The sequence below is a fragment of the Cheilinus undulatus genome, linkage group 1, assembly GCF_018320785.1.
Source record: "Cheilinus undulatus linkage group 1, ASM1832078v1, whole genome shotgun sequence".
Lineage (NCBI taxonomy): Eukaryota > Metazoa > Chordata > Actinopteri > Labriformes > Labridae > Cheilinus > Cheilinus undulatus.
The window spans coordinates 57,163,966-57,236,054 of record NC_054865.1 but is presented as its reverse complement, the minus strand read 5'-3'; the positions used below and the strand labels follow the sequence as shown (position 1 = coordinate 57,236,054).

The 72,089-nt window shown below is 38.9% G+C and overlaps 2 protein-coding genes across 3 annotated transcripts; both read left to right on the top strand.

The window, feature by feature from the left end:
- Positions 1–15,387: 15,387 nt before the first annotated feature.
- slc35c1 (solute carrier family 35 member C1) lies at positions 15,388–24,217 on the top strand. 2 transcript variants are annotated; one of them, XM_041789019.1, is made up of 3 exons: positions 15,388–15,494; positions 17,688–18,199; positions 23,030–24,217. In XM_041789019.1, exons 2-3 carry the CDS (start codon positions 17,719–17,721, stop codon positions 23,584–23,586), a joined length of 1,038 nt encoding a protein of 345 aa, XP_041644953.1. In that variant the 5' UTR covers positions 15,388–15,494; positions 17,688–17,718; the 3' UTR covers positions 23,587–24,217. The 2 variants fall into 2 exon arrangements, with proteins under 2 accessions (XP_041644953.1, XP_041644944.1); XM_041789010.1 differs by lacking the exon at positions 15,388–15,494 and having other exon boundaries at positions 17,595–18,199.
- Positions 24,218–36,504: 12,287 nt separating this feature from the next.
- Positions 36,505–59,912, top strand: pamr1a (peptidase domain containing associated with muscle regeneration 1a). Its single transcript, XM_041791582.1, has 11 exons — positions 36,505–36,823; positions 38,737–38,898; positions 40,551–40,676; positions 45,166–45,280; positions 49,175–49,392; positions 52,003–52,200; positions 52,308–52,502; positions 53,763–53,838; positions 53,956–54,182; positions 56,910–57,250; positions 58,940–59,912. Exons 1-11 carry the CDS (start codon positions 36,718–36,720, stop codon positions 59,501–59,503), a joined length of 2,328 nt encoding a protein of 775 aa, XP_041647516.1. The 5' UTR covers positions 36,505–36,717; the 3' UTR covers positions 59,504–59,912.
- The last annotated feature ends 12,177 nt before the right edge of the window (positions 59,913–72,089 follow it).

Genomic DNA, 72,089 nt, shown 5'->3' with positions numbered 1-72,089 from the left:
TCTACCTGGGATTTAAAAAATAAAGATGCTATGAAAATACAACACAAACATCAGTGATACTCAACACGTGGCTCCTTTATGTCCACATTTTAAATATTATTAATATGAACTTTATTACCCACCTTTTGGCTGCTTTTGCAAATTTTAGTCACTGTTAAATGTTACTGAGCTGTCTGACCCCACCCCTGACTCCGCCCCTCTCAGGAAATGAATGTGGCTTAATGGTTGTGGCTCCCCTGATCCTCCTTTCAGCTGCCAGATCAGGACAGGAGGGCAGAACTTTCTTCCAAGCAGGCGGAGGGAATAACAACCGCTCTTATCAAAGAAACACATTTAACTCATTCGACTAGTAAGTAGCCCTCTTAAAAGTGTAAAAAACTGCTAAAGTGGGTTAATAATGGTAAAAAAGGTGGGAAAGGTGGTGAAATTAGATTTCAAAAGCAGCAGAAATGGCTTAGAAATGTCAAAAATGTGAATAAAGTGGCAAGAAATAACAAAAAAATGGCAAAAAATTGGTTAAAGTGGCTAAAATGGGCATGTTAAGTGCTGAAAGGGGATTCAAAAGTGGCTGAATTGGTGTTAAAGTGGCAAAAATAGGTGGAAATCTGGTAAAATGGGATGAAAATTGATTTTAAAAAATGGCAAAAAAGAATTAACTGAAGCAAAAAAGTCATAAACTGGCAAAAATGGGCATGTCAATTTGTAAAATGTGGCTTAAAAAGTGTTGAAAGGGGTTAATAGTGGCAATAATGTGTCAACAGAGCCAACAGCCAAGTGTTAAAAACGGGTTTAAATCAGGCAAATTGGTGTAAACTGGCAACAGTGTCCTTCAAAAGTGTTTTTTTTTGGTTTGTTTTTTTTTTAGGTTTCTGGAGACCCCCCTTTCAGTGTGTCGCGACCCCCAATGGGGTCCCAACCTCAACGTTGAGAACCCCTGGCTTGGACTACTCAAAAAAATTAATCTAGAAAAGAAAATTTTAAAAATATAGTCAACTGTTACATCATCGTATAATAAAAAAGGCAAACTCTGTTGCATTGCAGCTTTTCTGCACACCTCTCAGCAGCAGCGAGAGCGCCAACGAGCTGATTCTGCTGAAAGGTTAACTGTAAACTGCCTTCAGGTGTTAATGTGTTTGTGCTGTTCGAGTCTCGACCTCTCTGGAACTTTTCTCCCTCTCCGCTGCGCCCTGGGACAAACTCCTGCCCTGCACACGAATGAAAGGCGTGAACCACAGAAACGAGGGGTGGAAGGCCGTACTGCAGAAATGACAGCTGCCATGTCTCCACGCCGCTCTTCGGTGTGATGAAGAGGAGGATGAGTCATCAGACAGCCCCGGTCTCTGATGACAGGAGTTTGGAGTCTGCAAGGCGAGTGACCAAAGTCAAACGTGTCAGTGTGACGGTGACATATCCAAGCACATAAACAACATCTGTATTTAATGTAGCAGGAAAATGATTGGTCAGCTTTTACCGGAGAACAAAGGGTATGTTTAACAGCTCTGAGCTGTTATTTAGTATCTGAGAGGATAACTCATTCAGATTTTACAGTCTTAATTTTTCAGGAGGATGTCCTCCTTTCTTGGCTGTAAAAGTCTAGCATGGATGGATTGTTTTATGCTCCATGAGAGCCAATAAAGTGTCCCTTCAATTAAACACCTTTTACTTCCATTATTAGTGCAGACGGTGAACGGACAAAAAAACCCAGCTGTAGATACCTTGGCCAACCAAAATAAGTGACTAACTCAAAGATCAAGCATATTTCATCTTATTCTGGTCTTATAAAGAACACATTTTAAAGCAGTTTTAAAGTCGCTGACAAACTTCCACAGACAGAATGAAATTACTAGCACTGCCAGACTTTCTGTGATCCTAGTTGGTTGGTTATACAATGGCTATGTTGGCCAAAACAAAAAGAGAAAACAGATTTCGACAAAGTAATGTCATTTGAATAAAAATATGTAATTTAAGATAAGTGACTGCATAACTATTCACCCTCTTCACAGTGACTGACCTAATTCAGCAGAGCTCCAGCCAACTGGTGCTAGCAGTCTCACTATTAGTGGAATGGGGTGCAGGAAATGTGTTTCAGGTGATTGTTTTAAAAAGACATTTGTGTCTGGAAGGTCCAGTCACTGGTTAATCAGTATTCCTGGCTACCATTACACCATAAAGACAACAGAACACTCCAAGCAACTCAGAGAAAAGGCAGGGAATGGATACAAAAAACATTTTAAGGCACTGAATATCCCTGGAGTTCAATAAAACCCATCGCCAAGAAATGGAAGGATATGTCACACGTGTAAAGCCGTGTTTCCATCAGGGGGTCTGGTTTGATTCAGTGCACTTTGGTATGGTTTAAGCTAAACGGCAAAATAGTTTGCGTTTCCACAGACACCCGTGCTCTCACTTGGTGGGCGGGGCTGTAAAAGCATGCATGTGAAGTCACAGTCAGTGCGAGTCTGCTGGTCCAGCTGCAGAGTTATAGAAAGGATGAGACAGAAATCAGTCGGGAATAAGCAGTAAACAGTTTGAGTTCAGCTGGAAGTTCTTTTTAAAAATTAACTACATTTTAATGATGTCAACCGCTGTCAGTTCAGATCCACAGCTGATGGAATACGTGGACAGAGACGGTTTGCATCTTAACTGCATGTTAATATGTGAATATGTTTAGTCTAGAACTGTTATACGACAAAATATAAAAGTTCAGAGCTGTACTGTGAGAATTCACATAAAGTCAAAAGTTCAGCTGGTGTTGAAATCAAGCTAGATTAAGTCAGAAATCCGGGATCTCGTTTTAAAATAGTCTGCAGCCTGAAGTTTTACAAACACGTTCAACAACCACAGAGCGATGTTTTCACAGGTTACCTAACGTAAGAAGTAGATTATTAACTAGTTACAGAAGAGAATGAACTGTTCTAAGGCTTCATATTCACAAAACTTCAGCATTAATTTAGTTTCTCATCCATTGCAGATAGATCAGGCTGATGTGAGCCTTCAGGCTCTGCTTTGTGTTCTTAAAATCAGGTCCAGATAAACGTCAGGAAACTTGATTCGTGGCCAAATACCAACATCCATAGACTAGGAGACAGTTTGGATCTCTGTCGAGTCCAAATATTTCCCATTTAGGCAGGTATTGGTCCATTTTTCTCCCGTTTTCGCCCACTCCTCACAGCGCAGAGTTCCGTGTTTTGAAGCCCAGAGGTGAGCAGCTAAGTCACGCACTGACGTGACGTCAGTGCAGCCCCTATTGTGTGTGTAGCTCCACTTTTTTGGTAAGGGTAGGTAAAATTGGCACCTCTACAGAAGGGTGCCGAAAAGTGGGACCATACGGGTCGTTTTTTAGGTCCCTTTCCAACTTTTGCTCTATGGAAATGCAAAAAAAAATGTGTACTGTTCCGCACCGAACTGAGCTTGACCGCTTGGTGGAAACGACCTATAAATCTGCCTAGATCAGACCATCCTCACAAACTGAGTGAGCGTGTAAGAAGGAGACTAGTGAGAGAGGACACCTATGACTACTCTGAAGGAGTTCCAAGCTTCAGCAGCTGCGATGGAGAGACTCTGCAGACAACAACTGTTGGCTGGGTTCTTCACCAGTCAGAGCTTTATGGGAGAGTGGCAAAGAGAAAGACACTGTTGAAGAAAACATAACGGGCTCTAATTTCATGGCGCAGCGCAGGGTGGCGGAGCGTGGCGCACCCCGCGCAGTGGTAATTTAGTTCGGCGCACCACTGTGCGCAGCCAATTTGGCAATTTGGTAGATTGGGCTGCATCGAGATGGGTGTGGCGGCGCACCAGGGGGAGGTGTCGACAGATTCAGCTTGGCGTAGTGACAATTTCGTGCCAAAACACTGTGCGGAAGGTGGGCTGAAAGCCTGCCAGCTCCAATCTGGTCTATTCTCAGGCGAAGCGCGCCCGGTGTAGTGGTAATTTGGCTGACAGGCGCGCAGTGCGCACACGTCACCAAAACCTCGCAGGCAGGTTTCCAGAGTGTCAGGAACATTTCAATGCGATAAACAATCACAGCAACCACTATTTAATGGAACCGTCTGAACCAGCATATACATTTGTATCTATTTAAATCGTCCCGTCACATCTGATGTCAGATCAAAGATCTTTGTCTCGCATAATTGAAACTCAACCTGATGGCAGCTGGGAGTGATAAAAACTAACAAGTTCACATCTCTCAGCCAACCACAAACAGCCACGGCATCCGATACCGAGTATATATTCAGCTTCTCTCATCTCATGAAATTCAAAAGAAAAGAAAAAAGAGAGAGACGCTCGCTGAATAAATGTCAGTCAGTCGCTGTCTTAAGGATTTAGCTGTGATTGCCCATATTTCTCTGTTTTAATCTTTATTCTTAACGTGATCTAAAAAGATGGAGTACATTATTGCAAGGAGGATGAGGAGGAGATACCGGGAGAGAATATATCACCAAAGGTTCTCCTATTTGGCGATGACAGAGCAGGAATGCAGGTGGATCACAAGCATGATGCCTGGATTAGCCTGCTGCTGTGTTTAATGTAATTGTCACTTCATTTTGTACTCCTATTCATGACACAGGAACAGATTACATCTGTCCCGCGAGGTGGTCCACACGGTGACGTGCATCGTGGCCTCTGATGCGCAGCCCGGTGGCCACTGTGTGCCCTCTTTGCTCTGACAGCTTTTTTTGGCCCTTCTCCTTACATCATTGAACTGTTTTTTTTACTTTGGGCAGCGGTTCTCAGAATATCTGGGCAAACTTGATTGACAATATTAGTAACTTCCTCCCAGGCAGTTTTTGCATCATCAGCCCTGGAGGTCTGTCAGCATTACCTTATATTCTGGTACTGTGAGCTTGGACCTCCCAGACCAGCACATCAGTTTCCTCCTGGGAGAAGTTTGGCCGCCTGGAGCTGCTGCTGCTGTCTTCGTCCATGGTGGTGGCGAGGTGAAATTGGCACTGAGCCTCGCCCGCAGCACATTTAAAGGTGAGGAGAGGCGTTCATCTGATTGGTGAAGATTACACTCGCCTGTGTTAATCCCACTCACGCCTTCTCTCCTCCCTCTTTGTCACCTGTGCCGGTGGGACACACCCCGTTGGCGCGGTGCAGGCACGGCGCAGGGCAAGTGCACCGCGCCTGCGCCTGGTCTACAAAAATAGAGCCCTACATCTCGACTAGAATTTGAATAAAGGCATGTGGTTAAGTGGAAGAAAACACTTGTTCTCCCCACCATGAAGCACAGTGGTGGCGGCATCATGCTGTGGGGATGCTTCTCAGCAGTCAGCAGCCGGCCCTGGAAGGAAGATATAGAGTTTGTTATCTAACAGTGAAAATGACCTCTTTGTCTTGGTTTGGCTTTTTTCATGTCATGAGAAATTCTAACATGTTTTTTATTACCAACAGGAAGCTGTAAGCTAGTTAGCGTAACAACGAGAGGTAGGAGCATGTGGTGATGGAAAAGGAAGCCTTTCCTTAACTCAACTTTAATATTATACTATCAAAGGGAAGGTATAATTTGTTCAATTTTGAAAATGTACTACACCCTCTCAATCAGCACATCATACATTAATGGGACAGGACTGAACCTCTCATCACTGACTGTTTAATCTTTTGTAATGTTTTGATGAATTGCATCTTCACAGACCTCTCCCTAAAATCTCCTTAATGTTGAGCATGTCCAGGATAAGAGGGCACGCTTGTCCATTTCTGTCCTTCCATTTCCCCACAAATGTTGATTTGTCATATCCATAATCCCGTTTTGTATTTCTGGCCTAACATAACGCTCTGATTTAAAGGAAAACACTCTTAAGGCTTTCCTGCTCTCTCTTCCTCTCAGACAGTGAGAACGCCGAGTTTGTTACAGCCACGGGCAGATCAAAGTAGTAAAAGCAGAGCAGCCTCGGTCCACCAGGGAGGATTATATGTGTTTGAAAATAAGCTGCCCTGTGGACTGTACCACACAGCTCACTCTCACAAGACTAATATATATTCACTCCACTTTCTGGAAGATTCATTGCATGAGCACCAATTACCAGCAGAGCAGCGCGGCAGCGGTAGCGGGTTTGCCATGCTGTTAGTGAAACTGTGGTCACCACGGCCTCGTTTAAAGATCGCAGTGTCATTAATAAAACAGGATCACAGGTGTAGAAGAACAGAAGGTGTGTTGTCTCTGGTCTGGGTAGAGGGTAGAGCACTCTCTTCTTTAAATGAGACTTTACAGATTTATCATTTTGAAACCAACTTTTACGGATTGTAGAACAATGTGCTCTCCTGCAGGCCAGAGGTCAGTTTAAAAACCAGAGTTATTATTATATTATACCGTACATCCAACACGTACTCAGACCCCCTTCATTTTTGTTACATTTTCTTACGTTGCAGTCTAATGCCACAGTTGTTTAAGTTCATTTTTATTCCCATAGATTTATTCTCAGGACCCCATCAGTCTTAATTTTGGCTGCTATTTTTAATTTTAGTGAACAAAATTAACACTGGACCCCATAATGGCAAAAGAAAACAGAATTTTAATAGCTTTTGCAAATTTATTTTAAAAAAAGAAAAGAAAAAAACTGAAACATTTTTACTCTAGCTACTCTGCCATAAGCCCAGGTCGATGGAGGGCCGCAGTGATGGTTGTCCTTCTGGAACTTTCTCCACACCTCTCTCACTAAAGCCGTAAAGTTGACAGCATGGCTAAGCGTAGCCCTCTGCGTCGATGCGAACCCCTGCACCGCAGCCCAGTGGTTCTCAACCTTTTCAGCCCGGGACCCCCAAAATAAAGGTGCCAGAGACCGGGGACCCCCACTGAACCTGAAGGCGGTTTAACACAGCCATGAACAATCTAGAATAGTCATGTGGAGACAAGGCTGTCCTTAAGGGGGGATAAAGGTTAAGATTTCTGGGACCCAGCCAAACTGGGGGCCCACAGAGGTTAGCAAAACCGTGGTCCACTGGGAAGTTAAACTGTGAAAACCACATTTTATAGCTGACCTAAATAATAACCACTCTTTTCAAAGAAAAAAATATCTATTTCTATTCATTTGTGTAAAATATAGCCTTCTTAAAATAAAATAACTTTTGTTAGAAACATATTTAAGGTGGGTGAAAAATTGCTTAAATTAGTGAATAATTGCAAAAAATGGTGGAAAGGGTGTTGAAATGGGATTCTTACAGAACATAAGCAGGTTAAAAGTAGCAAAAGTTACATAAAAGTGGCCAAAAAAATAGCCAAAAATGGATTAAATTGGCAAGAATTGGCATCAAAAGTGGATTAAAGAGTGGCTGAAATGGCTTTAAAGTGCAAAAAATCAAGGGAAATTAGGTGGACTGGGATGAAAAGTTGATTTAAACAGGCAAAAATCAGATAAAATGGGCAACAAGGGGTGTAAAAGTGGTTAATGGTGGCATTAATGAGACAACAATAGGCAGAAAGTGGCAGGAATTGGTTTAGAAGTGACAAAAACAGCAGAAAAAAGTGGTGGAAAAGGTTAAACATGGGCAAAATGGGTTTTAAGAGGAAAAAATGCAACACAGACCGCAGGGGCAGTGTTTGGTCAAAACGCTCATTTCTGGCAGCTGCTTTTTCTGGTCTTTCTTCCTGCTACATTGCCATTTTGAAAGATTTTGTGGAGCGGTGCGAGTGGTTTAATGATGGATCAAGTCCAACAGAGAATAATCGAGGAGGTTAGGAAATACGACCACCTTTACAACCCCTAGAAGCACTACGAGGACTGCCAAATGGCAAATAACTCCAGGCAAGAAATTTCCAGGAACACGGGGCTGGAGGTTCGGATGTGACCCCTCTGAAACCACACACACACAGCCACACCCCCCTGGCGGCATGGCGGTGAATTGCAGAGCAATGTTTTTTCCTGAATGGTCAATGACCAGAGATCATATTTTGACCTTTTAAACTGCTTATTTTGACTTTTATATCTTATTTTTACCTTTTAAACTCATGATTTCTAATTTCTCTCATATTTTGACCTATAAAACTTATGATTTCAAATTTCTATTTAATATTTTTGCCTTTTAAAAACTAATCTGTAATTTTAATGTCATGCTTTTAACTGAAACATTTGTCTTTTTATCTCAGATTTTGAGACTTCAAATGTATCATTTTGACTTTTTTAAAGTCAAAATCATCTATCATCAGTTCTTTTCATCCATATTTCATTTGTGGTGAAAATTATGTTGACAGTTTCTGGTTAGATGTTGACCCTGTTAGGCCCTCAGGTTGGACCTGAATCCTGCTGTGGTTGAGTCTGACACCCCTGATTTAAAGGCTGGTGTGTGATCTAGTGCCATAGAGCTGCATGTACGTCTGAGAGAGACGTAGCAGAGCTGAAAGTGGTTGAAGCGTCGGGTCAAAATGGAATAAATGCCATTCAACCATCAGAGTGACAATGGAAAGTTATATATGTTTTTTTTTTTTTTTTTAATGGAGAACTTCTACTGTCAGCAGACTTTTTAAATCATTATTGTCGATCAGACATGATCAGAGTTGACGAGAGCACAGTTGCTCTCTGGATGAAGACTCCTCTGCCAGAGTCGGTGTAGCTTTGGCAGCAGAGTCCTGAACCGCAGACACAACAGTAGCTTTAAATGCCATTGTGTATAGAGAGAGGAGGAGGTGGCAGCTTGCACCCAGGCTGTGTTTGTTTAATCAGGTTTACCTCAGATTTAAGTTGTTTTGTTGAACTTTGCTGGTGTTTGTTTCCTTTCTCTCTTCTCCGTTCTGTTTGAAAAATAAACCTGCTGCCTTTCTGCGCTGTCTCAGGTCTGCTCATCACGCCTCTAAAACGTCTCAGTGCCAAAAACACAGGCTGTTTCTTTCTGTACCGCTGATATTAATCATACCATGAGGAAGAAGGTATTCATTATATAGATCGCAGGTGTCAAACTCAAGGCCCGGGGGCCAAATCCGGCCCATGGAATGATTATATCTGGCCCGCGAGATCATATCATATTTGTATTCTAACTGGCCCACCAGTATGAGGTCTGCAGATTTCCTCCAGTATAGCTATATAAACTTCAACTTGATTATTTTAAATATCCTTGTTACGCCATCAAAATCTGAAAAAATCTGAAAAAGGAAAGAGTAAGAAAAATTAGATAAAAAGTCAAGAATGTGGGGGAAATAAAATGTATGTGTTTTTTATTTCATATTTTCAATTTTGCATCTCAAGACTACACTTCAAACTTATTATTTTGACTTTTCATTTCATACTTTGACCTTTTCATCTCATAATTTGGACTTTATAAGTCACATTTTTATATTTTAGATTTCTAATTTTACATTTTAAGTCTTATTTTGACCTTTTCAACTCCTTACTCTGGTTTTTTAATCCCATATTTGGACTATTAAATATATGATTTCAATTTTTTCTCATATTTTGACATTTTTATACCTTATTTTGACCTTTTACACTCCCAGTTTTGAATTCAAGTTATATTTTTAACTTCTTAAGTCATCATTTTGAGTTTTAGCTCATATTTTGACATTTTCAACTCCTAATTTTGGCTCTTTAATCCCATATTTGGACCAGTCAGACTCACAGTTTCAAATTTTAATTCATATTTTGACTTTTAAACCCATAACTTCAAATTTGATCTCATATTTTGACCTTTCAAATGCATGATTTAAACTTTCTCCTCATACATTTTCTCTTTATAAGCATTATTTTTCTATTTTAAATATCCTGTTCTGATCTTTTGAACTAATGAGTTTGAATTTTTATCTCAGGTTTGAGCCTTTATACCAGGGGTGTCAAACTCAAGGACTGGGGGCCTAATTATGGCCCACCGGTATGAGGTCTGCAGATTCCCTCCAAAATAAAAATGTAAATTTAACCCCAATGATTTAAAATATCCGTGTTAATTTATGAAAAAAAAAAATGAAAAAGTAAAGAATAAAAATTATTAGATAAAAAGTCAGGAATGTGGAAATTATTTGTTTCCATTTCATATTTTCAATTTTGCATCTCAGAATTACGATTTAAACCGATGATTTTGACTTTTTATTTCATATCTTAACCTTTTCAATTCATAATTTTGACTTCTATCATTTATTTCAACCTTGTCCTTTTTAACATTTTTAACTAAATATTTCAGATTCGTGACATCATCAGTCCACATATTAGCCCCGCCCATATGAAACCCAGCCAGGAAAGAGGTGAAAAACTTTCTAGCGGTCTAAATCCAGAATTCAGTCACATGTAGATCTCAGTGTTTCCACATGTTTACAGCAACCAGATTCCAACATTTCTAGAGTTTTCAGACACAAACTTTGGATTTCACTCTACAGGGTCTTTAATGTTAGCGCAAAAATTGTGTGTAAAAGCTTCATGAAATGGGTTTCCATGGCCGAGCAGCTGCATGCGAACCTCACATCACAAGTTTGGCTGAGTCTTGGTTTGGTGGATGCTGCTGTTACTTGCCTGACTGCATGGCGCCAACCGTGAAGTTTGGTGGAGGAGGGATTATGGTTTGGGGCTGTTATTCAGGGTCTGGTCTAGGCCCCTTATCTCCAGTGAAGGCCAGTCTAAACTTTGTGGCAGCAGTTTGAGGACGGCACTTTTCTGCCTCCATATTAAAGTGCACGCATTTGAATACGTCGTTACAGTCCCTGTTGGTGTAATGGTCAGGTGGCTGAATACTTTTGACCACTTAGTTAATCTATCTGGTTGAATGTATCTATACCTAAAGTTTTCTTACTTAAAAAGTGATTTATCAGCTCTAAGCCATAATAGGACACAGATTAATTGGCTTTTTTCTTACAATAAATCTCCTGGATGACTACGTCTTAGGAAGTGAAGAGGCCATCTGGAGGGTGTGCAGCACGGGGGCTGACGGGGCATTAAAGGGTCTCTTCTTATTTCTTTAGTTGAGAATAAGGCACAGTCCTCATATACATCAACCATGACAAGGCATATTTTAAAGCTGAGTTGTATTCATGAAATATATCTATTTTATTCAATGCTGTGCCTTATTTTGAGCTGAATTTCTGTTTCTTTCCAAATGTGCAACATTCCATTTAAGAGGACGATACACAAATGTGCATGCTCCACAGCCTCTGTGATCCAGCCTAGCACCAGCTCCATATTTACTCCATCTTTGTGCTTGCTCATACCATGTAGAAATCCTCCGAGCTGACAGGGGTCAGGGAAACAGACCGCCTTGTGAATAGCAAATCTTAGCTCCAGCTCATCACTTCTCCTTTTTTCAAAAGTCTGAGCAAGAGGAAGCAGAACGAGGGGTCAGACCCCCTCCTCCCTCCCCCAGATGTGTGGTATAGGCTGAGTCAGGCAGCACAAATTCTGCTTCTGTGTTCTTTGAAGAAGATGGACTTTTAAATCCCTGCTGAGGGGCATATATGAGGCTACGGGCACAGATTTCCAACACAGCGGACAAAAGTGGAACACCAGCGGATAGCATAACACCAACAGACAATATTCACTTACAGCAATTTACACAGCAAGCAAGCACGCCTGCAAACAGTAACTGCAGGGTGAGATGGGGGAGTGACACACGGGCTGGAAGGAAAGCAAAGTGCAAGCTAATCTGTCTGTGCTGTTCTTGTTCAAATGAAGAAAATGAAATGTGCATGCAAAAACGTTTCTCTCACATTTTCAAGAAATGTAAACAGATTTACTTAAAAAAAAACATTATTCTTCTGTGCTCTCAACAGACCTGCTACTACGGCAGCCAAGATGTATGAAACAGCTGTTCAAAACGTCACCTGCCATGGCGGCCATGCTGGAAATAGCGTGGCGCAGTGGGGCGTGTCCACACACATCTGGATGCCACTGGTGTTGGTTTGTACTGGTGGGGGTATTGATAAAGTATCGATATTCTAACAAAGTATCAAAACCAAAAGAGTACATTAAAAAAAACACTATATTGCCAAAAGTATTCACTCACTTATCCAAATCATTGTAATCAGGTGTTCCAATTACTTCCATGTCCACAGGTGTATAAAATCATCACCTAGGCATGCAGACTGTTTCTACAAACATTAGTGAAAGAATGGCTCGCTCTCAGGAGCTCAGTGAAGCGTGGTACTGTGATAGGATGCTATCTGTGCCACAAGTCCAGTGATGAAATTTCCTGGCTCCTAAATATTCCACAGTCAGCTGTCAGTGGTATTATAACAAAGTGGAAGCCATTGGGAACAACAGCAACTCAGCCACCAAGTGGTAGGACACGTAAAATGATGGGGCGGGGTCAGCGGATGCTGAGGCGCGTAGTGCACAGAGGTGGCCAACTTTCTGCAGAGTCAATCACTACAGACCTCCAAACTTCATGTGGCCTTCAGATTAGCTCAAGAACAGTGGTTGAGAGCTTCATGAATGGGTTTCCATGGCCGAGCAGCTGCATCCAAGCCATACATCACCAAGTGCAATGCAAAGCATCGGATGCAGTGGTGTAAAGCACGCCGCCACTGGACTCTAGAGCAGTGGAGACGCCTTCTCTGGAGTGACCATTTGCACTTCTCCATCTGGCAATCTGATGAACGAGTCTGGGTTTGGCGGTTGCCAGGAGAATGGTACTTGTCTGACTGCATTGTGCTAAGTGTAAAGTTTGGTGGAGGGGGGATTATGGTGTGGGCTTGTTTTTCAGGAGCTGGGCTTGGCCCCTTTGTTCCAGTGAAAGGAACTCTGAATGCTTCAGCATACCAAGAGATTTTGGACAATTCCATGCTCCCAACTTTGTGGGAACAGTTTGGGGATGACCCCTTCCTGTTCCAACATGACTGTGCACCAGTGCACAAAGCAAGGTCCATAAAGACATGGAGGAGAGAGTCATAGTCCGACGTCATATTAAACCCTATGGATTAAGAATGGGATGTCACTTAAGTTCATATGCCAATCAAGTTAGTTGAGCAAATACTTTTGGCAATAGGTATATATACACCTGTATTTACTCTAGTATTTAAATCTCTTAAAATGAAGTAATATGGAAGGTCTACCTGGCATGTCAGGTTTCAATTCAGCAACATGTCTGTAGTGAAAAAGAACAGTGATGGAATTATTTAAACACCAGCTTCACATTTTAAAAGTACTGCTGCTGTTGTCATTTTGTATTTGTGACCTTTATTTATATGTGTTATTCTATTTATTTGTCAATAACATTTGAAAAGGTAGATCAACATGACTGCCTTTACAGGATAAATCTGACACTGTGAAGTCAGCGGTATAATCAGGAATAGTGATTTGCTGCCACCTTCTGTCTCAAAGCTGTGTTACAGTAGTGATTCTGTTGTGACTAGTGAATGCCTGCTGCTGTGTGTGATCATCATAGACTGATCACAGAGAAAATAAACACTGACAGAAGTGTGCTGCCATTATTATCATATATGAAAACTAATCACTATCAGGTGTGTGAGCTCACATCCCATGACTGATAATAAGTCAGTGAAGCAGGAACTTTTGAATTCTCTGAAGCTCCATCCTCTCTACCCTTGAATATATATTTGACAAAATAACCATTTAAAGCAGGTGTGACCCAAAAGTGGGTCATGCAGATTTTTCTAGTGGGTGCAAATGTTTGCCAGGAAACAAAAAGTGTCAAGGTATATATAGGTATGGAAGCCCTACTTGGACATACAGTAAATCCATATATGTATTTTTAGGTTTTCCTATATGTTGAGTAAATTTCTTTTAATTTATTGTCTGAGGATTTCTACTAATTTACCCTTCCTTTGGATAATAAAGCTGGTGTTCTGTCATAACAAGGAATTCCTTGAGTACAGTTCTTCCATAATGGTATATTTATTATTTATCATGTTTGTTGTGTCCTGTCTGGTTAATATTTTCTTTATGTTTTGTTCTATTTAGAGTAAAAACTGCAAAAAATTCCCTAAATTTATTTGAGTGGTTGAACTTTTTTGGGGGGTCGTATTTTCTTTTAAGGAGGGGGTGGTGGGGGCTGCAACCTAATAAAATAGAAAAAATGAAGAGGGCCTGAATACTGTCTGAATCAACTATATAATTTATTTAAAAAACAAAACAGCACTGATGATAAATCATTTGGAAATTCAAAAAAGTAAAAATGATAAGTTTAAAGGCTCAAATCTGAGATAAAAATTCCAATTTATTAGTTCAAAAGATCAGAACAGGATGCTGGAAATAGAAAAATAATGTTTTTAAAGAGCAAATATTTGAGGAAAAAGTTGAAATCATAAGTTTGAAAGGTCAAAATATGGGGATCAAATTTTAAATCACGAGTTCAAGAGTCAAAATATAACTTAAATTTTTAAATTGTGAGTCTGATTGGTCCAAATATGGGATTAAAAAGCAAAAAATTAGGAGTTGAAAATGTCAAAATATGAGCTAGAATTCAAAATGATGACTTAAAAAGTTAAAAATATGACTTTAATTCAAAACTGGGAGTGTAAAAGGTCAAAATATGATATAAAAAGTAAAAGATAATCATTCAAAATATCAAAATATGAGAAAAAAATGAAATCACGTTTTTAAAAGTAAAAAAATAGGATTAAAAAGCCACAGTAAGGAGTCAAAACAGTCTAAATATGACTTTAAATTTAAAAATTAGAAATCTGAAAGATGAAAATATGACATATAAAGTCCAAATTCTGAGTTGAAATGGTCAAAGCATGGAATGAAGATTCAAAATCATAAGTTTGAGTTGTAATCTTGAGATGTAAAATTGAAAAAATACGAAATAAAAACACAAATTATTCAGATTTTTATGGCTTAACAGGGATATTTTAAATAGTGAAGATGAAGTTTACATTATTATACTGGAAGACACCTGCAGACCTCATACTGGTGGGCCAGTTAGAATACAAATATGATACGATCTTGCAAAAACTGTTCCAGTCGGGCCAGATTTGGCCCCCGGGCCTTGAGTTTGACACCTGTGCTTTTAATACAATCTGTGTTACATTGAACTCTAAAATAGGCCTGTGTGAGCAAATAAAAGGACTCTTACTTTGAAATTTTAAAAAATCTGACCACATTTTGGCTCTTGAATCCTTGTTTACACCCATGACAAAATAAGACTTGTAAAACTGGCGAGCATACATGCCTCTTGTTGTAAAACTTGCTCATACAGAAACCTTTGCTACTCCACACTCTGTTCCCACTCCTGTTCATTGCTAATTTGGTGCTATTCAAGCACCACCCATGTGAAATGACACCTGGCATTTTCCCCCATTGTCTTTATTATTTATAGCTGACAATACGTGTTTTTCTTTAATATAAAAATCGGTGTTAGTCTATTTGGATCCTTTTATCACTTATGTCTGTAAAATTGTATTGTTGATTAAAATAATAAACACCAAATTGCTCTGAGTGTTCCTGTGCACTCTTGCTTCCTGCGTGACAAACGTGATAATCAGGACAATCAGGTTAGTCAAAGCAGAGCAGTGATGCCTCATGGGAGGAGAATGAACAGGTGAGGAGAGGACGTGTCACTACTGACGTTGTTCCTCATTGCAGGACGTATCGACCAGCCTACATCCAAATCTGCAAGCAAACACGGTAAGACAGCGTCGTAATAACGTATTTAAACTCAGATAACAGAAATAACAGCTGGTGGGTGATTCTCAAGAGAAGGATTCATGAATTGGCTGTTCAGTTGCATTCAGTCGTACCTGAACTCTCAAAGAAAGCTCTAAACGTCTTAATAAATGTAATTTTATAAAAGCGGAACCCCAAATAAACCGTTTACTGTTCGATAACTTTTAAAATCTGTAGATGGGCCTGCTTTTATAAGGGGTCGTCTCTCTTTAAATGAAGAAAAATCAAACCAGGAAGTAATCGCGATCAGTGAGACTGCCGGTTTGTGCGTTTGCCTTCAAGATAAAACTTCGCAATTAAATATGATTCTCCTACGTTTTATCACCTTGTTGTCTTTCCTTTTTTATTGCGTACGGCTTACCTTTATCACTTGGCTTTTGACCCGCCAATGGGACGAATAATTTACATTTTTAATGAGTAAACTATACTTATACAGACTGATAGTCAGCAATGGTCACATGACTTTACCAAGGCCTCTTAAAATAAAAAGAAACAACAACAAAAAAGTGTGCCAATATTACACTAAAATAGAATGCTTCTACGGTGGCGTATTACATTCACTCGGAAAAAAACCCCTCCTGTTTTTACGACATATCTCATAAAAGCAGGATTTTCTTATTTATTTTTGATTTTCCTGTTTTTACGAGGTAGTATCTCTAAAACAGGATTCCCCCTGACGCTCTCCTGCATGACTGGTTGTTGCATTTATCAGCCAGTAATTAGAGGTGAGGGGTCATTACAGGTAAGGTAGGATTTTTAATGTGGTTAGGTATGTTTCACGCCAAACTGTGTCAGCTGACTGTTCGCTTGACCTGTTCTCTTTACGCTTGATGGTAACAGAGGAGGTAGTATCACGTAAAAACAGGAGAGTCAAATATAAATAAATTCCTGTTTTTACGAGATAGTTATGTCGTAAAAACAGGAGGATTTTTTTTTTATTTTCAAGTGAATGCAATACGCCACCGTAGCTTCCAAACTGGAAAAAGTAAATCTAAATTAGTTATGTTAACAGTTTTAAGAAAAGCTTAATAATTGCACTCATTGTAGACATGGAGTATGTTTTTTTTAATGTCAATCATTTCAATGAGATATTATAGTTTGTATTTTAGTCTCAAACTATAACTGACATGAATGCATAACTTTTTTTGGTCCACATTCTAGCGGGGCAGTTTTTTACTTAATTAGTTCAATACCTCCACATAACTCAGAGATAGAAAAAGTACAAGACTATTTTTAACTGAAGTACAAGTACAGTTACTCTGGTCAAAAACTGAATGAAGAAGAAGTTAAATTACTGGCCGATAAATCTTCTCAAGTAGGAGTAAAAGTATTTAATTTAAAGCTTATTTTAAGTACTGAGTAGCTACTGAAGAGTTGTAAAGTAAAATGGAACCGTTCTCTCGCTATGTGCTGCTGATTGTTGTGAAGTCGAAGCCAAACAACCGGCCAGGTTCATGTTCACAAAACCCCGATGTTTTTTCTTTAAGTCCTTCTTTTCTCTCAGTATTTTTTTAATGTAATGAAGTGAAATACCTCTACAAAAATCTATTTAACTAAAAGTGAAATTGTTGATTTAAAAAAGTACGCAAAAATACATATTTATTTAGAGTTAATTTGAGTGAATTTAATGTTTTACTTTCCACCTCTGACATAACTGGAACATTAATGGAAACTCATTCAGATCTATGGCATGTTTTCTTATTTATACAGTGGTAAGGTGTCCAAAACACAGTTAACATTTGCACAAACAGTAGGCTATTATCTTTTTATCTATATTGGGGTAATTCATCAGATTTTTTTGTGGTATAACGGTTAATTCAAATTAACCAAATCATGGAAGTCTTGAAATTCTCAACAATATCACTCCTTCTAGCTGTGCATTATTATAAATCGCTTTAGTATTGAAACATAGAGCATTAAAGTGCAGATATTTATTTCGGTTTGTGTGAAGTTATAATGATGATCTTTTACGCTGAAAAATTCAACCGGAAGTAGTGTTGTTGTTGACGGTAGCGGAAGTACATCCCCATGGCTGTATCTATTGGTTGTATCGTAGGGAAACCGTTGCACTGCTGGTCTGTAGCTACATTTTAGCTCATATGAATGCCCCACTTTTTACCCGGGTTGTTTTTATCTGTCTCTAATCATGAACAGGACCCAGCTGAAGCGGTCCGGGATCTTAAGGATGGCTCTAGCAGGCACGGACACGATGGACCAGGACGGACCAGGAGAGACATTCTTATTCCGAGCTGTTAGGATAGCAGCTGTGGTCGCTCTGTACTGGTTTGTCTCTATAACTATGGTTTTTCTGAACAACTTTCTGCTGGATAACAAAGACTTGGACGCGCCGTTGTTCGTCACATTCTTCCAGTGTCTGGTGACCGTGGGGTTGTGCTGGGTCATGCAGATGCTGGCGAAACTGTGTCCGGGATTCATCGACTTCCCGACGGTCAGATTTGACACGAAGACGGCTAGGGAGGTCCTTCCCCTGTCTGTTGTGTTCATCAGTATGATCACCTTCAACAATCTGTGCCTGAAGTTTGTCGGAGTGGCCTTTTACACGGTCGGGAGATCACTGAGCACAGTTTTTAATGTGTTTTTCTCCTATTTAATCCTGAAACAAACCACATCAATCCAGGCTCTGCTCTGCTGCGGGATGATTCTAGGTGTGTATACTCTCCAGGTGCCTGGACGACTTTACTCCGTGGAAATTACTCCATAAAGTGTGAAACTCACTAAATTCTTTGTATTTGCAGACACAAGGCTGTTCCAGGTATAAAATCAGCCCTGCATTGTTACTGTGAGGTTAAATTCCTGCGTCAGGGAAGTCAAACTTGATCCCAGCAGGGGCCGAATTCTGAATTTGGGTCCAACCTGAGGGCCAACCGGGGTCAACATTTAACCATAAACCGTCAACCTCATTTCCAACAGCAATGAATTGTGGGGGAAAACACCTCAGCACTGATGAGAAATGATTCTGAAATTGAAGAAAGTCAGAATGATAAGTTTAAAGGCTGAAACCTGAGATAAAATTCAAACGTGTTAGCTCAAAATGTCATTTAAAGTTAAAAAAAATGTTTTTAAAATGCAAATATAGGAGATAAAAATTTGAAATCATGAGTTTTAAAGGTCAAAACGTGAGAAAAAAAATCATTGGTTTAAACTATCAAAGCATGAGCAAAAAAGTAAGCCTTTAAGGTCAAAATATTACATTTAAAACTGAGGATCTAAAAGGTCAAGTTAAGAGACAAAAGTCAAATAAGGGAGCTAAAAAGGTCAAAACGTGAGAAAAAAAAATAAAAATCACAAGTTTAAAAGGCCAAAATATTACTTAAAAATTTAAAATTGAGGATCTAAAAGGTAAAAAACCTAACAATCATTTAGATTCCTGATGTTATATTTTAAGTCACATTTTGACCCTTTAACTCCTTACTTTGGCTTTTTTAATCCCATATTTTGACTTTTAAAAACATTATTTCAATTTTTTTCTCATATTTTACATTTCAAATGAATAATTTTTACTTTTTATATCATATTTTGACCTTTGAACCTCCCAATTTTGAATTTAAGTCATATGTTTAACTTTAAGTCGACATTTTCAATTCTAGCACATATTTTGACATTTTCAACTCCTAAATTTTGGCTTTTTAATCCCATATTTTGAACTGTCAGACTCACAATTAAAAATTTTAATTCATATTTTGAGTTTTTATCTCGTGATTTCAAAATTGATCTCATATTTTGACCTTTCAAACTTATGATTTCAACTTTCTTCTAGTATATTTCCTCTTTAAATTTTTTTTTTTTCTATTTTTGATATCGTGTTCTGAGCTTTTGAACTAATTAATTGGAATTTTTGTTTCAGAATTGAGCCTTTAGACTTAAGATACTCTTTAAATTTCCAAATGATTTATTATCAGTGCTGTTTTGTTTTGTTTTTTTGTTTTTCATATTTTATTACTGGTAAAAATTAGGTTATAGTTAAATGCTGACCCAGCTCAGCCCTCAGGTTAGACCTGAATCCTGAGTCCAGACCCTGCTGTGATGGAGTTTGACACCCCTGGTTTAGTAGGTTTAGTGTACCTGGTAATTATTCCAGTTTTTTGTCTGCCTTTTTATTGTTTCCCATGAACGCTTTACTTCAAACCATTCACAGAACTATAGTTTAACAGCCCTAACTCATGTAGGAAAGCTGTAATATTTGAAGAACCTTAGTGCAGGGAGTTATTCCCATTCATCTCTGCAGAGGTATTGTACGGATGTTTGGAGGTTAGGCCTGTTAATCCTATAAAAGGTGGATGTAATGGAGCTCAGAGAACCTAATACTCTTCAAACAGACCGACCAGCAGGTGCATTGTCATGTCAACAAAGCAAAGGCCTTCACAAGCTTTTGTCTACAATATCATATCACCGTGTGCTGCAGCGTTAGAGCTCCTGTGAGGAGTTTTATCTGGTTATAAAACAACCTGAAGTTATCACTGCTGCCTCTCTATGGCCTACAAAACAACACAGACCATCAACAAGATGGTTGTATCTACATCATTGATTTTAAGGCCTGTGCCTGGTGCTGTCACCAGTTTTAGACTAAAGGAGGGCACCATGGAGAGATCTACAAATGTACAGCAATACACTACTAATTCACATAAAATGCAGTATAAAGTATTCACCCCTAGATGTTTTACCCTTTTATTATTTTTATAAATCAATCATGGCCAATATAACTGGCCTTATAGGCAAAAATTAACAAACACCCCTTTAATGTCAAAGTATAAATAGATTTCTACATATTAATGTCAGTTAGATAAAATGACTGCATAAATATTCACCCCCCTTCTAGTCTGTATTTAGTCAAGTCACCCTTGGCTGCAGCCGCAGCTCTGAGTCTGTGTGGATAGGGCTCAGTCAGGCTGGACTCTGTAAATTTGCTCTATTTTTCTTTGCACAACTGCACAATCTCTGTGAGGTTGCACAAGGAAAATGATTATAAGAGGGACAATTAAACAGTGATGATAAAGGATTTTAAGATTTCTTAAAAAACAAAAAAAGTCAAAATGAGTAAATATCACAGCACCAATGTCACTGTGTGTCCATATCAAATAAATGCTAAATAAATAAATAAGTTAAAGGCTCACAACCTGAGATAAAAAGTCAACTTTATAAAAGTTTAAAAGGTCAAAATAGAAGATAAAATTCAGAATTGTGACTCTTAAAGGTCAAAATATGAGATAAAATTCTTGATCAGGAGTTTAAAAAGTGAAAATATGGGATTAAAAGTCAAAATTAGGAGTTTAAAAGGTTACAGTATGATTTAAAATGAAAAATTGTGGAACTAAAAGGTCAAAATATGAGAGAAAATTCAAAATTAGGAATTTAAAAGGTCAAAATATGAAATAAAAAGTGATTTAACAAGGGTTTTTTTTAAATCTTCAAGGTTAAACTTACATTGTTATACTGGAGGAAATCTGCAGACCTCATTCGGGTGAGACACTTCTTATTAAAATATGAAATGATCGTGCAGGCCGGGTAAAACTGCACCGTGGGCCATATTTGGCCCCCAGGCCTTGAGTTTGACACCCATGATGTACAGTCATGGACGAAAACATTGGCACCCCTGGAATTTTTCCAGGAAATACATCATTTCTCCCAGAAATTGTTGCAATTACAAATGTTTTGATATACACACGTTTATTGCCTTTATGTGCATTGGAGCAACACAAAAAAATCTGAAGAAAAAATACAAAATTGACACAATTTTAAACAAAACTCAAAAAATGGGCCAGACAAAATTATTGGCACCCTCAACTTAATATTTGGTTGCACGACCTCGGAAAAAAATAACTGAAACCAGTCTCTTCCTATAACCATCAACAAGCTTCTTACACCTCTCAACTGGAATTTTGGACCACTCTTCTTTTGCAAACTGCTCCAGGTCTCTCAGATTTGAAGGGTGCTTCTTGCAACAGCAGTTTTGAGATCTCTTCATAGGTGTTCAATGGGATTCAGATCTGGAGTCATTGCTGGCCACTTCAGAACTTTCCAGCTTTGTCTCCAACCATTTCTTGGTGCTTTTGAGGTATGTTTTAGGTCGTTGTCCTGCTGGAACACCCATGACCTCTGATGCAGACCCAGCTTTCTGACACTACGCCCTACATTGCAGCCCAAAATTTTTTGATAGTCTCCAGATTTCATGATTCCTTGCACACAGTCAAGGCACCCAGTGCCAGAGGCAACAAAATAACCCCAAACATCCTTGAACCTCCACCATGTTTGACTGTAGGTACTGTGCTCTGTTCTTTGTGGGCCTCATTCTGTTTTCTGTAAACAGTAGAATGATGTGCTTTTCCAAAAAGCTCTACCTTAGTCTCATCTGTCCACAAAATGTTCTCCCAGAAGGATTGAGGCTTACTCAGGTACATTTTTGCAAACTCCAGTCTGGCTTTTTTATGTCTCAGTGGGGTTCTCCTTGGTCGCCTGCCATAGCGCTTCATCTCATTCAGATTAGGATGTATGGTCCCAGCTGACACTTTTGCACCCTGAGTCTGCAGGACAGCCTGAATTTGTGTGGAAGTTGACTGAGGATGTTTATCCACCATTCCAACTATCCTGCGTTGCATTCTTTTGTCAATTTTTCTCTTCCATCCACGTCCAGGGAGATTAGCCACAGCTCCATGGTTATAAACTTCTTGATTATATTACGTACAGTGGACAAAGGAATTTCAAGATCTCTGGAGATGGTCTTGAAACCTTGAGATTGTTCATATTTTTCCACAATTTTGCTTCTTAAGTCCTCAGACAATTCTCGGCTCCTCTTTCTCTTCTCCATGCTTGGTGTGACACACACAGGCACACAACACAAAGGTTGAGTCAACTTTTAGACATTCTAACTGAGTTTAAATGAGCATCACATGCTTGAAATAAAAAAACCCACAGTTTTAAAAGGGGGACAACAATTTTGTCCAGCCCATTTTTTGAGTTTTATGTAAAATTGTGTAGATTTAGTCTTTTTTCTTTGGATTTTTTGTGTTTTTTCAAAGCACATGAAGGAAATAAACGTGGATACCAAAAACATTTGTAATTGCAACAATTTCTGGGAGAAATGGTGTATTTTCTGGAAAAATTCCAGGGGTGCCAATGTTTTCACCCGTGATGTAGGTCATTGTCTTACTGTAAAATAAAACTTCTTTAAGCCGTAGTTCTCTCTCAGACTGAATAAGATTGTCTGCCAGGATTTTTCTATATTTTGCTGTATTTATTTTACTCGCTACCTTTACAAGGCTTTCGGGGCCAGAGGCTGAGAAGCATCCCCACAGCATGATGCTGCCACCACCGTGCATCACAGTGGGGATGGTGTGTTTGTGGAGATGTCCCCCCTTAACCCTGTCTTGAGATTTTCCAGAGGCACACTCCAAACCAAGAGTATTGGGGAATCTCCCAGAGTGCCTTTGCCTTGTAGTTGACTCTAACATTACTGTTCTGTATCTTTCTGTGGACCTCAGGTGGATTCTGGCTCGGCGTCGATCAGGAGGGCGTGGCAGGCTCCCTCTCTTGGACAGGTGTCTTCTTCGGGGTGCTGGCCAGCGCTTCTGTTTCTCTAAACGCCATCTACACCAAAAAGGTGATGCCAGCAGTGGATGGAAACATCTGGAAACTCTCCTACTACAACAACATTAACGCCTGCGTCCTCTTCATCCCGCTCATCCTGGTGTTTGGAGAGCTGGGCCGTCTCAGCACTTTCAGCCACCTCGCTGATCTCACTTTCTGGGGCATGATGACACTCGGAGGGGTATTCGGTTTCGCCATCGGCTACGTCACCGGCCTCCAGATCAAGTTCACTAGTCCACTGACGCATAATGTCTCGGGAACTGCTAAGGCCTGTGCGCAGACTGTCATTGCAGTGATGTACAACTCCTCCACTAAAAGCACGCTGTGGTGGACCAGTAACATGATGGTGCTCGCGGGATCGTCTGCTTACACGTGGGTCAAAAGTTTAGAAATGAAGAAGACTCCAGTGAAAGATCCTCAGGATTCAGCCAAGGAGAAACTGCTGCCATAGAAAGGTGACCTGGGAGTGTAGGTGCTGCTGCAGGTCACAGTTAGACTTTTACAGATGAAAATGCACATATAAAATAAGTGAATATGGTTGGTTTTAATCATCTTTTTATACACTCTGGTGTAAGGCTTGAAGGACTTTGTATCTTTTTTATTTAAAGCTATTGACATTTATAAGGGGCCTTTTTATACTAGTGTTATAAAATGAAGTGTCTGGGAAAATGCATTTTAAAGCTATAATGTAGAAGTGAAGGGTTATCATGGTATCATTCACAGGGAAGGGTTTATTTAATCAGATAGAGCGTGATAGCATCAAGCCAGTTTAATGAATGTATGTCACTGTCTTTTTAATGTTCATAGCCTATGGCTATAGGAGCATGTCTGCTTTTCAGCAAAGAACACAACCAGGGAAATGGGCCGTTAATATCATGGAAAAATCAGAAAAGAGGGCATTAGTAACCTAGTTACACTGGGACCGGTACAGTCATGGACGAAAACATTGGCACCCCTGGACTTTTTCCAGGAAATACATCATTTCTCCCAGAAATTGTTGCAATTACAAATGTTTTGATATACACGTTTATTGCATTTATGTGCATTGGAACAACACAAAAAATCTGAAGAAAAAATACAAAATGGACACAGTTTTACTCAAAACTAAAAAAATGGGCCGGACAAAATTGTTGGCACCCTCAGCTTAATATTTGGTTGCACACCCTTGGAAAAAAATAACTGAAACCAATCACTTCCTGTAACCATCAACAAGCTTCTTACACCTCTCAACTGGAATTTTGGACCACTCTTCTTTTGCAGACTGCTCCAGCTCTCTCAGATTTGAAGAGTCCCTTCTTGCAACAGCAGTTTTGAGATCTCTTCATAGGTGTTCAATGGGATTTAGATCCGGACTCATTGCTGGCCACTTCAGAACTCTTTATTCTTCTGATTTTTTGTGTTGTTCCAACGCACATAAAGGAAATAAACACATGCATACCAAAAACATTTGTAATTGCAACAATTTCTGGGAGAAATTGTGTATTTTCAGGAAAAATTCCAGGGGTGCCAATACTTTTATCCATGACTATAAATGTTTTATCTCCAAAGAAATCATGCATGCTTGATTTAAAGAGTTAGAAACCTGTCCGTTATTCATCTGAGCCACATGTTTAACTTTAAACATAGATAAGGAAATTAAGTGTAGGATGATATTTTTACAAGTTATGTCAAAAACAGGAGTATTTGAGGTTCTGACTAAAGTTTCACATGAGCTATCTGATTTGATATTTACAGGTTTCAGTTTTGTCTATGGGAACAAAACTGAGAAATCTTTGTTTGCACTTGTCATTCACTCTTACTTTAAAGTGTGACATATCGAGCTTCAGCCTGAAGGGGTCTTGGTTACCAGAACCCAAAGCCAGCTTTTTAACATCTCTGTACATCTTTTTAACACTCACACTGAACACAATTTAAGCTAGGGAGCTTATTTAAAAAGAAGACATTAAACACGGTGTAAAATTGAATTGTTTTCATGTTTTAATATTGAAAGAAAAGAGTTTTGTCACTGTTTAATAATGCAATGAGAGATTATTTTTATTTGTACAGTTGAAATTCTGACTTTCTTGTTAAATAAAATATGTTTCCTTGTAATACAAGTTTTGTGTAGCGTACATTTCTTAATATGGACTCAGTTTAGAAACAGTACAAAGACTGTAAAATTGGATCTCATATACAATGTGGACAAAGTTGTTGGTAGCCCTCTGTTAATGAAAGAAAAACCCACAATGGTCACAGAAATAACTTGAATCTGACAAAAGTAGTAATAAATAAAAATCCTATGAAAATTAACCAATGAAAATCAGACATTGCTTTTGAACTGTGGTTCAGACAGAATTATTTTAAAAAACAAACTCATCAAACAGGCCTGGAAAAAAATGATGGTACCCTTAATATTTTGTTGCACAACCTTTTGAGGCAATCACTGCAATCAAACGATTTCTGTAACTCTCAGTGAGACTTCTGCACCTCTCAGCAGGTATTTTGGCCCACTCCTTATGAGCAAACTGCTCCAGTTGTCTCAGGTTTGAAGGATTCCTTCCCCAGACAGCATGTTTCAGCTCTTTCCACAGATGTTCAATAGGATTTAGATCAGGGCTCATAGAAGGCCACTTCAGAATAGTCCAGTGTTTTGCTCTTTGCCATTCTTGGGTGTTTTTAGCTGTGTGTTTTTAGGTCATTATCCTGTTGCAAGACCCATGACCTGCGACTGATACCAAGCTTTCTGACACTGGGCAGCACATTTCTCTCTAGAATACCTTGATAGTCTTGAGATTTCATTGTACCCTGCACAGATTCAAGACACCCTGTGCCAGATGCAGCAAATCAGCCTCAGAACATAACAGAGCCTCCTCCATGTTTCACAGCAGGAACAGTCTTCTTTTCTTGGTATGCTTCATTTTTGCGTCTGTGAACATAGAGCTGATGTGCCTTGCCAAAAAGTTCCAGTTTTGTCTGGTCTGTCCATAGGACATTCTCCCAGAAGCTTTGTGGCTTGTCAACATGCAGTTTGGCAAATTCCAGCCTGGCTTTTTTATGATTTGTTTTCAACAGTGGTGTCCTCCTTGGTCGTCTCCCATGAAGTCCACTTTGGCTCAAACAGCGACGGATGGTGCGATCTGACACTGATGTACCTTGACCTTGGAGTTCACCTTTAATGTCTTTGGAGGTTGTTCTGGGCTCTTTTGTTACCATTCATATTATCCGTCTCTTCCATTTGTCATCAATTTTCCTCCTGCGGCCACGTCCAGGGAGGTTGACTACAGTCCCGTGGATCTTAAATTTCTGAATAATATGTTCAACTGTAGTCACAGGAACATCAAGCTGCTTGGAGATGGTCTTATAGCCTTTACCTTTAACATGCTTGTCTATCATTTTCTTTCTAATCTCCTGAGACAACTCTCTCCTTCGCTTCCTCTGGTCCATGTTTAGTGTGGTACACACCATGTCACCAAACAGCACAGTGACTACCTGTCACCCTTTAAATAGGCCGACTGACTGATTACAAGTTTGTAGACACCTGTGATGCTAATTAGAGGACACACCTTGATTGAACATGTCCCTGTGGTCACATTAATTTCAATCTTTTCTAAGGGTACCATCATTTTTGTCCAGGCCTGTTCCATGAGTTTGTTTTTTAAAATAATTCTGTTGAACCACAGTTCAAAAGCAATGTCTGATTTTCATTGGTTAATTTTCATGGAAATTTTTATTTATTAGTACTTTCGTCAGATTCAAGTTATTTCTGTCACCATTGTGGGTTTTTCTTTCATCAACAGAGGGGTACCAACAATTTTGTCCACGTGTGTAAGTTCACTGCAAACTATTTGGTGCTTACCAAGATTTAAAAACTTAGATTAAAAAGTGTTAGATAATTTATCTTGTTTTAAAAGTTAATTTCTTATTTTTAGTGTGTAACTTTACAGTATAATCTTAAATCAAGCATGATCCTATCTTTTTGTCTCAAATAGTCGGTAACCCCTTAAGTCAGGGGTGTCAAACTCAGTCACAGCAGGGGCCGGATTCTGAATTTGGGTCTCACCCGAGGGCCTAACAGGGTCAACATTTAACCATTCACTGTCAACCTAAATGATTTTAAGATTAAAGTATAGGTTAAAAACTCAAAATCTGAGAAAAAAAGTAAAACTTATAAGTTTTAAAAGTAGAAACATGAAATTTAAAGTCAAAATGTTTTCAAAGGGCAAAATATGAGATAAAATACTGAAACCACCTCAGCAAAACTGAGATAGAATTAAAAATCATGATATTTAACAGCCAAAATATGAGATAAACATCGAAATCATGGGTTTAAAATGTCAAATATGAGATTAAATATTAAATTCCTGAGTTTTAAAAGTCAAAATATGAAATAAAAAAAGAGATAAAAGTCAAAGTTTTGAGTTGAAAAGGGTGAAAACATGAGATAAAGTCAAAACCATGACTTTAAAAGGTCTAGATAGGTTTTAAAAACTAAAAATATGAATCTAAAAGGTAAACATATGAGAGAAAAAGTAAAATTTTTTAGATGTAAAGGTTAAAGTATGAAATAAAAGTCAAAACCATAACTTTTAGACCAATTTTGAGATGCAAAATTGAAAATAAAGAGAAAACACAAATTTCTCCTACGTTTCTGACTTTCTATCAAACTATTTTTACTGTTTATTTTTTCTAATTTTCATGACTTGGAAAGGATATTATGATTATAATATAGTAATTAATAATATTTTTTTAAAAGGCAGGATTTTTAGCAGTCAAAATCATGAATTTAAAAGGTCAAAATATGAAATAAAATTCATGATTTCATGAGATTTAAAGGTCAAAATGTTAAATAAAATTAAAGTTGAATTTTAAAGGTAAAAAAATAGGATAAAAGTCAAAGTGAAGAGTTGAAAAAGGTAAAAACATGACGTTTAAAATCAGAATATTGTTTTATGTTATGTCCCTGGTCTAGGGGAACCTAGACACAACATGATAATGCCCAGACTCCATCCACTCCCAGGAAAGCAGTAGGAAGATTTCTCAAAAGTTAAACAGAGATTTATTTTTGCTAACGCAGAGCAAATTACATATAACATAAAATTGCCCAGAAACACAAAATCTCTAACACCAAAACCTAAAACTAAACTGGGGTTCCTAGAATTAAGTAACACAAAAGACCAAGTAAGGGTAACCACACTCCAAGTAGCACACAATTAAAATCTAAGCAAGAGGTTGGCTTCTACATCACTGATAAACAACTGAACACTAATTATGAAATCTCTGAAACTTTGACTATTTAAGTATGTATCGGCTGAATGTCTAAGGCTAAAAAAAAACAGTAAAGTTTTGTGTGCTACTACTAAATGCTACTCACTAACTGGTCACACATACACACAACACACAAGGCTACAAATCACAAGCTGCTTTGCTGGCAGTGGCTGGAGCAGCGGTTGCAGCAGCAGGTATTTGTAGGCTCTCTGGAGTCTCTCAGGTGGCAGCAATCCCTGCAGCAGCCCATCAGCCTCAGCACCAGGACCTAATCACACTCAGCCATTCACACCTCAGATGCAGCACAGACACTCAGTGACACAGCTCGACTCACTGACAGCCACACCCACCGCTCACACGCAGCAGGAGAGGAGGTAAAGCTGCATTCACAACAAACACTACAAAACACATGACCCAGGGTCATTACATTTAAAAAAGGCTAAATATGAGCTGCCATACTGAATCCATGATTTTTAACTGTCAAAAATAACAAAAAAAGTCAAAATCATGAGTTTTAAAGGTAAAAAAATGAGACAAAAGTCAAAGTTTGGAGTTGAAAAAGGTCAAAACATGAGATAAAATTCAAAGTCATGAATCTAAAAGGTCAAATAGGATTTAAAATTTAAAATTATGGATATAGAAGGTAAAAAAATGAGATAAAAGTCAAAGTTATGAGATGTTAAGGTTAAAATATGAAATAAACAGACAAAACCATAAATTTTAGTCATAACTCTGAGATGCAAAATTGAAAATATAGAGAAAACACAAATTTGTCCGATGTTTCTGACTTTGTATCAAATTATTTTTACTGTTTACTTTTTCTAATTTTCATGACTCAACAGGGATATTATCAATCATCAAGGTTAAGTTTACATTTTTATACTGGAGGAAATCTGCAGACCTCATACTGGTGGGCCGGTTCTAATAAAAATATCACATGATCTGGTGGGCGGGGTATAACTGCACCACGGGCCGGATTTGGCCCCCGGGCCTTGGGTTTGACACCCCTGCTTTAATTTATCTTTTTTAATTTTTACTGCATATGTCCAGGGTCAAGAGACTTCCTTCAAACCTTTTATGAAGGAATGAGTGTCAGCCTGATTGTGCATTTTATTCTACATTTACAAACATACTTCAGCTAGCATGCATACACTTCCCTCTCAGTTTTTACATGCAGAGCTCCTGTTCTTCATCCTGGCTGAAAATCCAAACGTCTGCTGGCAGACACAAAAACAGCTAAGTGCACGTAACCACTGCCAAGCTTAATCTTTGTCCAGCATCGTAATTTGTTCTACTTCTGGGGCCTCATTTAAAAAGATGAAATGGGTTTACTGGGATGTTACCCCTGTGTGTCTGTGTAACCCAATGATGGTATCTTGGACAGAGTTTAGGAAAAGCAGCAGATGTTGGAACACGGTTTGGATGAGAGTCTGTAGACTTCGAATGGAATAGTTCCCAGAGCAACAAGAGGGCTAAAAATAGCCAACAGAGCACCATGGGTAATTACATGAACCAAAAAAACACTGGTCTCTGATGTCGAGAACTCATTTCTACAGTAAATGTGGCCTTGTGACACCGATGAAAGTTTTATAACTGTGTCATGGTGTGAAGCAGATAATCCCTCCACTCTCATCTCGCTCTCTCGTGTCTGTTTGGGTCAAGTTCAACATGACAGGACGAGGCCAAATCTGCAGTAATGATCGACAGTTCAAAGGCTGCACGAATCATAAGCAGTCAGTCATGTTTCTTTCTTAGAGCCGGCTCAAAGCCGTGGTAGAAAAGTGACTGTCACTTTGATGCACACTTAATTAGGAATCTGATGGTTTAAAAAATGTAAGTACAGTATCAGTGTGCAGACGTGCATTCCTACTGTGAAATGTAAGGTGAATGCTTCATTTCTGAAGGATTTAGTTTGGGTTTAGTCTTTGAAGTCAGCTTTGTCCTCAGATCAGCAAAAATGCATTTTAAACCTGAATGCACTGATTTTCTTTAGTCCACTTGGGGGCAGCAAAATCATTCAATATCACTGCCCTTGCATCATTTAACCTTTATCAGTAAATTCAGTAACAATGTTAGCTGCATGGTCATGCTGTTTCTTTAATGTCAGCTGTGTTTAAGTTGAAATAGCATGTCAGCAAACAGTAGCTCACAGAGTGGCATTTACATTCACCCGGATTCATTTCTATGAGCAGATCAATGCACAATGCATTTAAAAATCCTTCTGTCCTTCTCTTAATGTTTCAGTCATCCTCTGAGAATCCGTCTGTCTCTCTTAAGCTAAGCTAAATGCTTCACTATAGGTAGGAACAGGCATAATTTACCCAATATTTGGCAGGGTTAAACACAAAATAATAAGGCTGCAGCCTTTTAAAAACACTGCGACTCAACAGTGGCTCTTGAGCCACACATGGCTCTTTTGACTTAATTTGAAATATTATTCCCCCATAAAACCCTTAAAAAGGGAAACTCTGACCTCAGAAATTAGCCATTGTGTGTCACATTAGAGCACTGATCATCAACTGGCGGCCCGGGGGCCACATCAGGCCCCCCAAAGCTTCCTGTCTGGCCCCTGAAAGATCACTAAATTCAGAAAAGAAGATTTCATGAGTATCCTTTTGCTTTAAATGTCTGCAGCTGTTAAATGCATCCCACAAACAATTAACATTGAAATAGTTTTAGAATGACTAACTATATGATCTGTTTTTACAGAAATTTACTGTCAAAATTAGTCAAGATTTAAAAAATGGTTAAAGTTGGCAGAACTGTGCAAAAGTTGGCAGAAAAAAAGTTGTGAAAAGAGGTTAAAATGTGTCAAAAAAATGGTAAAGGGTATCAAAAATTGGTTACAAATGACAAAAAATAGTGCAGGTAAGTAAAGAAAAAGGGTGAAAAAGTGGCAAAAATAGATAAAAGAGTGGCATAAAGGGGATAAAACATGCAGGAAAAGTGATTTTAAGGGGGTTCAAATCTTTCAAAAAATGGGTTAATGTGGCAAAAAGGGGCAAAAAGTATCAACAATGGGTTAAAAGTGGGAAAAATGGTTTTAAAGTGGCAAAAATTGTTGAAGAAAATGTAATAAAAGGGGTTAAAAAGTGGCAAAAAAATAGAAGAAAAGTGGCAACAATGGATAAAAGAGTGGCACAAAGGGGATAAAACATGCAAGAAAAGTTTTTTAAAAGGGGTTAAAATCATGCAAAAACTGTGTTAAAGAGGCAGAAAGTATCAAAAAGGGGTTAAAAGTGTCAAAACGGGTTAATGTTGGTGCTAAATAACAATCAGGGAGGGCCCATTCTCTGGGATTTTCAGGGGTCCGGCCAATCCTGTTGTCAGGCCTGTCTCCTTGTGGCCTGCTGCATTCTAGATAATAGAGATAGATCTCACTGGTAATGACTAAAAATGTCCTGTAGTTTAAAGGAAAATACATATACTACTGCAATAATATTTCAATCAGACCAAAATGTTCATTTAATTTTTGTGTATTTGAGTCCAACCCCCAGAGTTTCTGTTGATGTCCGCTGTATTAGAGAGTTTGTTTCCTACACTTACACAGTTGGCTTTATATGTCAACTTCAATTTTTTTGTCTGTATAATTCCATTGCCCTTATTTGCAATTTTTGCACCTTTAATTCCTTTATAATCAGTTTTTACAGCTATTAGCGTATTTTTGCCACTTGTTTTTGCCACTTTTTGCCCATTTTTGCCTCTTTTATCCTGCTTTTGCTATTTGCAATTCTTTAACCCCCTTTTTGTCTTTCTTTGCCACCTTTTGCCAGTTTAAGCTGTCTTTTTTATTCAGGTTTTTGCCACTCTCTGCCACTTTTTGACCATTTTTGCCACCCGTCACTGATTTTTTCATCTACTACAGAAAGTTGGTGACCTCTGCGCACTATGCGCCTCAGCATCCGCAGACCCCACTCCGTCATTTTACGTGGCCTACCACTTGGTGGCTGAGTTGCTGTCGTTCCCAGTGGCTTCCACTTTGTTATAATACCACTGACAGTTGACTGTGGAATATTTAGGAGCCAGGAAATTTCACCACTGGTCTTGTTGCACAGGTGGCATCCTATCACAGTACCACACTGGAATTCACTGAGAGCGAGCCATCCTTTCACTAATGTTTGTAGGAACAGTCTGCATGCCTAGGTGATGATTTTATACACCTGTGGACATGGAAGTGATTGGAACAACTGATTTCAATGATTTGGATAAGTGAGTGAATACTTTTGGCAATATAGTGTATGTCACCATCGACATATCGTGTATGCTGCCCCCTGGTGGGTTGTAATGAACTGCAGAGCCTTGGGTACTTTTGTCGGCCTTGGGTGCCTCAGCAATGAAATTCAACAACACTCACAGTTTGGTGAAATACATTATGTAAGGTTAATGTTTTAATGAATTTCCAAATTAACAATGTTTTAAGCTCTGAAATGAAAAATGCATGAAATATTAAAACGGATCCCTCCTGAGGAGAATTCAGCTCATGCTGTGGATATGAAAAGGAGATGTATGGTCTTGGTATGATACTTTGATTTGATGCTAGTACATTTAAACCTGTATTCATACTAATATGAATAGAAGTCCTTGGCATCCAATGCTGTGTGACTTCTTGTTTTTAAATCCTTTAACAATGATTCATTGGAGGGCCAGTGCCCACAGCTATTCCAGATCCAGTATGATATCTTAAAGTTGCTGCAGTTAAAAGCTTGTACTTGGACTGAGCTGGTCTGCTGCAAGGCGAGCTACCATCTGTCCCTGCCCCTGCCTCTTGGCGCCCCCTTAATTCTCTTAGTTGAGTGTCCCATGGGGTCTGAAGAGTTCACTTTGAAAAATTAATGTTCAAAGCAGGCCCAGTCGCCTGAAACCACAGCTAGGAATAATAGCACAGGGCTCCAGTCACACTTGTGGATTTTTCTCTCTGAACTGGGGCCGTGATTTAGAGGGACAGCCAGGGGAGTTCACTGTCTGGGGGGCTGCATGGTGGTGCAGTGGTTAGTACTGTCATAAACCTGGACGGAGTCTTTGTGTGGAGTTCACCTGTTCTGCGTGTGCATACTTGGGTTCTCTCTGGGTACTCCGGCTTCCTCCCACACACCAAAGACATGCCCGTTAGGTTGACTGGTGACTCTAAATTGCCCGTAGGTGTGACCAGGCCTGTTCACAGAATCGTCTCAGGCCTCCTCAGCTGTGATTATAGATGATATCAGTGCATGTGTGTTGGATCAATAGCATTGGCTTCCTGGTTGGCTGCCTTTCTGTGCAGAGTTTGTACGTTCTCCTCGTCCATTCCTGAGTTCTCTCTGGGTTCTCAGGCTCCCCTCCACCAAAGGCACGCTCATTAGGTGATGACTTTGATAAAAAGTCAGGAGAAATTTGAGTTTTCTTTGTATTTTCAGTTTTGCATCTCACACTAAAAGTTATGTTTGTGACCATTTATTTCAGATTTTAACCTTTACATCTCATGACTTTGACTTTTATCTCATATTTTTACCTTCTAGATTTATAGTTTTAAATTTTAAATCCTATTTTGCCCTTTTGAAGTCATGATTTTGAATTTTATCTCCTGTTTTGATCTTTTTCAACTCCAAACTTTGACTTTTATCTCACATTTTTACCTTTAAAACTCATGATTTTGAAATTTTATTTCATATTTTGACCTTTTAAACTCATAATTTTGACAATTATCTCATTTTTTGACTGTTAAAAATAATGGATTCAGTATTACATCTCAAATTTTGCCTTTTTAAAAGCATCATTTTGATTTTAAATTGTCACATTTTGACCTTTTCCAGCTTCTAACTTTGACTTTTAGCTTTTTTTACCTCATGACTTTTAATTTTGTTTCATATTTTGACCTTTAAAACTCATGAATTTCAAATTTAATCTATTTTGACCTTTTAAAATCATGATTTCAATGTTTATCTCATATTTTGATTGTTAAATATCATGATTTTAAATTTTCATTTCATATTTTGACCTTTAAAACTTATGATTTTGACTTTTACCTCATTTTTTGCCTTGAAAAAAAAACATTATTTTGACTTTAAATGTCATGTATTTACCTTTTTTTTAACTCCTAAATTTGACTTTTATCTCTTTTTTTATTTAAAACTCATGAATTTGAAATTTTATTTCAGATTTTGACCTTTAAAACTCATAATTTTGTCATTTATCTCATTTTTTGACTGTTAAAAAAATGGATTCAGTATTCTATCTCATATTTTGCCTTTTTAAAATATGAGATAGAATACTGAATCCATTTTTTTAACAGTCAAAAAATGGATTCAGTATTCTATCTCATATTTTGCCTTTTTAAAAACATTGCTTTGACTTTGAATGTCATGTTTTTACCTTTTCCAACTCCAAACTTTGACTTTTATCTCATTTTTTTCATTTAAAACTCATTAATTTGAAATGTTATTTCATATTTTCAACCTGTAAATCATATGAATTTTTAATTTTATTCATGTTTTGACATTTAAAACTCATGATTTTGACTTTAACCTCATTTTTGACTGTTAGAAGACATGGTTTTAGTGTTCTATCTCATGTTTTGCCTTTTTAAAAGCATTATTTTAATTTTAAATGTCCTGTTTTGACCTTTATCAACTTCTAACTTTGACTTTTATCTCATTTTTTTCATTTAAAACTCATTAATTTGAAATGTTATTTCATATTTTGACCTGTAAAACATATGAATTTTTAATTTTATTTCATATTTTGACATTTAAAACTCATGATTTTGACTTTGACCTCATTTTTGACTGTTAGAAGACATAGCTTTAGTGTTCTATCTCATGTTTTGCCTTTTTAAAAGCATTATTTTAATTTTAAATGTCCTGTTTTGACCTTTTTCAACTTCTAACTTTGACTTTTATCTCATTTTTTTAACCTTTAAAACTCCCAACTTTTGATTTGATTTTATATTCTGCCCTTTAAATCTCATGAATTTGAAATTTAATCTCATATTTTGACCTTTAAAACTTACAATTTTGATGTTTATCTCATATTTTGATTGTTAAATATCATGATTTTGATTTTTTTTTTCATAAATTTGACTGTTAAAACTTATGGTTTTTACTTTTACTTAATTTTTTTGTCTTTTTAAAAACATTATTTTTACTTTCAATGTCATGTTTTTACCTTTAAAACTGATAGGTTTGCCTTTTTTCTGATATTTTGAGTGTATAATTTATCATGTTGACCTTTAAATCTCAAAACTCGTTTAGGCTGACCCTCAATGGTTAAATGCGGACCCTGTTTGGCCCTCAGGTTAGACCCAAATTCAGAATCCGGCCCCTGCTGTGATAGAGTTTGACACCCCTGATTTAGGGCTTAAGATCTTTTAGCCAATTTATGTTTATAACCAAAAGTCTGCAAATCAATGAGAGCTGCTGTGGTGCAAAAGTCCAGTCCAAGCTATAAACATTTTTTAGTTCAGTGTCAAACATCCAAGAGCTTCCCGAACATTTTCAACAAAAACTCAGACATCAAAGATTAGAGACATGAGAGTGATTATGTAATGGCGTGGTAACATCAGTCTCAGTCTGCCTGTTTACAACCTTTTGTAATGGAGGAGATGAGACCTAACATGGAAACTGCTTAGTAAAGACTGAGGTAATGGAAAAGCAACCTTGGACATGAAACGGGCTGCGACACTCCTGTCAGCCTCATTGCTTCTGGCAAATCAGTGGAGACTGACATCATAAACACTTCACGGAGACGACATCTGTTATCTGTCTTCCAAGAACTTTTAATATTGTCGTGTCTGGCCTGACAGCTGGTGTAGGATGAAGCATCAGTAAACACATTTCTGGCTTGAGGTACTCACAGAAATATATATTTATATTACTGTTGGAGAAATAACAAAATGATTTGCAGCTCTGGAGAGATTCACTCCACGGCTCTCTATGAAAACTTCCTCATCAAACCAACAGATGGACTTTTTGTCTCTCTCTGGACTTTCTTCATCACCCGCCACTGTTTTCCTCATTAGCATGTCTTTATTCCCTCAAATGCACTTTCCACTTTGAGTGCCAGAAAGTATTTTCCCCCTGTTACTCTTCAGCAGGCAGCACTAAATCTGGACTCACACCGAGAGCACGGGACCCAGGACCAGTCCTAGACTCTGCACTGGCTTGAGCTAACATTCAAAGCAAATACAAACTCTGACTTCAGGGATCCTCAGTAAGGAATGGGTTAATGATCTCTGTCCATGATGCTGAGAAGGGAGATTTCATCCTCTGCATGTTTCTGCACAGAAAGGAAGATCTGTAGATAACTGAGCTGCTGCTTCTTACCTGAAGCTTTTTTGGAAGTTGCCGATAGCTTGGCAGTCAACATGCCCACATTTTCCTGGAGGAAATGGCCCGTGCCAAGTCTTTTTCATCCAGAACTCCTCTACCTCCTCTTGATTCTTTGTGTTTGTGTAACAGCTTGGCCACATGGTAAGTGAGAAGCATTTGTTGTAGATTTGTCTGAATGTTTCTCTTACTTCACACTCTACTGAGTAGTTTTTAGATGGCATTCCTTCGTTTTAGAGTTGTCTTCATCTGTAAAAGAAACAAGCCTGCTTACTTACCTAGTGACTAACTGTGGAGCTATTTCATGGCAGTGAGTCACTTCCTCTGTTTAAATGTGTCTCCCTTTAAGAGTCTCTGTATGCCCCAGTATGATAGGAAATATATATTCTCATGTTTTCAGGGCATTGAATGTGAAGAGCAGAGATTCTTAACATGTTAAGGCGCAATAATCCAAAACTGTTGAGTTTGAAGTTTAACCCAGAGGGCTTTAGATCTGTGCACGCCTAATTTGACTTTCTTTGCACTGTTCAATATTATATTTATGGCCACTGAGGAAAAAAAAAATACAGAAATAGTGGAAGTTTTCCCATAAGGAGTTTGGGGGAAACAAGCTGGAACTTTGGGTGTGGTATTTGAGCATATTCTAGCCAAGTCCTGCTGCTGGTACTGATCAGATGCTTGGACGAAGCTAGTTTAACCCTCAGGCCCTCCTTTAAAAAATCACCCTCTCCCTCTTAAAGCCCTGTTAGGACATTGGATATATTTAAAAGTATGAAAAATGAATGAAATAACTTTTTGAAAAATTTTTGGTCCTCAACTCCAGTCCTCGTCATGTACAGCAGGTGTGAATTATTTTTCATAATTCTAACCCTATAAAGCAGTGGTTTTCAAAGCGTGAGGCGGGCCTCCCCTGGGGGGCGCCACAGAGCTTCAGGGGAGGCGCGGAACCACAAACCAGAAAAAAGTTGATTTGCTTTGTGAACCTCTGCTGTGCATGGAGCAAAATGGATAGACTTATAGTTACTATAGGGACTATGCTATAGAGCAGTGTTACTCAACCAAAGAGCCAAATTGTTGAAAATACCTTTGCAAGAGCCACAATCTAAGAGGTGAAAGTGGCAAAAAACAGCTTGAAGTAGCAATAAAAATAGGTTAAAGGTGGCAAAATGGTCAAAAAGCAGCAAAAAAAATGGGTGAGAAGGGGCAAAAATGGGGAGAAAAAGTGGAAACATGGTCAGAAAGTAGCAGAAATGGGTGAGAAGTGACAAAAAAAAATCTGTGGAAAGTGACTTAAATGAGCAAAAAGCAGTCAAGAGTGGCAAAAATGGGCAAAAAAGAGGAAACAAGTGGTATGTAATGGCAATGGGTAGCTTAAATGGATGAAAAGTGGCAAAAAATTGTTTCAAAAAAGGGCAAGAAATTGGGATAAAAGTGGCAAAAAGACGTAGCAAAAGTGAGCAAAAAAATTGGGGGAAAAGGGATATTTAATGATGAAGGGTAGCTTAAATGGGCAAAAAGGGCAAAAACGGGATAAAAGGGGTAAAAATGGGGAAAAGAGGCAAAAAAATAGTTGCAAATGGCCAAAAAATAAGAAAAAGTGTATTTAATGGCATTATAACTGAGTAAGAGGGAAAGGCAGATGTTTAAGGACATTTGCAAACAAAAATATCCAAAATATATGAATGTTAAAAATGTTTAAAGATTAGACATAAATGTTCGAAATGTTGTTTAATTTTTTCATAATTTGAAGCCTTTTTGTGGGCGGGGGTCCACAGAACGAATACTTTCTTCTTAGGGGGGGCTCACTCTTCCACACTTTGAACACCCCTGGGTTAGAAGAAAGGAAGCAGACCTTAAAAAGCCTCTGTTGATAAGTCTATGTGTCCGTAAAGAAGGCCCTCTAAGACATTCGTTCTACTATCAGCGACCGACAGTAGGACAATAAAAAAGCGATATAGAAATTCTTTAAAAACTGAAGTACCCAGATGTATCAGAAGTAACCTGATTCAGCTGAATAGGCTTTATGCCACTATGTTCACTCTGTCCTCATCTGACAGGCGACAGCTGCCCGAGCTCTGAGTGGAGTGTCATGTGTCGTCCATGTTGTGAGTACCACCTGATCCAGTGTCTGTGTCCCTCCAAAGGGTCAAAGGTGGGATACACTGTTCCCTGCTGCCGCAACGCTCTGGATCAGTGTGACCCCTGCATCTTTCATCCAGGTACGCCCTCACTGTCACCTAGAGATGTGCAATAAACTTAGAATTATCTCTAAGGGGTTTCTTCTTCCTTTGTGTTTTTTTCCTGCTGGTTTTTCAACGCTCCAGGTGCTTCTTTCAGAAATGTTATACAAGAATCTGAGGCTGCCTTTGGGAGTACAGTCACACTGACATGGGCTGTTTATACCAGCAAAATTCAGTGGATCTATGATCATTATGGTGTCTTGTAAAAAGGGACCTTAAGAGTTTCAAATTGGCACAGGTACAGGCAAACATTACACTAATCAGGACTGAAAGTACAATGGCATTACAATAATACCTCACAACACAGATACAAATAAAATTAGAAATGGTAGGTACATTTAAAAAAACAAGAAAAAAAAATACAAGAAGAGAACAGGATACCTCTGTCATTCTATGTGTTCTTAAAAATTACAGTCAAAACATTTTTGTGTATGGCAAGAAAAGGTTGGGCCGAGAGATAAGGGTCAAGAAGTAGTTGGATGGAAGTATGAGTGACGGACAAGGAATTCAGGAATGTAGGAATGAGGGTAGGGGTTAAGGGATGTAGAGATGAGGGTAGAGGTTAAGGGATGTAGGGATGTGGGTAGGGGTTAAGGGATGTAGAGATGTGGGTAGAGGTTAAGGGATGTAGGGATGTGGGCAGGGGTATTGGATGTAGAGATGAGGGTAGAGGATAAGGGATGAAGGGATGTGGGTAGGGGTTAAGGGATGTAGGGATGTGGGTAGGGGTTAAGGGATGTAGGGATGTGGGTAAGGGTATTGGATGTAGAGATGAGGGTAGAGGATAAGGGATGTAGGGATGTGGGTAGGGGTTAAGGGATGTAGGGATGTGGGTAGGGGTTAAGGGATGTAGGGATGAGGGTAGGGGTATTGGATGTAGAGATGAGGGTCGAGGATAAGGGATGTAGGGATGTGGGTAGGGGTTAAGGGATGTAGGGTTTTGGGTAGGGGTATTGGATGTAGAGATGAGGGTAGAGGATAAGGGATGTAGGGATGTGGGTAGTGGTTAAGGGATGTAGGGATGTGGGTAGGGGTTAAGGGATGTAGGGATGAGGGTAGGGGTATTGGATGTAGACATGATGGTAGAGGATAAGGGATGTAGGGATGAGGGTAGGGGTATTGGATGTAGAGATGAGGGTAGAGGTCAAGGGATGTTGGGATGTAGGTAGGGGTTAAGGGATGTAGGGATGAAGGGATAAAGAAAGAGACCGAGGGATGATAGGATAAGGGTATGGGCGGAGAAATTTAGGGATGATAGTTAGGGTCAAGGGATGAAGGGATGAGAGTATGAGTCAATGGATGGAAGGATGTTCAGATTCAGATCCCAAAAAGTCAATTCATTTTCAGGTGGATGTAGGGGCGTTAAGGGCTGATGAATGGAGGAACTGAGAGTATGGTTGAAGGAGGTTAGTGTGGTAAAAGAACTGATGGATGTAGGGTAGAAGCAATGATTGGAAAAAGGAAAGAAGGAGGATTAAGGAAAAAGTTATTAAGCAGGAAACCGTCAAAGGCATAGGGTGTTAGCGGAACCAAAATTCCTTTTATCCTTAATCAATATTGAACTTTTAAGTTGGTGACAAAAGATGCAAATCAACCGCCTGCTGAATTCTCTGTGCTTTTTCTGTTGCTAGGCTGCAGCCTCTTTGAAAACTGTAAAACATGCAACAATGGCACATGGAGAGCCAATGACGACTTCTTCATCAATGGAAAGTTTTGCACAGAATGTCGCCAAGGCTGGAGTGGAGGCGACTGTAAAAGTGAGTAAGATCGCTTTAATGCACTTCTTATGCTGCAGTACAAAGCTGACCTTGGATGTCATGGAACCTAGCCGAAGCTTGCACTGTGAGCATCTATACCGTTCTGTGGTGTTACAAACCCTAGCTTCCCCATGTGACCTGTTTGAAGGGGCAGCGCTCACTGAAATCATTGGTATTTAAACCTCCTTCACTGTTTTCCAATTTTATTATGTTGCAACCTCACGCTAAAGTCGAAGAATATCATTTTTGTCCTCATTCATCCAAATTCAACTTTTTATCAATACAAAGAGAAAATGGAAATTTTCGACATTTTAGCATATTACAAAAGTAAAAACTGAAGTTTTCAGAGCCTTTGAAAAAACACTGTAAGTTTATCTCAGGTTCCTCCATTTCCCCTGATCTTTCCTGGAGAGTTTCTACTCCTTGATTGGAGTCCACCTGTGCTAAATTAAACTGATGGGGCGTGATTTAGAGGGGAGACTGTCAGTGCATCTGTTGGCACCGGCAGGCAATGCTTCTACCATGACAGTCCAGACGTAACGAAGCCAATGCTTTGCCTCACCACGTGTCTACCCCACCGGGGAGGGAGTAATCGGTGAATTAGATTTTGGGACTGATCTGGATCACCATTACTGCCATTTCAGCCACTTTTGAATCCCCTTTACCACTTAATAACCCCTTTTCTGCCATTTTAACCCATTTTTTGCCATTCTTTTGGTTATTTTTTGCCACTTTTATCTATTTTTGCCATGTCTAACCCATTTCCGCCACTTTAAAAATTTCACCACCTTTCACACCATTTTTTGCCATTATTAACCTATTTTAGCTATTTTTAACATATTTTAATTCTGTTTTTAACAAAGCGATTTACATTTTTAAGAGGGCTACTTACTACACAAATGTTTTACTTTTTTTTTTCTTTGATAAGAGAGGTGGTTATTCAGGTTAAATATAAAATATGGATACCACAGCTTAACTTCACAATGGACCATGATTTTGCTGGCCCCCAGTTTGGCTGGGCTCCAGAAAGCCCCCCGCCCCCCCCCCAATGGGCGTCCTCGTCTACACATGACTATTCTAGACTGTGCATGGCTGTGTTCAGCCACCTTCAGGTAGAGTGGGGGTCCCTGGTCACTGACACCTTTATTTTGGGGGTTGCGGGCTGAAAAGATTGAGAACCACTGCTATAGAGAGGTGTGTGCCTTTCCAAACCATGCCCAGTCAGTTAAATATACCACAGGTGGACTCCAGTCAAGGTGTAGAAACATCTCAGCAAAGATCAGAGAAATGGGAGGAACCTGAGATAAATTTAGTGTTTTTGCAAAGGCCCTGAAAATGTATCACTGTAATAATCAATTTTTTATTTATTTTGAAAAACATCTAAAATTCTGTTTCCACTTTGTCATAAAGGGGTACTGAGTGTAGATTAATGAGAATAGAAAATATTTTTTCAACTGAAGCATCAGGCTGCAGAATAACAAAATCTGGAAAAGTGAAGAGGGTCTGAATACTCCCTGAATGCTGATGTGTCTTAACAGGATAGTGAGAGAAAAATGTGTTTATTTGAGCATGCTATGCAAATCTATTTAAGATCATCACTGGTCAACACATCATTTTTATTAAATTTCTATGAAATACTTATTTATGCAACTAGGATTTTGCTTGAAGTCAATCAATACGTTGTTCTTTTTTCAGAGTTCTGCTTCTGTAGTTGTAGTACGCTATAATGACACTTGGGGGCGACATTGATTTTTGTGTGTGTACAGCTACACTGCTGTTAAATGCTTGTTTCTATTTGAAGTTTTCTTAGATTTTAAAACATTCATCAGGCGTCCTCTCTTTCTTTACCTGCCATCATGATAATCCAAACTAAGCTGCAAACGCCGCTGTCCACCAACATTTTAAATCACGTTTGCATTGCTGTAGCCAAAGGTGACATCATTCTATTAATAGAAACAAGCAAGGTTTGCTTGCATGTTTCTTGCTCTCTTGATACTTCTCCATTCTTTATTTTTTAATAGCTCTGGGGAGATTGTCGCATGGATGCCGTTCTGTCATGTCCTGTCAGTTTGACGTTCACCAGGGAAGACAAAGAGCTGTTGTGCAGCTTTTGTCGGCCAACACAACCTGATTACAGTCCGTATAAATCTGAGTGGTCCAGCATTAAAATCAAAAAGCTGCACATTAAAGTAAAGGCAGGAAACTTTGAGCCCTCAAGTGGAAACTTCAACCATCACCCCTGTCCTTTGACTAGTGCGGTGATCATCAACTGGCGGCCCGTGGCCCAGATCAGGCCCCCGAAAGCGCTCAATCTGGCCTCTGAAAGATGATTAAATTCAGAAACCAAGGAGGAAAAACTTGGATTTTAGAATAACTTTTGTCTCTAAAATCACAAAGTGGTCAAATCAACTTCAAGCAACAGAGATTGCAACTGTTTTTTCAAGAATAGCTGAATGTTTGATTAGTTTTTTTGCAGAAAACTACGGAAGAGGATTAGGGCCACTGGAAAAAAAAAAAACTGAGACTCAATTTTTTTTATACTTGTGAGAAAAAAATGTCAGAATTCTGACTTTAAACTCAGGATAAAAAAAAAAAAAAGCTTTTTGATAGTCATTTCTGTGTCGACTTTTCACTTTCGGCTCTTGGACAGCATTTTTTTTTTTTTTTTTTTTTTTTTGCCTGAGAATTAGAACAAAAGAACTGTGTCCCACATTTAATTCTGACCAATCAGGGAGCAGCATATGAGCGGTGATGAACAACATGGCAGTCCTAGAACATAGCTAAGATAATTCAATCATCCATAGACTGGGGTCAGCGAGTACATTTGTACAAGGGAAAGATTTAGTCTCAACAGAAACTCTGGGGGTCAGACTTTCAAATTCACAAAAATTAAATTCACATTTTGGTCTGATTGAAATATTATTGCAGTAGTATTTGTATTTTCCTGCAAACTACGGGACATTTTTAGTCATTACCAGTGAGATCTATCTCTATTATCTAGAATGCAGCAGGCCACAAGGAGACAGGCCTGACAACAGGATTGGCCGGACCCCTGAAAATCACAGAGAATGGGCCCTCCCTAACTGTCATTTGGCACCAATATTAACCCATTTTGACACTTTTAATCCCTTTTAGATACTTTTTGCCTCTTTAACCCAATTTTTGCATGTTTTTAACCCTTTTTGAACCACTTTTCCTACATGTTTTATCCACTTTGTGCCACTTTTTTTTTTATCAATTTTTGCCACTTTTGTTCCACTTTTGCCACTTTTTAACCCAAATTGATTCCTTTTTTTTTTTGCACTATTTTTTTAGTCATTTATAACCAACTTTTGATACCTTTTGCTCTTTTTTCCTCTTTTACCATTTTTTGCTACCTGGGTTGGAGCCAGACATGTTTAAAATCCAGGGCTAAGCCCAAACAAAAGATGGCCGAGGGGTGGGGCACTTCCCTAGAATTTTTTTGCAGCTGCCTTTTTCCATTGAATGCCACGTTTTATCCAATTTCTCCACTTTAGTCTAGTTACCTCTCTTTAAATTCATTTTTTGACAAATTTTTACAGTTTTTTGACCATTTTTGCCTCCTGTAACTCATTTTTTAATCAATTTTGTCTCTTTTTCCTCCCCATTTTTGCAACATTTCACCCATATTTTTGCCACTTCTTTGCCAGCTTTTGACCATTTTGTCACTTTTGTCCATTTTACTCTTTTTGCTCATTTTTGTGCCACATTTTAAAGTTTTTTGAAAATTTTTTGCCACCTGTAACTCATTTTTTTTTTTAAGAATTTGGCCAACTTTCACCCAAATTTGCCATTTTTTACCCATTTTTTTGCCACTTCTCTGCCAGTTCTTGGCCATTTTGTCACTTTTGTCAACTTTAGTCCCTTTTCACTCACTTTTTTGCCACATTTTGACCAATTTTGCCATCCATCTGTAACTATTTTTGTCATCAGTTTTTGCCATTTTTCACCCATTTTTTGCCTTGTTTATCTTGCTTCATGCCATTTTCAATTTTTACCTCTTTTTGCCTTTTTTTGCCCCTTCTTGCACATTTGAGCTGCCTTTTGCCATGGAATGCCACTTTTGCCCATTTTAGTTACTCATTTTTTTGCCACATTTTACCTTTATTGACCATTATTGCCACCTGTAACTTGTTTTTAAATCAGCTTTTTCCACCTCTCCCATTTTTGGCCACTTCTTTGCTGTTTTTTGGCCATTTTGTCACTTTAACTTATTTTTATTGCCACTTTAACCCATTTCTGGCACTTTTCACCACTTAGATTGTGGCTCTTGCAAAGGTTTTGGTTGAGCAGTGTTGAGTAACACTGGTCTAGCTAGTTGTATTGACCTATCAGCTCTCTAACAGGGCCCGTCACATCCTCCGTCTTGTTTACATCTCTAAAATCATTCTTCACTTCTGTGTCAAACTCCCATCTGATAATAAAGTGGATATTTTATGTGATTTTTCCTCTGGGACTCTGTGCGCAGCGTGTGGAGGAGTCATTCAGCGATCTCAGGGTCACATCGCCCTGGAGAGTTACCCGATAAACGGCCGATGTGAGTGGGTAGTGAAGGTGGAGAGGGGCAACAGCATCGAGCTGAGGTGGGTCTCTTTCCCTGCACTTTCACACAAATAAAGCAAAACATCACAACACGGTCTGTGAGTTAGAAAGGTCAGGGGTTTTTTGTAAAGGAAAATTAAATTCTAATGTTCTCAAAAAAGACTTGTGGTTGAAAAACATTAGAAAGCAGCCATCTTGAGATTTAGTTGTCGGTATTAGTAAAACAGCCCAGGGCTTAAGTCAGAGCAAAGTTTACCTAAGCTTACAAGGATGTTGATTCTTTAAAATGAGGCTATGATTAAAGATAATGAGGAAAAGAATATCTTTGAGGCTCACTGAAACAAACTCAGCCCTTCTGCTTAAGCCTCCTACTGCATATAGGACACAATTCAGCCTCATTCTGTTAGAAAGTTTGCAATTCATTGCCAAATCTGCAGCCGTGTCTCCTGTAAAAAGAGTACATCATGAAAATTTGCATCTATGCAAGCACAAAAAACACACTTTTGGATGGAATCATGCAAATATTTAAATATGGTAACATCTGAGTTAAATGTCGGAGCAAAGACATTTACAAGTGGATTGTTATTAACAACTTTTTAGAAAATTTACCTGCACAAAGTCGGTAAAACTCAAATGAATGTTTGTTATTGACATAGAGCCTGCATGTCAATAGGACAACAACACCATTAGTAACTTGAATGGTTTCACCCTTTGGGATTTCTTGGATTTCTGCATAAATTGGTCATAAAATGTGTTCTGATCTTCATCTAAGTCACAACAATAGACAAACACAGTCTGCTTAAACTAATACCACACAAAAAATGATATGTTTCTATGTTTTTATTGAACAAAACATGTAAACATTCACAGTGCAGGGTGGAAAAAGTATGTGAACCCCTAGGCTAATGACTGGTTGACCCTCCTTTGGCAGCAATGACCTCAACCAAACGTTTCCTGTAGTTGCAGATCAGACCTGCACAACGGTCAGGAGGAATTTTGGACCATTCCTCTTTACAAAACTGTTTTAGTTCAGCAATATTATTGGGATATCTGGTGTGAATCGCTCTCTTGAGGTCATGCCACAGCATCTCAATGGGGTTGAGGTCAGGACTCTGACTGGGCCACTCCAGAAGGCGTATTTTCTTCTGTTGAAGCCATTCTGTTGTTGATTTACTTCTATGCTTTGGGTCGTTGTCCTGTTGCATCACCCATCCCCTGCTGAGCTTCAGTTGGTGGACAGATGGTCTTAAGTTTTCCTGCAAAATGTCTTGATAAACTTGGGAATTCATTTTTCCGTCATTGACAATCCATCCAGGCCCTGAGGCAGCAAAGCAGCCCCAAACCATGATGGCCCCTCCACCATATTTCACAGTTGGGATGAGGTTTTGATGTTGGTGTGCTGTGCCGTTTTTTCTCCACACATAGCGTTGTGTGTTCCTACCAAACAACTCAATTTTGGTTTCATCTGTCCACAGAATATTTTGCCGGTAGTGCTGTGGAACATCCAGGTGCTCTTTTGTAAACTTCAAACGTGCAGCAACGTTTTTTGGACAGCAGTGGCTTCCTCTGTGGCGTCCTCCCATGAACTCCATTCTTGTTTAATGTTTTACTTATTGTAGATTTGTCAACACAAATGTTAGCATGTGCCAGAGATTTCTGTAAGTCTTTAGCTGACACTGTAGGAGTCTTCTTCACCTCATTGAGCATTCTGTGCTGTGTTCTTGCAGTCATCTTTACAGGACGACCACGCCTAGGGAGAGTAGCAACAGTGCTGAACCTTCTCCATTTGTAGACAGTCTGTCTTACCGTGGACACATGAACATCAAGGCTTTTAGAGATACTTTTGGAACCCTTTCCAGCTTCATGCAAGTCATCAATTCTTGATTGTAGGTCTTCTGAGAGCTCTTTTGTGTGTGGTATGGTTCACGTCAAGCAATGCTTCTTGAGAACAGCAAACTCAAAACTGGTGTGTGTTTTTTAAAGGCCAGGGCAGCTTTAACCAACACATCCAATCTCATCACATTAATTGGGTTCCAGGTTGGCTGGCTCCTGGCTCTAATTAGCTCTTGGAGAAGTCATTAGCCTAGGGCACTGATCATCAACTGGTGGCCCGGGGGCCACATAAGGCCCCCCAAAGCTTCCTGTCCGGCCCCCGAAAGATCATGAAATTCAGAAAAGAAGTTTTAAAGAGTATCCTTTTGCTTTAAATGTCTACAGCTGTTAAATGCATCCCACAAACAATTAACATTGAAATATTTTTAGAATGACTAACCATTTGATCTGTTTTTACAGAAATTTACTGTTGAAATTAGTCGATATTTGAAAAATGGTTAAGAGGCAAAAAGGGGCAAAAAGTATCAACAATGGATTAAAAGTGGGAAAAAATGGTTTTAAAGCTGCAAAAATTGTTGAAAAGTGGCAGAAATTGATAATAGAGTGGCATAAAGGGGATAAAACATGGAGAAAAAGTGGTTTAAAAGGAGTTAAAATCATGCCAAAAAATGGGTTAAAGAGGCAAAAAGGGGTTAAAAGTGGGAAAAATGGTTTTGAAGTGGCAAAAATTGTTGAAAAAAATGTAATTAAAGGGGTTTTAAAGTGGCAACAATGGATAAAAGAGTGGCACAGAGGGGATAAAACATGCAGGAAAAGTGGTTTAAAAGGGGTTAAAATCATGCAAATATTGGGTTAAAGAGGCAAAAAGTATCAAAAGGGGTTAAAAGTGTCAAAATGGGTTAATATTGGTGCTAAATGACAATTAGGAAGGGCCCATGCTCTTGGATTTTCAGGGGTCAGGCCTGTCTCCTTGTGGCCTGCTGCATTCTAGATAACAGAGATAGAGCTCACTGGTAATGACTAAAAATGTCCTGTAGTTTGAAGGAAAATACAAATACTACTGCAATAATATTTCAATCAGACCAAAATGTGAATTTGGTCCTTGTGTATTTGAAAGTCTGACCCCCAGATTTTCTGTTGAGACTAAATCTGGCCCTCGTGCAAATGTACTTGATGAACCCTGACCTTGGGGTTCACATACTTTTTCCACTTTGGACTGTGAATGTTTACGTGTTTTGTTCAAAAAAACATGAAAACATATCATTTTTTGTGTGGTATTAGTTTAAGCAGACTACGTTTGTCTATTGTTGTGACTTAGATGAAGATCAGAAAACATTTTATGACCAATTCATGCAGAAATCCAAAAAATCCCAAAGGGTTCACATACTTTTCCAGCAACTATAGATAAATTTACGTTGTTATCTATCATGAAATGTCTCTGGATTTCCAGTTTTCATTGTTTTTGCAGCCACATGTAACTCATGAGAAGAATGAAATTAGGTGATCAGGTCCCAGCTGAGACAGAAAAATACAAATAAATTCATTTTAGAATTTCACTCTAAAAGCATGATAAAAAACCAGGAGTTAGAGAAGCTGCTGCACCACTGTGTGCCGCCTTTTCGGGAGTTCAACATCAACGTGCCAAACAGCGTGAAATATAGCTAAACAACAACAGCAAACTGTGCACAGGAACATGGCTGCTCTGGTCTATCCCCGTTGTAAAGGGGCCACTTGTTCCCCCTTTCCTAAAAGCCTGTACTCAGTCATGTGCACTCAAAAGACAGCCAAAATTTAACATTCCCAACTCTTCAGATTCTGCCTGCCCACTTACATGAAATAAGAAGTAAGAGGAGAAAATGATGTGTAAAGTCTGGAAAAATCAGACGTAAAGTAAGAACCTTCAGTCACAGGATCATCATCTCAACAGGCACTTCAACCAGCGTTGAGGTGAAAGCTGAGTGCAGAGCCGGCCCGGCATGAGCCCACATAATTGGACTTGAAGTTGTTATTTACACAGTTCTGCACCTCGGAGACTGATGTTAAGCCTTTTGAATTGGATTGAAATATCAGTTAAACATAACCTCTCTTTGGCTGTGCTGCAGGTTCACCAAGCTCAGCCTGGAGTCTGACCATAACTGCCGTTATGACTACGTCGAGGTGCGGGATGGAGACGATCTGAACTCTCCTGTGATTGGCCGGTATTGTGGGGATAGGCTGCCTCCTCCAATGAAAATCCCTGGGAACGTCTTGCACATACTGTTCTCTTCTGATGGCTACAACAACTTTGACGGCTTTGTTCTTACCTTTCAGGAGAGTTCAGGCAGGTACAATGAGAGGCAGTAATGTGGAAGCTGCACAGATATCTATGTTATTCAAATGTGGAACAAGACGGGCCAAATAATAAATCTGATCACACTGAATAGTTGAAAAATAAGGCTTCCTTTCAGAGGAATGACATGTATTTTTGATGTGCTGAGTCCATACCTTTGTAAGACTATATTGCATTATAATGTATAATGTTCCTGTAATTTTCATTCATATGATTCCAGGCTCTTTTCTGCAGAATTGACATAAAAATATCAAAAATGTATTAGTCTGATATAATCTACAAATCATACTGTAGGTATGACACCCAGCTACATAATCATGAGTCCCTGATACAAATGATCCCCTCCATGAAGGCAGCACATCTCTGTGTTGAATGTGCCATATTTGCTGCTGGGTCTTTTTCCTTCATTCTGCTGTGTGTGTGCAGCCTCCTGTACAGGCCAGCGATGTGAGACGGACAGATTTATCATACTCATCCCTCTCCATTTGCCCTCTTTGAAGTAAATCATGCATCTAACTTGCATCCCATTTATCTCGCCTTTTCCCTCCTGGACATTAACTCTTGCTAGCTCCTCTAAATAGCATAGAAGGATCATAGAGCTGCAGATGGAAAACAACAAGGAGGTGATATTTAGTTGTTATTTAGTTAATTTTAAAATGGTTATTTTCATATCAAGTGTATGGAGTCCAAAACAGATTCATGGTAGCTAATGATTGGTATGGTTTGGTTTAATTTCATGTCCTATGCTATGTGTATTTATTTATTTCTATGAGGTTTATTTGTTAGGGGCAGATACAATAAACATAGACAACTGAGAACAGGCATCTCATTCAAGTGTCATAGTGTTTGTAGTGAATGCTAATTGTAAACACCTGTCCCTAGAAGGGCTTTTGAAAGAATAAAAAGCTAAAACAGTATATATTATATATATATATACATACACATTACTGTGAGGCTGTGAGAAATACCCAGCTCTAGCCTGTACTAGTGTCATATTTTATCAGAACTTTTCATGTTGTATCAAATAGTAATGTATGGTATATCATATCGTATCGCATCATTTCGCGTTATATCTTATTGTATTGTATTGCTTATCATATCATGTTGCATTGTGTTGTATTGTATCGTATCTTATATCATATCGTCTTATTGTTTCATAGTATCGTATCATATCATGGTATCATAACATATTGTACTATAACATCGTATTGCATCATATTGTATTATCGTATCATCGTATCGTATATATCATATCATTGCATCGTATCATATCATGGAATTGTATCATCGAATCGTATCATATCGTATCATCGCAATCTATATATCCTATTGTATCATTGCATCATATATATCATATCATATCATTGCATCGTATCGTATCATCGAATTGTATCATCGTATCATATCCTATCATGTCATCGTATCACATCATATTGTATCATCGAATTGTATCATTGAATTGTTTATATCGTATAGTATCATTGCATTGTATCGTATCATATGGTATCATCACATCGTATCGTATGGTCTCATCGCATCGTATATATCTTATCGTATCATTGCATTGGATTGTATCATCGTATCGTATATATTATATTATATAGTATCGTATCATCACGTCATATATATTTATTATATCATTGCATCGTATCATATCATTGCATTATATTGTATTATATCATTGCATCGTATATATAGTATCGTATCATCACGTCGTATATATTTTATTATATCATTGCATAGTATCGTATCATTTCACTGTATCATCGTACTGCACCGCCTTGCATGTTATGGTATGGTATCGTACTGTATCATATCATATTACATCATATCGTATCGAATCGCATTACATCACATCACATCGTATCATATCGTATTTTATCATACTGTATCGAATCATATCGTATCATATAGTATGGTATCATATTGTACTGTTATGCATAGCATCTTTTTCTGAAGTATTGTATTTTATCAGTTTGCATTGTATGGTTTGTATCATCCTGCATGGCCTGGTACCTCATCCTTTGGTATCATACATGCATCACATGCTGTCCTCTGCTCTGGCAGTTCTAACTCAGAAGGTTAAATTTCTAATTTTTTGGGTTCCCACATGACATGATCCTGGGACCATCATTATCCTTCTTTGTTTGCCAATTTTATTAAGCTGCCTAATCTTTATTTCTCAGGGAAACTGCAGTTATAGAGTAACCTTTAAGATAAGGTTTTACTGGAACAGTGCTGACTCTAAATATTATGAATATCAGTGTAAGAAAATGAAATAAGTTATCTTTTTGCTATGCTTTTTAGTTAAGAAAGACTCATGGAAGCAGCTGTGATTTGTGTTTCTAGCCTTTATGAATGGCTGTATGTGTAACTTTAATTCCACCAAAGCATTGCTTCTAACATCACCAAGGTTTCTGAACAGTGACCTGCTGATGGGAATACCTGTAAGACTGAAGGAGTATTGAAACTCTGTTATTAGTTTTATATTTTATTGTGACCCCATTAACTGAAAAATGTATTTACTTAAGTTTATTAATCATGTTAAGCTGCTGTTTCAGTCATGCTGTCTTTAATGTGCTGCTATACATTTTTCCACAGTTTCAGCTGTCAAGACTCCTTTGTGTGCTCCACCACAGAGACCACTGAATGGATATTTGCTGCCTGTGTATAGCCTAAAGGAGCAACTAGTATCAGTAAACTACCGCTGTCATTCACCTTTCACACTGATCGGCTCCCAGCAGAGGACCTGCCTGCCCGGCGGCACATGGAGCGGCACAGCTCCCACATGTGTGAGAGGTATCTGATGACTCCTAGTTCTCCTTCTTTCTTATATTTTCACACCATAAAAGCTTTATAATGCATTGCTTGAAGGGGTCTGCCTTCTCCAACTCTTACTCTAACAGGCCAAACAAGCACAGTTCGCTGTCCTCCACCACCCAAATTGCTCAACGGCTACCACAGGTCTGCTCCTGACTCGGCTGGAGGCGTAGAGACCGTTGAGTTCTTCTGCAAAAAGTCTTACATTCTCAGTGGGAACCAGCAGAGTTTCTGCCATCCTAATGGAACCTGGAGTGGCAGGGCGCCCAAGTGTGTCAGAGGTATTTTTCTTCAACATATGCAAAAAATAAAAAGGTGCAGTCTGGAACAGGGGTTTGTAAAGTGTGTGAGAATGAGCCTCCTCTATTCGGTGGACCCCCACCCACATAAAGATTCAGATTTTTAAAAACTCAACAATATTCTCAAACATTTATGTCTAATTTTAAATAATTTTAACATTTTTATATCTTTGATATTTTGGTCTGCAAATGTTCTTCAACATCTGTCTTTACCAAGTAATCAGTTATTTGGTTTCAGTAATGAATTTATTGCCAATACTACCTGATTATTCTGCTCTAATAATCCTTAAACCAGTGTTACTCAACCCAGCTCAACCAAAGAGCCAAATTGTTGAAAAATACATTGGCACAAGCCACAATCTAAGTGGTGAAAAGAGGCAAAAACAGCTCAAAGTGGCAATAAAAATAAGTTAAAGATGGCAAAAATGGGCAAAAAGCAGCAAAAATTAGTAAAACATGGGCAAAAAGTAGTAAAATAAGTGGTATTTAATGACGAAAGGATGCTTAAACGGGCGAAAAGTGGCAGAAAAATGGTGAAAAGGGGCAAAAATTTGAAAAAAGTAGCAAAAAGAAGTGGCAAAAATGGGCAAAAAGTAGGAAAAAAGTGGTATTTAATGACAAAAAGATGCTTACATGCACGAAAAGTGGCAAAAAATTGTGAAAAAGGGCAAAAATTTGAAAAAAGTAGCAAAAAGAAGCGGCAAAAATGGGCAAAAAGTAGGAAAAAAGTGGATGAAATGGATGAAAAGCATCAAAAAATGGTATAAAGGGGCAGAAAAGTTTCCCTTTTTAAAGGTTTAAAAGGTTTAAAATGAAGACATCAAAGAGCCACTAATAATCACAAATCACATGTTGAGTATCACTGCCTTAAAGTAACTATAAGTCTTCATTTTGCTCCATGCACAGCAGAAGTTAGCAAAGCCAATCCCTTTGTTTTCTGGTTTTTGGTTCTGCACCTGCCCTGAAGTTCTGTGGCGCCCCCCAGGGGAGGCCCGCCTCACACTTTGCAAACCACTGGTCTAGAATACACAAAAACAGCTAATTTTCTATTGCACTATGGTGTGAGAATGGCAAAAATGTTGCCGGAAGTCTTGAAATGAACAAATACTATTTAAATGCTATTTCGCATAAGTTTCCTCTTTAGCTGTTTAACTATCCATAATCAATCATGTCACTAGACTCAGATAGTTCTTATATAGGCTATGAAAGTCTTTTTTGTGCACTTATAACCTCATTACTCAGTCCCTACAGCATGTCGCGAGCCCAAAGTGTCCGATCTTGTGAGACAAAGTGTTGTGAAGCCACGCCAGATATCAAGGTAGCCACTGACACGCCATCTAAACTGCCAGTGTTGAAGAATCAATCCATTTCAGTAGATGTGGCTTCACTTTAAAGAGAGAGAGAATCTAGAGCAACAATTTCACTTCTCTTCCAGGTACAACATGGACGATTTGTTATCTGCAGGTTTCATTCCTCTGACCTTTGATAAACATTCAAAAGAAGAAGACGTCACCGCTGTGGACCTGCCCCGTGGATTTCACCCGGTCTACACCAGCATCGAGTACAAGTGTGCCTCCCCGTTCTACAGGAACACTGGAAGCTCCAGGCGCACCTGTCTAAAGACTGGCAGGTGGAGTGGACGCCATGTTTCCTGCTCACCAGGTGAGAGTGGCGGCAAAGCTTGTCAACTATGCCTTACTGTCATGTAGATAAAAAGAGGCACTCCAATTTAAAATGAGTGTTTAATGAAGAGATGTTCAACCTAAAGTACCCAGAAAAATATTCATCCTTGGATGCCTTACCCTTTTGTTGATTTTAAAAATCAATCATGGTCAATATAACATGAATTATGTAAAAAAAAAAAAAAAAAAAAACATACAGACATTCCTTCCCTTTAAAGTGACTGACCTAATTTAACAGAGGACCAGCCAACTGGTACAACTTCTCTAAAAATAGTTAAATGGGGATTGCCTAAGTACAGTGAATGTGTCTCAAGTGATATTAGTATAAAGACACCTGTGCCTGGAGGGTCCAGTTACTGGACTAATCAGCATTCCTGGCTACCATTACACCATGAAGACAAAAGAACACTCTGAGCATCTCAGAGAAAAGGTTGTTGAAAAGTAGAAGTCAGGGGATGGATAGAAAAAAACAAACTCCATGGCTCTGAACATCCCCCAGAGTTCAGTTAAATCCACCAGGAAGAAATGAAGGAATGTGGCGCATGTGTAACCCTGCAAAGCAGATGGATTCGCCAGTTTCCGTGTTTCTCATTGGTGAATCCATCTTGCAAAGCTCCCTTTGAACCGTGTGGGCCCGGTTAGAAAGTGACAGGACCAATCAGCGTCGAGGAGCAGTACTTTCAGGTGTGGTGGAGTTGTGACGTAAGCAAGCAGCAACAAGAAGCTGGTGCAAATATGGCGGAAGACATTAGCGTGGATGCTGCTAAAGCGTCAGTTTTATCAGAACTGGACGACATTTTGTCGTTAAAAGAAGAACAAAGAACAGCAGTGAGTCGACAAAAGTCGTGTACTGACATGTCTACAGACACCATGGTTCGCGTTATCCAGTTCTCTATGGAGTTTACTCCCTGGTAGCTGCTACGTCACATGTTTTGTTGCTCTGATTGGCCCTCAGAGATGTGACAGACAGAACATTCATCCAATCACCCTCAAATTTTTTCTCAGAAGCACCAGATTTGCTGTTAAAGCCATAATAAGCTCAGTAGCTTCTGCATGGACATAACCTTGTAATCCGCCATTGTTGTTTTGGTTTGACCTGCGCACACAGTTTAAGTGGATTACGCTATGTATGATCTAATCCTTTAAAGAAAGATGCGGTTGGCCGTCCACACAGAGATGAAACGGTAGCATTTACAGATTTAGCGTGGAGGACAGGGGTCATCAAGTACATTTGCACAAGGGCCAGATTTAGACTTGACATAGACTTTGGGGGCCAGATTTTCAAATTCACAAAAGTTAAATAAATATTTAGGTCTATTTGACATATTATTGTAATAGTATTTGTATTTTCTTTCAAAACGCTTTCTTTACCAGTGAGATCTTTTCTTCTTATCTATAATAAAGCAGGACACAAGTAGACAGGCCTGACATCAGGATTGGCCGGGCCCCTGAAAATCACAAAGAATGGGCCCTCCACAATTTTGATTTAGCACCAATCTTAACTCATTTTTGACACTTTTAACCCCTTTTTGACACTTTTTGTCCCTTTAACCGAATTTTTGCATGATATTAACCCCTTTTGAACCACTTTTCCTGCTTTTTTATCTCCTTTGTGCCACTCTTATCCATTTTTGCTACTTTTCTTCTATTTTTTTTTTTTTTTTTGCCAATTTTTAACCCCTTTCCATTACTTTTCTGGCAAAACTTTTTGTCATTTGTAACCAATTTTTGATACCCTATGTCCCTTTTCTCCTCTTTTACCAATTTTGCCATATTTTAACCTCTTTTTAAATTTTTTTCTGGCAATTTCTGTCCCGTTGTGCCACTCCACAACCCATTCTGCCACTTATCACCCATTTTTGCTACTCTCTAACCCCTTTTCACCACTTTATCGGGTCATTTTTGCAGCACTTCTGCCAACCTTAACCCTTTCTTAAATATCTACCTATTATGACAGTAAATTTCAGTAAAAACAGACAAAATGTTAAGTCATTCTAAAACCACAACACCTTCTTTTCCTCCTTTTCTGAATTTAATGATCTTTTGGGGGCCGGACAGAAAGCTTTGGGGGACCTGACATGGCCCCCGGGCCACCAGTTGATGATCAGTGATGTGGGAGGTTATGCAGCTCTGGCCAGGCTTTATTAGGTATTAAAAAGGTATTATTATCAATGTGATGTCTCAGTTATATAAACAAAAATACTAATGAATGGGGTTTTCATGATATTTGCTCTTTAAAGTTAAAGTTTGTTCTTGAAAATGCAATAAATGTCTCTCTTTAGGAGAGTTAGATGAGAGGATTATTTCAGCACTTGAATCTTCATGATGGATATGAAATGAAGCCAACTGCAAACGAGCAAAGTTTGGCAAAGAAGCATTGAAAAACAGCTTGTCTTTCTCAGTCTGGTGGTGATTGTGCCATCTAAATCTCTGCAAGACAGGAGAAAAGCTCATTCTCTGTGAGGTCAATACATTCTTTTATTTTTATTTCATACACTTGCCTTAGTAAGTCATTGGCCATGTATCTGTGCATCCATCTCCCGGGCCTCCTTTGGGTTTGTTCTGCCCTGTTGAGACAACTTAGACCATGATATAGGTGTAAAAACAGGCAGAAGTATGAAATCTATGCATTTTAGGACATTTAATTCAATAAGTGAGTCAGTTGTTCCTCTTCTGACTGACTCTCTCCTCTCTGACTTTACCTCAGTTTGTGGCAAAGTCAACACACCTAGTGCACACAACCTCACAGACGCTCAGTGGCCGTGGCATGCAGCCATCTATATCCGCTCACCTCCTGATCACACGCCCGGCACCCACAGGCCCCGTGGAAAAACCGTGTCCGTCCAGCAGGGGGCCTCAGAGGAGTCCACATTCTGGTCTGTGGCCTGCAGCGGGGCTCTGCTCACACAGCGGAGCGTCCTGGTGGCAGCTCAGTGTGTGGCAGACAAGGACAAGCTGCAGACCCTTCACCCAGCACATGTGAAGGTTGTCCTAGGCGTGCAGCACCAGGGGTCCTCCAATCGTTTGAAGGGCCTCCATCACCTAAGGGTACAACACTGTTCAACCATTAGAGGGGCCAGTTTAGGATGAAAACATCACTTTTTATATTAGTTGCTTTTCTTATCCAAAAAAAGAAAAAAAAAAAATTGATTTCAACATCTGAGACCATTTCCACAAAGTGCCATGTTAAGTCAAATAGACATGTGCAGCTGTACATGTATGAACTAATAATCTTTTACTACTGGAAGGGTCAGAGTCCCAGTCCTACTAGAAAGACCATGACAGGTCGTTTGGACTATTAGATTACAAAATCTGTTATCTGTGGTGATTAGTACCATGTAAAAACAGAAAATGTTTACTTGGATTATTTTTTTAAATTTAACAACAGAAATGACACATTTTTAACTAATTTGTTTTTGATATCTATCATTACATACACAGAACCAAAATCATTCCATAAAAAAATTTGAAAAATGTATATCAGAGGTGCAATTATTGTTCTAATCACTAAAACATTTGTGCATGACTTCTCTGATAAATACTGCAGCGCTGGTACCACAAATAGTCCTCAGTTTTACTAGAATTTTCACTAAAGGACAACAGAATGCTAAGTGCTACGCTAACTTTTTGTGAAAAACATGTTTATGTTAAATCTGACACACAGAGTGACTCTGTGACTGTTGAGTGGACATCAGAGAGACTCTGTGACTGTTGAGTGGACACGAGAGTGACTCTGTGACTGTTGAGTGGACATCAGAGAGACTCTGTGACTGTTGAGTGGACACGAGAGTGACTCTGTGACTGTTGAGTGGACATCAAAGAGACTCTGTGACTGTTGAGTGGGCATCAGAGAGACTCTGTGACTGTTGAGTGGACACCATAGTGACTCTGTGACTGCTGAGTGGACATCAGAGTGCCTCTGTGATTGTTTAGTGGACATTAGAGTGACTCTGCGACTGTTGAGTGGACATTAGAGTAACTCTGTGACTGTTGAGTGGACATCAGAGTGACTCTGCGACTGTTGAGTGGACATTAGAGTAACTCTGTGACTGTTGAGTGGACATCAGAGTGACACTGTGACTGTTGAGTGGACATTAGAGTGACTGTGACTGTTGAGTGGACATTAGAGTGACTGTGACTGTTGAGTGGACATCAGAGTGACTCTGTGACTGTTGAGTGGACATCAGAGTGACTCTGTGACTGTTGAGTGGACATCAGAGTGACTAGAATATATTCCAGAATCATGGTTGCATTTGTTAATCTATTCAACAGGAAAAGAAGAATGACAGTTAAAAAAATGTATTAAATAATGCTGAAGCAGTGTTTGTAAAGGCATTACTGAAGCAAACCACATTTATCCCACTTTTGACCTAAAAACCTTCATCACTTTTGACCTACAAAAGTTTCCCACGACTTTAAAATCCACAAAACAGCAGATGTAGTGATAAAGAATTTAGTAGGAATCTTCATTAAATAAATATAATCTTTTGGATCAGCCTTTGTTTGAAAATGGTAGAGGAAGAAATCCTTTCAGCACTTAGTTGTGCATTTAAAGATTTACCAGGATACAACTAAATTTGATTTGGATTGGATATATTTGCGCATCTTGACGCATATTATCTGGTCTCCTTGGATATTCTTAAAACAACAAAACTTGGCTCATGCTTGTTGGTATCAGGTTTTCTTAGGTATCCAATCCTCCGGTTTCATCTATTTTCTCTCTTTATGTCTCTACAGGTTTTAGACATTTTACTTCATCCAGAGTTCTCTTCTGCTTCTGACTCTGATGTGGCTGTCCTCAAGCTTAAAGACAAGGCGAGGATCAGTGAGCGTGTGCTGCCAGTTTGTCTGCCCAGAGGTCAAGGAGGAGAGGTGACAGTGCAGGAGGCTTACACAGCCAGGTGGATTGTACCAAACGATCGCACACACCTAACCAGCTTCACTCCCAGGAGCCAGACTCGACTTGTCGAGCTGGGTGATGTTGCACAATGTGAGAAAGCATTTGTTCAAGGAGGAGCACGTCCCTCAACGATCAGAGACAACAATCTGTGTGTCATTAGGAAGCCATCCAGTCCTCAGATTCCCTGTCCCAGTGTTATTCCTGGCATTACTGTTGCTCCAGCTGTGTTTTCATCAACAGGAAGGGATTCATCAGGTCAAGAGGAGACTTTTGGATCCTCCACTACAAACTGGCAGCTTCTTGGTTTGGAGAGTTTTGACTCCGAGTGTCACCAACAGACTTACACGGCTCAGACACGAATAGCAGGCTTCCTGGATTGGATAGAAAAGAACATGAAGTAGATTTTTAAGTCTTAAACTTTCATTCAGCATAATTTTATGTGGTCAAAACCAGTTCTGTAACTCCCACAGTTGGTGGAAAGGTGGGGATGGATCTTTATCTGCCTGCCAGCTGTATCAATATCATGTGATGTTAGAACTGGCACTCTACCTGTATCTGCTCTGTGTGCATGTTGTTCCACTCCAAACAAACGCACTGTAGCTGCTTATGAAACACCCACACTCTCCTAATCTTTGAATGTATTCTCACGTCTCTAGGGCGTTGTTTTGAAGAGGGAAAGGGAAGATTGCTTTCCAGAAAACAAAGAAATCAAAGCTGCTTTTCTGTACCATCAAAAGTCCTAGATTGGTCAATATGTTGCTGAAATCCATCCAGATGTTGGTGGCATTATTACTCGCAGGATAAAATATTAAAATGACTCATGTTTATTTACCAACTTCTTGCATTTAATTTTTTCAAACACCAAGCGAGTTCACTATCAGTTTACAGCCATTGGGTTTTATTTGTTAGGGGGGAAATTAATCTTCTGGGGCTGTGGTGCAGTGTTAATTTTGGCAGTTATTTTCAATTTTAGTCTTAGTTTTAGTCTTTAAATGAAATGTATTTTAGTTTTAGTCACATTTTGGTCATTTCTATCCTTTTAGTTTTAGTCTAGTTTTAGTCCATAAAAAGTCCTCACATTTTAGTCTTTACTTTTAGTCCAGGCATTTATTTTCATGCCTAAATCTGGTACCAAATCATGGTAGTGTGTTCTCTGCACCTTGCTAAACCTGGGGTCCCTGCTTTCTGCAGCTGAGAGGCAGAATAGATACAGATGCATTGTTTTTGACAGATTTACCCACAATGGAGAAATATCACTGATTTTCTAATCATATATATTTCTCTTAGCTTTAGACCTTCCAATTAAATCCGGGTTTACACATCCCATACTGTGCGACTGAATCGTTTATGATGCACCAACATTGCGCACCAGTTGTGTGCTCACACTGTGCGACTGAAGTCCAGACGGGCTGTGACAGAAACACACGGAGTTTTCTTTTTAGAAAGTCTCACACCCTGAGCGTGAAGTGTTTCCAGTCATACCCCCCCCCTCGCTCTCCCGCCCCCACTTTCTCTCTCTGTCTCACACACACAAACAGCATCACCTCTGTGTCAGCTGCAGGTCCGCGGGTGGGAATATTTCCTGCTTGTAGTACAAAAAGTACAAACAGTACTCTTGAAAGTGCATAGGTATTAGCAGATGAAGTGCTGGAAAATGACTCAGAGACAAAATTATAAACACAGACACTGTTCCATGGTCTCACGATGTCTGTCATTTAAGACAGAACGAAATGCTCCAAGTAAAATGAATTCAGACAACTTCAGAGTTGATTATTCTGCTCGCGTTTCTGCTCTCACTGTGAGGTGTCAGGAGTCGTACCACCAAGATATCAAACATGCCAGAAATCCTTCTGACCTGTTGGAGCAGGTCGTCAGGCCGTAGTTGGACCGTGGTCAGCCGTCGTACCCCCCTTTACACATCAAGGCTGTTATAGTTAACTAAAACTAACTAAATAACTAAAACTAAAATCCAAAAATCATTTTAGTTAAATGAAACTAAATAAAAACGAAGGTTTACCCAAAAAATGAAAACAAACTAAAACTTTATAGTGCGCTTACAAAACTAAAGTGAAATAAAAATGGAGACAAAATGTCCTTGGTTGTAGTCTTTGACACAACCGTACTGACTGGCACCTACACACAAGTTTGGGAAGAGTAAAATGACCTGATCTGATTGGTTCAGACTTCACATAGTTTTCTGTCTGGAGTTGCAGTCAAACATCATCATCAAATAATAAAAAAAAAATGATAAGTGAAGAGTAGCCCGTTTTAATATGTTTTTATAAATGTATGATGTTCACTCAGCCCCGACATCTATCTGTAAAAAACTAAAACTAATAAAAACTAAACTAAACTAACAAACCAGCAGTCAAAAATAATAAAAACTAAACTACACAGCACGACAAACGATGCGTGATCCAACTGAAAGTTGCCGCGACTTCAGAGTGAGTCGTATGACTCAAAATTCGTTGCTGAATCAGAGGAAAAACGTACAGTGCACACCCGGCTTTACAGAGAAGTAACAAGACCAGTGCCTTATGACTGTCTTTTAGCCTAACAGGCTAACTTAGAAAGAAAAAGAGCTCCCAAAACTGAGAATGCTGTCAGAATACCTGGGGATTTTTATCTCTCAGTGAGTCATTTTGTACATGCACCAGTGTTAATTCTGACAGCACTTTTTAATTTAGTTTTAGTTATAGTCTTTTGCCACAAAGATCTTTTAGTTTTAGTCTAGTTTTAGTTGCCGAAATCTCCCAACATTTTTTAAAATTTACAGTAAATTTAGTTGACTGATTGGATCTCTCCCAAACATACCCGCCACCACGCAGCCAAAGTAGCTGTGATTGGATGTATGCCTAACCTGCCCCTACTTTCTACATGATGAAATTAGCTCTGATTGGATAAAGTCTCTGTCAAATATTTTTTTCTCGTTTTTATTTGTTGACTAAATTGTCAGTTAATTTTGTTCTAGTTTTCGTCCGTGTGTACTTGTTTTTTAGTTACTGTTTCATTTTCTTCAGGGGAAAAAAGACTATTAACAAAAATAATTAGTCAACAAAATTAACACTGCATGTAGCAGTGGTAACTGTGTTTGACAGAATCAGCCATGTGAAGCCGTCTGCTACCTCTAAGTCATGGTTTTAGACCACACAGGTGCAGCAGTTCACTCACTTCAATTATCGATCTAAAAGTCAAGATCATAAAATTAATCTATTTGATTCTTATTTGATTCAGAAGGTTAAAGATTCCCAAAAATCCATTCAAATTTGAAAATCAATGTTAAAGTGCAATACAACTGTGTGAAATCAATGTCATTTAAATTTTGTGATTTTAGAATTGATAATATCAAAATAGAATATAACTTCGCATTCAACTACTAATTCTTTTGAGTCCATTTGTGTCCATTTACTGTATGAATATCCTTCTTTACTGATAAATATGGATGCATGGTCTTTTTAACTTGTCTCTTAAAAACACAAGACCACCAGACAATAAAAGCTTGCATATGTATTATGGGAAATACTTAAAATGCTTCTTTGTAATACACAGTGTCGTTTACTTGACTGCAGAAAAACACACAAGCATGAGAGCCGTATATAAAGATGCTATGAGATTATTTCCCTGACCAGCATGCATTTCTAGCTTTGAACGTGTGCACGTGAACGTCAGTACACCCTGTACAGACTGCAGCGTTCAGCGGCCGCAGTAAATATGCACAGCACCTGTGCGTCTGCAGCCTCTTTGCATGTGACGTTATGCGTTCGTGAGTTTCCTCGCAGACTGTCCAACATGTGCTGTCATTGAGAAACACACTGAGAGGATTTGCTAAACTTAGCTCTTACTCCTGAGACGCAGACGCCCGCTGTGCTCTCTGCGGCTTTGTGCAGGACACCTTTTAAGCCAGACCAATTAAACAATGAGGAGCTCGGTGGTCTCCCTGCAAGCTGTGAGCTGAATCTCTGTCAAAATGCAACTAATGATATTCCTGGAAATGTGAGACCAAATATAGAACAGTAGATTAGAAAATACATTACACTGCAGCTGTTCCATTATTCATCCAATTGCACATCTAAAATACAGGAATAAACAAATGCAAATGTTACTAATCTAATGTAAATGCAAATGCATTCACAACCTTTTATAATTCTCTGCTTGATATTGACACTATGGGCTTTGCACTTGTAGAGGTCTCCCTTGTACACTGCATGATGTCATGATGCTAAAAAAAGCATCAAAGTCTGCTAATCTATACTCTTTAACTGAGAGAACACCCCACCCACACCTGAGAACAGGTACTGACCTCTCATCTCAAATCCCTGTCCCCTAAGCGCACACACTGTGCATGTGCAGAGTGTTTGTTTAGGGTGCAAGGGGCAGGTGCAAGGATTTCAACACCTTAGAGTAGGAGAGGAGGAGAAACCTGCAGCACCTGCACAAGTTCTCTTGACAAACTCTGCAAATCAGGCTTTAATTCTTTGCACACTTGAAGGAAATTAGCTTCAATCAGGAAACCCTGCAGATTTTAAGGCCTTCCACAGGTGAGTACCTTTAATTTAAGGATGCTAGAGATAAAAAGAAAATCACTCTTCTCTCCATATGAGGGGGCAAACATGTAATGATGAGTTATTTGAAATGTAAAGGAGATACATAATCTTCCTTAGAATGCCCTTGGTGCCATAATTTCTTGTTATGTTGCTAAATGAAGGTCCTTGTGCTGACAATGACTGCTAGTTTAGAGGGGGTTTACTCTGTCAGTGGAGCTGATTACATGTGCGTCTATCTTAATGTAATCTTGCTCCCAGATCCTTCTGCTGAGTGAATGACTCATTGGGTGATCAGTGTATTGTAGGTCAACTCAGGTTACTGGCAAAACGCCTACCAGAGAAAACCATCAGTAAACAAAGTCTTGGCATTAACTGGGCTTGGTTTTGACACATGAACTGTTGGTGAATTAATGGATTAATGACTTTGCATCTCAGGAAAAGAAACAAGGCAAGCCATGCAAATTATGGAAGTGACAGTTTCTGAAAGCAATGCAAAACTGCTGGCCTTGGGCCACGCGTGCATCATTAGAGATACGGCATTCTGGGAGATTGACTCCCACCAACCCTTGTCAAGTTGAGACAAGGCTGCGAGAGGATGAAGTTCAAAAGGATCGCCTGAAGGGTTACGCTCTAAATTCTCAGTAAAATGACTGGATGAGTTGCACATCAGACAGTTTCTTCTTTTTTTCTGCTTCTTGTTCGGCGACGTGACTACAGACGTGATCACATCATCCTTCACGTAACTCAAACAATGGATTTTTGCACATTTCAATAATTTCAGGCACTCTTAAGGAGGGGTTAAACAGTACTTGGAGAGCGACAGTCTCCTGAGAACACAGTGGAGCCCTTTAGCACCGAAGATGTTCCCATCATCACTCTATGTTCTTACTTTTTGCTTTTCGCACATCTCCACAAAAACATGTTTAGAATAATTCTCTAGGTCACTGACCATCAACTGGCGGCCCGGGGGCCATATCAGGCCCCCAAAGCTTCCTGTCCGGCCCCCCAAAAGATCATTAAATTCAGAAAAGAAGATTTTAAGAGTATCCTTTTGCTTTAAATGTCTACAGCTGTTAAATTCATCCCACAAACAATTAACATTGAAATAGTTTTAGAATGACTAACAATTTGATCTGCTTTTACAGAAATTTACTGTCAAAATTAGTCAATATTTAAAACATGGTTAAGGTTGGCAAAGTGTTGCAAAAACTGGCAGAAAAAAGTTGTAAAAAGAGGTTAATATGTGTCAAAAAAATGGTAAAGGGGGAAAAAAGGGGAAAAAGGTATCAAAAATTGGTTACAAATGACAAAAAACTGTGCAAAAAAGTAAAGAAAGTGGCATGGGGGGATGAAACATGCAGGAAAAGTGGATTAAAGGGGGTTAAAATCTTTCAAAAAATGGTTTATTGAGGCAAAGAGGGCAGAAAGTATTAACAATGGGTTAAAAGTGGGAAAAAAATGGTTTTTAAGTTGCAAAAATTGTTGAAAAGTAGGAAAAAAATTGATAATAGAGTGGCATGAAGGGGATAAAACTAGCAGAAAAAGTGGTTTAAATTGGGTTGAAATCAGTCCAAAATTTGGTTAATGAGGCAAAAAGTATCAACAACGGGTTAAAAGTGGAAAAAAGTAAAGAAAGTGGCAAAAATTGATAATAGTGTGGCATAGAGGGGATAAAACATGCAGAAAAAGTGGTTTAAAGGGGGTTAAAATCTTTCAAAAATTGAGTTAGTTAGGCAAAAAGGGGCAAAAGTATCAACAATGGGATAAAAGTGGGAAAAAATGGTTTAAAGTGGCAAAAATGGATAAAAGAGTGGCACAAAGGGGATAAAACATGCGGGAAAGTGGTTTAAAAGGGGCTGAAATCATGCAAAATTGGGTTAAAGAGGCAAAAAGTATCAAAAAGGGGTTAAAAGTGTCAAAATGGGTTAATATTGGTGCTAAATGACAATTAGGGAGGGCCCATTCTCTGTGATTTTCAGGGGTCTGGCCAATCCTGTTGTCAGGCCTGTCTCCTTGTGGCCTGCTGCATTCTAGATAATAGAGATAGATCTCACTGGTAATGACTAAAAATGTCCTGTAGTTTAAAGGAAAATGCAAATACTACTGCAATAATATTTCAATCAGACCAAAATTTAATTTAATTTTTGTGTATTTGAAAATCTAAATCTGGCCTTCATGCAAATGTTCTTGATGACCCGTGCTCTAGGGAAAGGTAATGTCCAGAAGTCCCTTTTCTCTGTGTATGGATGTTTTAGGGATCTGACTCCAGCTTGAATTTCTTCTCAGAGAATCTGCACAAAGTTTGAAGGAAAGTGCATCTGCAGAATCAAGGATGGCTTTGCAGAATACACATCTATACAGTTAATTCTCAGATTGATCTTTATTTTTAGTAACTGTACATAAAATATGATAAATTCTGAAAAAATCAAACAGCAGTCCTATGAAATATTTGGAGGGAAAGAGCCTCTTTGACTCACGCATCAAAGAAACTTTAAAGCATCACATCAGTGAGGGGCCCTGAGGGCTGTCTGGAGGCCCTGAGGAGAAATATCCATCATCCATCTCTGAAATGACACGCTGTCCCTGGTAGGCATGATCCACAAATAATCGAAAATATTTTAACATTCAAAATAGAAGCACTGCTGCAAGTCTTATATGCAAATAACCAGAATGACATCTTACCTTAGATTTAAAAAAGAGGCCTTAAGTTTAAAACTGAACCTTCATAAGATCTCATGAAAAATTTTGCAATGATCTGAAAAATACACCATCAGAATGTCAACGGTTGTCTCACTCAGAAGACTTTTGATTCTATCTAGCAGTGAAGTTCATTTTTTATAACTATGAATTCCAATTTTTGCTTCTTAAGTAGTTGTCTTGAATGGAGAGACCGTGCACAGCATGTTGGAGGTTTGACCTCAATGTGAGGATGCAAAGCTTCTAAACTTTCCAAACACTATAAAGGCTCAAAACTAGGGCTGCAGGGATTAACACCTTAATCACAATGCAATTAAGGTCAGAATTAAATTCATTAAATCGCATTGATTGCATGCTAAGTTGTCCTTAATGCGCAACATAGTTTAGCTGCGGAAGCAGGGCAGTGCTGGATGCAACTCACCTCTTCCTGCTTTCACGGTGATGGAAAATAGGACACTGCTGCTCCTTTGAATATCTCACTTTAAAAACCCACAAACAGATCATTCCACACGTCAGATATTTCACTTTTTTAACATTTTTTGCAGTCATTTTCATTTAGTGTCCTTTCAAGTTCTGTTTTTCCCCATGGTTAAGTTTATATTAATGCTTCAAAATACAAGATCTACTAGAAGTTCCTCATTCTCTGTCAAAATAAAAGCATGTTTTTAACCCTCGCTCCCTTGTAATTTTAAGCATGATTGAGGCCAGTATGTCCAGAAATCGGACATGCAGATACGTGTTAATAAAATAATCATTTTTCAACATTTTTTTTTAACTTTCACTGCTTCAAACCTTTTCAACAACTTCAACCTTGACTTTAAAAAAAAATTCAATGTTACACTCTTTTATGCCAGTTATTGTACACTATGCCTTGGATTCAGTGAGATGGCATCCATGCTAAACAGATGAGTCTATCGGAGCCAAAAACACGCCAGTTTTACCATCCTTTTCTCCAGCCTCCTTCTCTACCAAGTCATATGCGAGTGAATGCATTTGTTCATGTTAGGTTTATTTTATGTACAGGCATAAAAAATCAGAGGAAATATGTAGGATATGAATCACGAACGTGCTTTTCCACCTCTAACCAAAATGTGACCGCGATTATGCTCATTATGCGCATATATAAATTTACTGCATATTTGGGATATGATATATTCTCTCCTATTGATGGAAAGGACCCGTGCATCCTCATGCATGTCCATCCACTTGCTATAAAGTGAGGCCAAAGTTAAAATTGTCCAAATATCCCCCTTTCTTAGTCCCAGACTGCAGAACTCAGAGGTAGCATTTTCGCCTGTAAACACTCCACTTCTGGGATGTCCGGTTGTAAACATAGACGCAGATTCACACCCGAGCACACACGTAGGAGCACACAAACTTTTCCTTACACATGTAGCCCACTCTCAGACATCCATATCCAGTGGCATGAATCGTTTCATTTCATTCTGATGATGTTTAGTGGGTGAAATAGCGCTTCAAACACTCTGAGTCCATGGAAGAAGTCCTGCATGCGCATTGCTGAAGGGGTTAAAATTTGATCACCTCAGTCAGGGTTGAACAAGGTCATGGTGTTGTATTACGTCCAATGTCATGCTAGACATCCAAGCCAAATGTTCTCTGGACATGGTTTTTCCTCAGAAGTCAAGCTTATTATCCAAGCTTCTATTTTAGATGGAGGGACATGAAATGAGTCGGAGTAGAAACGACATATCCTTCTCAACTATGTTCTCAAGTGGAGGGCATGACGGCAGAGCGAGTCAAGAGGGGCTCATCCAATCTGAAATGTTTTAATTGTACGTCTCCTGCATAAGTAAGAGCAGTGAGTGAGGGCTTAATCAGGAGCTCTGGCTCTGAACCAACTCAAACGCTGCTCTCACAAGACAAGAAGATGTAATTAAAATCATCATTGAAATGCGATCATCAGCCATGCATCATGTCTCATTGATGCAAAACATGATTGCATCAGGGACAACAGTCACAGATGACTGATGCGTGCAGCCAGTGTTTCATTCATTTATGTGCATTTGAATGTTCTGTTGAAAGATCACGGTGTTGTTTCTTGTTCTCAACGCATTTCATTTGTACAAACCCGATCAGAAAGTCTATTAGCTAACCTTATTCCATGTCTTCCCCTAAAACAGCCCCTTACTCTAAACAATATCACTCTCTGTTTTGTATTATTGAGTTTACATGGCATCAAGGCCGCCTATAAGGAGGAATAAAGGGGAGAGCATTCTGGGGCCCACTGAGGTCTACAAAGTCATGGACCATTGTAGTTAAGCTGTGAGAACCATATTTTATTTATAGCCTGAATAATAGCAATTCTTTTCAAAGAAACAAAAGTTAATTGAATGTATTTATGCTGCAGTAATAGCCTTTTTCATGTTAACCCAGTTTCTGAAAACAGAATGGCCTTCTTTATTGGTCATGTTAATAATAATGTGGATGTGCACAACGATTAAAAAAAAGGAAAGTAATGTCACATATCAGGATGCTGGAACAGAATTTTTTTTTAAAAAAAGAGAAAAACATGGGCAAAAAAATGGGCAAAAAGTGGCAAAAATGAGTTAACACCAGCAGTAGTTGAATAAAAGTTGCAAAGAAAAATGGTGAAAAAAGTTGGCAAAAGGTTGTCATAACTATATTAATTTATATATAAACTGACATATTAATATTGGCAAAAATGGGCTAGATGCAGCAAAATGTGTTACAGAAGCAAAAAATACGTTGCAAGAATGGAAAAAAGTAGAAATAAACAGCAACAATTTGTTCGAGAAGTGGCTAAATTGGTTTTAAACAACCAAAGACGTGACTACATTGATTAATAACCCCTAAAGAAGTGGCTAAATTGATTAATAACCCCTAAAGAAGTGGCTAAATTGGTTTTAAACAGCTAAAGTACTGAAAATGAACAAAGCAAGAAAGCAACACAGAGCAAAGTGGTCCATTGCTGCACAGTTTAGATGCATTCATGCCATCTCCCCATGCTTTTTTGCATCTGCAGCACTTTTATTTGTGAGGACTTGCATGGCAGACATGAGGGACATGTAGCAGCCATGATGTCTGTATCCTTGTAGTTAACAGAGAGCATATCTTTGGCCTAATGCTACACACAAACCCCGAACTGAGCCCTTAGGCATGTCCTTCATTTTGTTTTTCATGTAAATCTATCAGTTTGTGCCCAAAAACATATCATTTATACGTCTTTAGGACGGTCAAAGACACCAAACTCTGCCTTTCTGCAGTTTGACTACTATAAGAAAATAGTCTGACAGAAAATGTGAAAATATTACAGTTTACTTTAGCAGACATTTTTGTCCAAAGCATCTTCAGAGTAAGAACAACACAAGCTCAGATCTAGAGCAGAGGGAACAACATTAAGCAGAAGAAACTACCCTGAGTCTGATTGGACACAGGTGCTGCCCTGCAGAGCTAGGCAATTATTATTATTACTGATATCATCATAACCGAAGCAACTAAACTAGAAATCATCATCAACAATGCCATGGCCATTTTAGCACCAAACTACCAAGTGCAGATTTGTTTACTCAAAGCTGGGTCTCACAGGTAGAAAGGGACCGTGTGGACCCAGCATGGTTGGGTAACTCATTCCACCTCTGGGACAACAGAGAAGATGAATCTGGCTTGTGGTTTCGGGTCCTGTTGTGGCAGGAACACCAGGTGCCTTTCACTGGCAGAGCGTAGCGGGAGAGAGGGAGTGTGGATGTGGATGTGGATGAGAGATTCCAGGTGGGCAGGAGCTGTTTTTGTTACTGAAGCAAGAAGTTGATTTTTGAATTTGATGCAAGCTACGAGAGGAAGCCAACGGAGAGAGATGAACAGATTATTTCAACATGTAAAACCTTTTACTCCAGTACAGGGAGGGAATCAGCTCTAGCACTGATCATACTGCTGCTGTTAGATGGAAATGTTCACTATGGGCCGAGTGTTGCACATGTAGACTGTTTTTAAACACGTCTGGTCTCAGAAGCTCAGACGCTCACTGGTGGTGCTGGCTAAATTGCAGCATTATAGATAACTCTTATCCTTCAGATTTTTAACCATGAAGCTATGTATGCATGAATGTGTGTGTGTAGGGCTGCACGGTGGTGCGGGGGTTAGCGCTGTCACCTCATAGCAGAAGGTTCCTGGTTCGCTTCCCAGTCAGGGCCATTCTGTGCAGAGTCTTCACGTTCTCCCTGTGCATGCATGGGTTCTGGGTTTAGAATAGCATGGGCATAATAAAACATGCAGTGTTCCTTCAGTGCACTATGTTGTTAACACTATTTATTCCTCATGCAAAATTTAAAGTAGAACTAAGGTCAAAACTCTGACCTCAGCCAACAAACTTACTTCATAAGGATGATGAGGACAAATTTCACCCATGGGCAAGATTATAATAATAAATAACTAGAAAAGCACTCGGAGAGCACAGACCTCCGCCATTAGCCCTATCCCCCAATAGTGAAGAATCCTTTAAAAAATTCCTGGATCCGTCCCAATGTGCCCCGCACCACAGCATTCGCAGATTACTGCCCCTCTGGTGGGGTGGAAATATGTTGAGGCAAAGCATTGGCTTTACTACGGGTGCCAAAAGATGCACTCATGGTCTCACTCGATGACTGGAAGTCATGTCAGAGGGTGAATATTCCTCTATTCCTCCCTGCATTGTGAGTATTCTTGCTACAATTTGCTGTCTTTCTCTCTGTTATGCTCCGACTCGTCTCCTCGACCGGGCGTGCGTCTTTCAAACTCTATAAACCCCAAAACTTTGAATAGAAACACACCCAAAAATGCTGCTGGGATTGACGTTACTCATGTCTGCCATCTCCTGGTGTAGAGTGGTAACAGTGCAGAACTCCGCCATTAGCCCTATCTCCCAATAGTAAAGAATCCTTTAAAAAATTCCTGGATCAAGACGGTGATCCGGATCAGTCCCAAAATCTAATCAGTTCTTCCTTACCTTATGCCATTTCTGACATTTCCTGAAAATTTCATCAAAATCCGTCCATGACTTTTTGAGTTATGTTGCTAACAAACAAACTAACTAACGAACAAACCCACCGATCACATAACCTCCTGGCAGAGGTAATAAACCAAACAGAGAAAGTCTTAATAATCAAAAAGAAAATCAAAATGAACTGAAACACAAAAGTCCACAAAAATTTCTGCATTCTAGCCTGCTGCTAGGTTCCACATTATCACGGTGAATGATTTTGTCTTTTATTTTGAAGGGTAAAAAAGACAGAAGAAGCAGGAACATGTTGCCACAATTTTTAACACAATCTCTTTTACGGAAAATAAAAAAATAGACAAGAAACAGAAAAATATATTTTTTTCCCAGATGAGATTAAATGTCTTTAGAATTTGTAATTTTGGAACTAAGATTAACAATTAAGATTAACATTAACAATTTAAATCTACAAAATAAGTGAACTTGTTGCAGATGGGTGAAATTTCTCCTCGTTAGCCTTGTAAAGTAAGTTTGTAGGATGACGGGTTAGAGATTGACCTTTGACCTTACTTAAGATTTTGCATGAGGAATTAGCACTGAAGGAACGCCTCATGTTTTTATTATGTCCATAATGTTCTGACCCTGTGAACTGAACTTTTTCTGCATGTGGGATGTGCTGGTGGTTCATGTCAGTGAGCGAATGTTTAACCTAAAGTCTGCAGCACATCGTTATCCCTATTTTAGATTGTAAATTCATTAAAACTGTTGTGAGGAAGCAGCATTTCTCAATTC

What these genes read in the sequence shown, in the direction of transcription:
- slc35c1 (XM_041789010.1), top strand. Translation starts at nt 17,680, where the DNA reads ATGAACAGGACCCAGCTGAAGCGGTCCGGGATCTTAAGGATGGCTCTA. An exon ending in CTGCTGCGGGATGATTCTAG is followed by an intron (nt 18,200 to 23,029) that starts GTGTGTATACTC and finishes TGTGGACCTCAG; the next exon opens with GTGGATTCTGGCTCGGCGTC.
- pamr1a (XM_041791582.1), top strand. Translation starts at nt 36,718, where the DNA reads ATGCCCACATTTTCCTGGAGGAAATGGCCCGTGCCAAGTCTTTTTCAT. An exon ending in TGTAACAGCTTGGCCACATG is followed by an intron (nt 36,824 to 38,736) that starts GTAAGTGAGAAG and finishes CTCATCTGACAG; the next exon opens with GCGACAGCTGCCCGAGCTCT. An exon ending in TACCTTTCAGGAGAGTTCAG is followed by an intron (nt 49,393 to 52,002) that starts GCAGGTACAATG and finishes ATTTTTCCACAG; the next exon opens with TTTCAGCTGTCAAGACTCCT.